The 65,789-nt window shown below is 38.3% G+C and overlaps 2 protein-coding genes and 1 long non-coding RNA gene across 3 annotated transcripts; 2 read left to right on the top strand and 1 right to left on the bottom strand.

Annotated features, from left to right (window-relative positions):
- Window positions 1-12,501: 12,501 nt before the first annotated feature.
- Window positions 12,502-16,537, bottom strand: LOC108708383. Its single transcript, XR_001934461.2, has 3 exons — window positions 16,400-16,537; window positions 14,640-14,965; window positions 12,502-14,296 (listed from the first exon to the last, which is right to left on the bottom strand). It is a non-coding gene; the product is annotated as an uncharacterized LOC108708383 (long non-coding RNA).
- prps2.L (phosphoribosyl pyrophosphate synthetase 2 L homeolog) lies at window positions 16,484-42,390 on the top strand. Its single transcript, NM_001087186.1, is given in 7 exon segments — window positions 16,484-16,805; window positions 32,623-32,806; window positions 34,732-34,830; window positions 35,577-35,701; window positions 37,976-38,149; window positions 38,870-39,029; window positions 40,723-42,390. Coding segments are annotated over 7 exon segments (957 nt in total). The 5' UTR covers window positions 16,484-16,683; the 3' UTR covers window positions 40,816-42,390.
- Window positions 42,391-49,906: 7,516 nt separating this feature from the next.
- LOC108708382 (toll-like receptor 7) lies at window positions 49,907-58,174 on the top strand. The gene is made up of 2 exons (XM_018247033.2): window positions 49,907-50,635; window positions 54,688-58,174. The coding sequence occupies exons 1-2, from the start codon at window positions 50,624-50,626 to the stop codon at window positions 57,829-57,831; spliced, it is 3,156 nt and encodes a 1,051-aa protein (XP_018102522.1). The 5' UTR covers window positions 49,907-50,623; the 3' UTR covers window positions 57,832-58,174.
- The last annotated feature ends 7,615 nt before the right edge of the window (window positions 58,175-65,789 follow it).

The raw sequence follows: 65,789 nt of genomic DNA, 5'->3' as shown, positions 1-65,789 counted from the left end.
AATGTGCTGAGTTTACAGAATTAATAAGCATGCCATCAGTAGGAATACACAACCTCACTGTCCTCACTGTAAAGAACCACCTACGTTGCTTCAAATGAAAGTTCTTTTCTTCTAGTCTGAAGGGGTGGCATCTGGTACGGTGATCCTCTTTATGGGTAAAAAGGTCCCCTGCTGTATGTCCTCTAATGCACTTGTAATTGTAATCATGTCCCCTCACAAGCACCTTTTTTCCAGAGAAAACAACCCCAACCTTGACAGTCTACCCTCATAATTTAAGTCTTCCATCCCTCTAACCAGTTTAGTTGCCCATCTCTGCACTCTCTCCAGCTCATTTACTGTATATCACTCTTAAGGACTGGAGTCCAAAACTGAACTGCATACTCCAGATGAGGCCTCACAGGGACCTATAAAGAGGCATAATTATGTTTTCATCTCTTGAGTTAATGCACTTTTTTATGCAAGACAGAACTTTATTTGCTTTAGTAGCAACAGAATGACACTGCCCAGAACTAGACAACTTATCTACAAAAAGCCCTAGATCCTTCTTATTTAAGGAAACTCCCAACACACCATATAGTGTATAACTTGCATTTATATGATGAGATCTCCCAAAAAGTGTATGGGGAGAATAAAACAAATCAAGCACAGAATATTGTGGCACCCTTACAATAAGTGGGACTGGTGATGAGGTTTTGAGAAAAAATTAAGAAAAGAGCTAGGGTGCAGCACTGCAGCTTGATTATGCTTAGCCTGAGCATGTAGAATTTATACAAGAAGGGATTGGTCAGCCATATCAGAATGGAGAATTGACCTTTGGTTTGGCAGCATGGAAGATGTTAAAGAGTTTGAGTAAGCTCAGCAGCACAATGCTTGAGTAGAAAAGTAGGTATAATTCTAGTGCAGTACACATACTGTATGATCACATGTATTTTTACACATATTACCTTATCTGTTCCATAGGCTATTTAACATCTTGTAGTTATTTGTCATAATCTCTGGGACATAATTAGGACCTGGGATAATTTGGGAATTAATCATTGCTCCTTTTTGGTATGGCTGGCACATTATTTCACTCCTAAATATATCTATGAGCGCCATTACTTGGAAAAATTAATGCTATACTTTAAATACATAGATATTTGAATACTGATAGAAGTAATCTTGGAAAAGCTTGGAAAAAAGCAGACCAAACAGCTAGTAAAGTGTTTGCTATGGGTCCATATATTATATATTATAAAGTCAACAGTGTGTCTTAATAACATTGATTCTCATAGGCTTTTTTTAAGTGCCATCTGTTTGCCCACAGGGTTTTATCTCAAAAGAAAGGTGCCTTGAGAAAAAAATGCCATAAAAGTCCCCTCATATCATTAGCGTAGGTTTTTTAAATTTTTTTAATTCAACTCCTCTAAGCTCATAGGGGCAAATTCACTAAGCACCGAAGCGCCTAACGCTAGCGTGAATTTGCTAGCGTTGGGCATTTTCGTTACTTCGCAAATTCACTAACGGACGCTGGCGTAACTTCGCTAGTGAAACTTCGCACCCTTACGCCTGGCGAATTTGCGCAACGGACGTAACTACGCAAATTCACTAACGCGCGCATTGTTCTGAACGCTACCTTTTACGCCAGACTTCCTTCGCCACCTCAGACCAGGCGAAGCACAATAGAATAGATAGGGATTGCTTCAAAAAAAGTTCAAATTTTTTCAATGTCCCATAAAACGCTGGCGTTCTTTCTTTATTATGGGTGATAGGCTGAAAAAGATCGAAACATTTTTTGGTGCTCCCCTCCTTCCCCCCTACATTTCCTAACTCATGGCAACTTAACTATACAGTGGGCACATGTGTAGGGCAAAATAAAAAATTTATTTGATGTTTTGAAGGTTTCCCAGGCTTGTGTAGTGCTGCTACGAATACTTCCATTGAAATTTGAATTTGGCGCCGTATGCAAATGAACCATCGCTAGCGTAACTTCGCTTTGCTTGGCGAATTAATACTAGCGCAACTTCGAAACCTTACGCTACCCCTGAGCGCAACTTCGGATTTTAGTGAATTTGCGGATTTTGGTGAAAATACGCCTGGCAGTGCAGTGCAGCGAAGCGCAACTACGGTTTTTAGTGAATGTCCCACATAATACTTCTGTTAATATGAAAACAAATTCAGAATGATAAATATTATTTATTGTTTTAATTATTCATATTCATATGTTATTACTATAAATATAATATATACTGTATATTCTCTTTCTATAAGCTGTGGATGACTTGTGGATGAAATAGGTGTGCAGTGCATTAAAGACTACTACCTGACTTTATATTAATGCAGGGTAAGAGTGGAATTCGAAACAGGCCCTTACTGTACTGTGAGGTGTAACAATGTGGCTTCCATTTGTGAGTCAATGAGTTAGCAGATCAACTTAAGTCCAAATACTTTTCACAAAGGAGCACACTTGGCAGTAATCCACTTGTGATGATAGATCTCTTTAAGGTTTGTTACCCACCACATGGCAGTGTTCTATAATTATACTATTGGATCTTTGTTTTGGCCTGGCACACATTCAAAATGCTTTAGTGTGCTCACTTATCAAAGTTTCCTCATTGATTTGCCCACTACTTCCAATCAGTTCTTATATTCATCTCAAGCCTGACCAATTTTTAAAATTACAATATGTGCATAAATAACAGTTACATTTCTGACTCCACTAATGAACAAACTGATTTTAAAATAAATGACAAAGAAGTTGCTAGGCTAAAATAAAACATCCTATTTTCAGTATGAGTTGTTTTACTCCATTGGAATGTCATCTGAAAATATTACAGATACCATTTTATGATGATATTATTGTTCTCAGTGGATAACAGTTGTTCTATAGTGTCTATCATCCAGCTGCTCTATGTTTCAAGACAATAAAGGGTTGCTGTTCTCATCTAGTTTCAAGGTTGTAAGGTGAACTTCTCATAATAATTGTTTTTGCTGTTATATTAGAACAGACAAACACAAGGACACTAAGGTAAAAACACACAAAACTAAAACATGATCTAATTACATGTTATCATAACATGTTGAGTACTTAAAACAATTGTCCTGCAGAATTAGTAGACTTACACTGCAAGATTGATGTTTAACAAGCAATTTTCACAGCAATGGATGTGAAGGGCGACAAATCAGCAGAAAATTAATGATTTCTTATTTTATACAGGAACAATAAAATAACAGAATTAATCACTTATTTAATAAAAAAAAAAAACAGCAGAGGTGGTGGCATTGCCACCCTATTGAGTCTTAGGTTTTAAACAGTGCTTGAAAAGTTCTTATGGTATGTATATTTCTGCTATGTAGAAGCATTTATTATTTATTTCACTAACTGCTACCAGCAATATGAAAAACATCAGCTAAAATAGGAGTTGGTGAAATGTAGCCTTGAGAGAAGCCACCTGCCCTTCTCATTGTATCATTCCCATAGTTATTTTTAATTTATGGTGATTATTAATCAAAAATGTTATGAAAACTAAAATATGTTACCTTTGTACATCATGAATTACTTTCAAAAGTTTTTTACCCAAGAGCTTTTAAGTTTATAACAAAAACATAAATAACAATGTACTTAAGCCTTTAGTTTTTAAAATCTCTTCATTGACTACTTTTGTTCGCTCAGCTAACTTTGCTAATTCCCATATATTTGGGTTATCAGTCACTTCCATTTTAGTATCCCTATCTGCCATTCCCTCTCTTTCTTCCTTTTGTTACCTTTTACTTTAAACAGATCTGAAGGGGAACTATAAATAATATCTATACACAGGCCCAATAATCATGCTATTTGACTGACTGGGCCATGAGTCAAATTCAATGATAAAAAAGTGTTAAAGAAAAGCAGAAATTCGAAAGTTAAAATAAATTCATTAAGGGGCAGATTTATCAAAGGTCAAGGTGAATTTTCGAATGAATAAAAATTTGAATTTCAAGCAATTTTTTTTGTACTTCGACTAGGGAATAGTCCATATTGATTTGAATTTGAAAACAATTCGAAAATTAGAATATCGAAATTTATAATGTACTGTCTCTTTAAAAATTTGACTTTAAACATTCGCCATCTAAAACCTGCCGAATTAATGTTTTAGCCTATGTGGGAAATCCTAGAACCTACTTGGAGTCAATTGGTGGAGTTGAAAAATCAACGGTTTTTGTGGGAAAAACTTTGAATCGAATTCGATTGAATTTGCTATTCCTTTGATTCGAATTCAGCTGAATACTGACCTATTCAATCAAAAACGGACCTATTCGACCAAAAAAAAAAAAACTTTGACTTAATTTCCCTAAGTGTTCAAAGAAAGCAAGACAATATTTTCTCCATGCTTAATTCAGAATCATTTTATATAATTCCATCAAAAAAAGACAGATGTACATAATTATCTACTAGAATCTAAACATAGGATACATGATACATACATCGTTCAGCTTAGCTCTAGAGGGGCACATAGGTCAGTCTAAAAAAGGGGATATGACCTCATCTCTAGCATTTGTGTGGGTGATCATTTAGGGAACAGTGATCATAACATGGTCTCCTTTGAGATTCTGTTGCAGAAGCAATTCTATAAGGGAGTAACTAAAACACAAAATTTCAGACGTGCAAACTTTGATAGTATATGGGCATCTCTGCAACATATTAAGTGGGAAATGCTTTTCAAAGGGTTAAATACAGAACAAAAATTGGAAGTCTTTAAAATGCTGCTTAATAAATATACTTGTCAGTATATTCCCCTTGTAAGCAAGGAACGTTATTGCAAAGCAAAACCTATTTGGTTCAATAGAAGTGTTGGTGTTGAGGTAGGTAAGAAAAGACGTGCTTTTAATGCTTTCAAGTTAGCTGGGACAGCTGAATCATTTATAAGGTACAAGGAGGCCAATAAATCATGCAAACAAGCTATAAGGCAAGATAAAATTTATATGGAAAAGGATATTGCTGCAAGCAGTAAAAAAAATCCAAAATAATTTTTTAAATATGTTAATAGTAAAAAAATTAAGCAGGAAGGGGTGGGACCTTTAGTATCACAGGGGGGTCAGCTGGTTGATGAAAACAAAATAAAAGCGCAGATTCTGAACTCATATTTTTCATCTGTTTACACAAACGAAGAACCAGTTAATGAAGGTTTCCTTCTTAATAGTCCCGATTCTAGTAATACAACTAATGTTGCATGGTTCACACATGAGGATATTCAAAAGAGACTAGAACATGTTAAGATTAACAAAGGTCGGGGCCAGATGGTATTCATCCCAGGGTACTTAGCGAGCTTAGCTCTGTCATTGCCAAACCTCTTTACTTAATTTTTCAGGATTCATTGAGATCTGGCATAGTGCCGAGAGACTGGCGAATTGCTAATGTGGTGCCTCTATTCAAAAAATGGATTCGTTTTCAGCCTCAAAACTATAGGCCAGTTAGTCTGACGTCAGTGGTAGGAGAGCTTTTCGAAGGGTTAATAAAGGATAAGATACTGGACTTTATAGCAAATCATAATACTATGAGTGTGTGCCAGGGTGGTTTTATGCGTAATAGATCTTGCCAGACTAACGTAATTTTTTATGAGAAGGTAAGCAGGGACCTTGATTCTGGCATGGCAGTGGATGTGATTTACTTAGACTTTGCTAAAGCATTTGATACATTGCCACACAAAAGGTTACTGGTTAAATTAAAGAATGTTGGCCCGGAAAATAGTATTTGTACCTGGATAGAGAACTGGCTAAAAGATAGACTACAAAGAGTGGTGGTAAATGGAACATTTTCTAATTGGACCAGTGTTGTTAGTGGAGTACTGCAGGGCTCGGTACTAGGTCCCTTGCTTTTCAACTTGTTTATTAATGACCTGGAGATGGGCATTGAAAGTACTGTTTCTATTTTTGCAGATGATACTAAATTGTGCAGAACTATAGGTTTCATGCAATCGAAGTCGTAGTATCCTATACGATTGGCGAAGTATCCAAAAGATTACTTCAAATTTCTTTACTAAGAAAATTCCCTCGAATTTACTTCGACCCTTGATAAATCTGCCCCTTAATGGCAGTGTGCTGGGAGTTTCCTTAAATGAGAAGGATCTAGGGGTTTTTGTAGATAATAAGTTGTCTAATTCTGGGCAGTGTCATTCAGTGGCTACTAAAGCAAATAAAGTTCTGTCTTGCATAAAAAAGGGCATTAACTCAAGGGATGAAAACATAATTATGCCACTTTATAGGTCCCTGGTGAGGCCTCATCTGGAGTATGCAGTGCAGTTTTGGACTCCAGTCCTTAAGAGGGATTTAAATGAGCTGGAGAGAGTGTAGAGATGTGCAACTAAATTGGTTAGAGGCATGGAAGACTTCAATTTTGAAGGTAGACTGTCAAGGAAAAAAGGCACTTGCGGGGGACATGATTACACTTTACAAATACATTAGAGGACATTATAGACAAATAGCAGGGGACCTTTTTACCCATAAAGAGGATCACCATACCAGAGGCCACCCCTTTAGACTAGAAGAAAAGAACTTTCATTTGAAGCAACGTAGGGGGTTCTTCACAGTCAGGACAGTGAGGGTGTGGAATGCACTGCCGGGTGATGTTGTGATGGCTGATTCAGTTAATGCCTTTAAGAGTGGATGCTTTTTTGGACAGACATAATATCAAAGTCTATTGTGATACTAAACTCTATAGTTAGTATAGATATGGGTATATATAATTTATGTGAAAGTAGGGAGTGGTGTATGTATGGCTGCTGGGTTTTCATTTGGAGGGGTTGAACTTGATGGACTTTGTCTTTTTTCAACCCAATTTAACTATGTAACAATGTAACTCAATATACAACCAGAGAGCGATAGCAAAAATGCTTCTCTGTAACCAGGGTGTATGAACAAACCATGCTATCCAAGAGCATCTTCATGACAGACTATTGGGGGAGCTCTGGCAAGGAGAGGTGGCTAAACCGACCTGAAGCCTTCCACCAATCAACTCCTGGATAAGGCTTTGTCTCTGTTCGCTCATTGCCTGAGCAAACAAGTTTTGTGTGTTGAAGTGGTGTGGAAAAGGTATTTAAATTAGTCAATGGGTTCTAGATTAGCTCAGTATCAGCTATACTCACAAGCAAGAGGTTGGGGCTCCCTAATACAATTCCTGGCACTTTTGTGAGTTAAAGTTCTGCATTCAGCTATACTCGCAAGCAAGAAACTGAGGCTGGTTAATATAACTGACACTGGTGTGGGAATATAGTTCTAATAAACACCTTGAGCCTGCCACATTATGTACTGCTATTCCAGGCTCAGCCACTGGGAACCAGCACTTACCCCAATACGTAATATAAGGCACTAAGTTTGCCCAGGAGCAATAACCCACAGCACCCAAGAAGATGTTAAGCAATGCGGATTCTCCGCAGGTGGAGATTCCACTGCCTTGCAGCTACCTTTGCCTTTCAACTGCAGGTGGATTTCGGCACAAAATGCAAAATGTTGTGTTTCTGTGCCTTAATCCACCACGTTTGCTTGCACCAGAGCGGAAACAATGCTTCTCAGTGCAGGCAGACCAGGAGCGGAAGAGCAGCTGTGCAGCGGAGAAACGCAGGCTGAGATCTGTTGTCTGGCCCTGGCCTAAACATGTAAATGGTTGCTATGGGTTACTGCCTCTGGGCAAACTTGGTGCCTTTTATTACAGAAACCCATTAGAGTCTTGAACCCTAACACAGACCTATAATAAAGAAAGCATGGCTTAGCCATCATTGCAATAAAATTGTCTCTATTCCAGGCATATGCCCTGCCTCTTCTGGAGACATTTACTGATATAAAGGAATAGTTCAGTGTGAAAATAAAAACTGGGTAAATAGATAGGCTGTGGAAAATAAAAAATGTTTCTAATATAGTTAGTTAGCCAAAAATTTAATATATATTTCAGGTATACAGAGGCCCAAACAGCCCCCACCAGCCCACTTTTAGCAGCCGCTCTGGCATTTGCCAGAACCCACAGATTGCCAGTCCGGGCCTGGATGACTTGTACCCAAAATTGCATTTTGCACACTGCTCTTGCAGTCATAAATGAGCCTTATTGTTTACATTACATAATAGTGCAAAATAGATATAATTAATAAAATTACTTAATTTAAATGTAAAATGTTCTGTTGGTTCATAAGAATGTACACAAGTAATTTGTGATCACAACAGATGAAACAGATGCCAGAATCACATGATGACTCTTTCTGTAATGTTAGCATTCCCATGTGAGCCTTTACTTAGATCTATAATTGGATTAACATAAAGAAAGCTGATGATGAACATGATTTTACCCTGTCATAAACATTTTTCTGTTACTCTAAATTGCCCATGTACTCATGGAAAGAGATCCCAGACTATGTTTACTCCAGGGAATCATGCCAGACCAAAGGAAAATGGCCTAATATTTTTAACATAGTCTACATTAAGTTTATTTAACATTAACTAGACAGTAAAGTATGAGCAGATGGAATACAGTATCATGTATCTTTCCTTCACTGCCTAAATACGTTTATATATAGAAGGTGAGATGCCAAATTAGATGTCTTTGTTTGGATTGTCAATAGACTTCAATATCACCATAAGAATAAGGAGCGGATATCAGTGCAGAAACACAAAAAGTATGCATTTTTGCGCCAATATCTGCTCTGACGCCATGCCTGTAAATGGAGCTACTGTACAAGAAGGAGCATATGACTGTGTACAAATTGCAGGCGGAGGAATGCAGATGATCCGCTGTGTGTGCCCTTGGCCTAAGACACAATTCTTACAAGAATTTTTTTAATAAGCATCACAATTCAAAAAAAATGCTGAGAGAGAAGCTGGTACAGGAATGGGATCCATTAGAAAGAAACCCATTATCCATAAGCTCTAAATTACAGTAAGGCTTTCTCCCATAGACACCGTTTTAAACAATTCAAATTTGTAAACCTGATTTCTTTTCTGTCTGTAATTATAAAACATAACCTTTTATATGAGCCTAACCAAGATATAATTAATCCTTATTGCAGGCAAATTGATCTTATTGGGTTATTTAAGGGGTTATTTATCAAAGGTTGAGTTTTTTCTACTTCAAATGAACTCACAACTTGAATGTTTACTTAATTATGAAAAAACCCGAACGTAAAAAACTCGAATGAATGCAATCGTGGGGAAAAACTGGAATACTCAAATTGATCGAGTTACAGAAGAAAAAAAACTCGAATAGCTCTAACTCGAGTTTTTGAGCTCAAACCACTGAAATAAACGGAAATCATGAAGGTTATTATATATTAATTATTATAATATTAATATATTATTATTACTATTAAACTACAATGCTGCAAAAAGCCTGAATTTGAAAACCCAGCATCTCAAACCTGTACAAATCAATGGCAGATGTCCCTATCCCAATTTGAAGATATCATGGTCTGCTCTGGGTTTACCCCGATAATCCGAAAATTTCCGAAAATTTACCTGAAAAAAATTGTATGATTCTGGTTTTCGCTAAATTGTATTGAGTTTTTTCCTAGTCCAATTTATTCTAGTTATTTTAATGATAAATAATGCAAAATCGCGGATGGGAGTTTAGTAGTTTTTTTTTTTAATTAAAAAATTTGCTAAAAAATTTTCAGTGGGTTTTTGCACGAAACTCGATCAATTCAAGCGATTGCAGGGTTTTTTTCTATTTGAGTTTTCGGGGTTTTTTAACCCCAAACTCGCTCATTCAAGTTTTTCCCCTTCATTTTTTTCTTAAATTAGAAATCATTTGAGTTGTGAGTTCGTTTGAGGTCTAAAAAAGTTTGCATAACTTTACAATCAACTTAGGATCCCATATGTAAAAAAGACATTTAAAACCAGGTGACATTACTCTGTAACAGGGAACCAACACTATTGTACATATAGGTTTAATTTATAGTTTATATAAACCTTTGAGGAACAATGTTTGTACTGTGGCTAGGGGGGTCTTTATCAAGAGCTTTGGATGGAAAATTACATGTTAGTGGGTAAGTATTCGATAATAATTGATTAAGATTCAATACACTCACGGTTTCACAGGAGCATCTTAGAGTATTTATGGTCAGTGCAGTCCTCTTTCAGGTCATGTGAAACAGCATATGTGATATCTAGAATGAAGAAATAAAAAAATTGTTATTCAACACCAAATTAAGCATAACTTCCTACTTCATTGTCAATTGTAAAATAATTTAGGCAGGATACACCTCACTTCCCAATATGGGTTACATTTTTTCACAAAAATATGCTGTGCCCTTACATCCTTTGCATCTCGAGTACCTGGCCCAGAGCATGGATAGAACTAGGTTTGCCTCCTTCTGTCTCATTGAATACCAGGCAGGGGGCGGAGCCACAACGTTATGGGAATCGAACGATTCAAAGGATTTTAATCCATCGATCTAACGATTTTCCTTCAATCAAAAAAAGCTTAGAAAGCTTATGGGGAAGGTCCCCATAGGCTAACATTGGTGCTCGGTAGGTTTTAAGTGGCGAAGTAGGTAGTCAAATTTTTTTTTAAAGAGACAGTACTTCGACTATCGAATGGTCGAATAGTCGAATGATTTTTAGTTTGAATCGTTCGATTCAAAGTCGAATTTTGTTTCTTCGAATCCTTCACTCGAGCTTAGTAAATGTGCCCCCTGGTGTCTCGGTTATCAACTGATAGCCAGGTTTAAGCTAATCTGTGGAGTATAGAGAATGCCACTAACATAAACAATGCAATTACAGATACAAATATAAATGTGTTGTTCCACGTGCACTTATTAGAGGTACTACAACATATATTCCATTAAGCTAACAGATATAAATCACAATAGGTCAATATTATACTCTTTAGTCAATCCCTAACTAGCCAGCACTTTTCATAAATTTCTGAGTGGCATTCGATATAAGGGTTATGCTTACAAAAATGAGTTATGTGACCAAGTACTATATCCACTCGCAAAATTAAACTAAATCAATAAGTTATAATAACTATATCCTATACATCGGTACATTGGTAAACACATATAAAAAAGTAAGGAATGCACTTAATTACAAAAGCAAGTTAGCTCCCACTCTCTGTTGAGGCCCCCATAATTCTTAGTGGTCTTTAGTTGGTATATCCAATATGCCTCCAACCTCTGAAGTTTTTGATCCAGATCACCCTTGCTCACATCTCTGGGGGGTTTATCTATAATTTGAAAGGTCAGATATCACCACCCTGATGTTTTTCAGCAGATGTTTAGCTATAGCCGATTTCGAGTCTGTACGGTCAGTCGCTGACATATGCTCTAAGATGCGAGTACTTGCCATTCTAATAGTTTTGCCCACATATTGGGCCCCGCATCTACAAGTCTCCAAATAGATAACACCTTTCGCCATACAGTTAAAATATTGTTTAATGTTATAGGTAGTCCCTGTCACAGAACTTTGAAATATTTTGAAGACCTTCATCAGTGAACAAGTCTTACACCTTGTGCGTCAGCACTTATATACACCCTTATATTTTAACCATGTATTGGTGTCACTCTGCCCCTTAGTAGTGAATAAACTTCAATGAAGATGAATTATACTAAATAAACCATTTTGGTTTAATCATCTATAGAATCATTGTTTTATTCACTGATAGAATTACCATAGTTCATATGATATCTATGATAGATCTATAAATCTATGAGCATAATAGTGATACTTAAGCTACTCCATGTTGGGCCCAATGCATTATTGTCTTCTGCTTGTTTGTGCCATGGACTGCATGCAAAGTATTTAGATAATGCTTTTATTATGCATTCCGTATATACTCGAGTATAAGCTGAGCTTTTCAGCCAACAAAATATGCCAAGCGCAAAAACGGTCGCCGTCTAAGAATAGTCACCAGCGCCTAAAGCTGGCCATAGACGCAAAGATCCGATCGTACGAATCAACGTACGATCGGACTTTCCCATCTCCCGACCCTCCACTAACCATTCAGATCAAAGTCTTTACCATTCCGATCAAATAAGAACAGATCACCCAATGTTCTGCCCCTGACAGCAATCGTACGATACTTATGTCTGACAACACTAGTGACAGTCTCCCTCTGAAAATCGTACGATCGGCAATACACGCAGAGATATTATCGGCAGGCGACAGAAATTTTCTAACCTGTCCGATCGACCAAACGACCGATCTCCGACGGACGAAAAATGTCGGGACTCTCCACACACGGTCCGAAAATCGTACGAATCCACGATTCGTACGATCGGATCTTTGCGTCTATGGCCAGCTTAAGAATAGTCGCTGGCGTCCAAGAATAGTCGCCGGCGTCCAAGAATAGTCTCCAAGAATATTCGCCGGCGTCCAAGAATGGTCGCCGGCATCCAAAAACGAGACGCCGGCACCTCCAATGGGAGCAGAAACCCTCAATTTTTTTGATTGAAACTTACCAGAAGCTGCTGCATTTCTCACCCTCGGCTTATACTCGAGTCAATAAGCTTTCCCAGTTTTTGGAGGTAAAATTAGGTACCTCGGCTTATACTCGGGACGGCTTATACTCGAGTATATACGGTAAGATATGGAAATATAAAAAGATCCACTACTTTTGAGTTCAGATTAAGTAAATGATGCCAGTATTTTTTTTGTGTTTGTTTCTGTTTGTATGTCAATAAATAAATGTTCCATGCTTCTTTATGTAATTAAGGTATATTTTCAAAATGTCATTTTAAAAATAATATGGGCCACTTATAAAGAGTCCTCATGTTAATGATTTTAATTTTGGTTACTACAATTCTTCGTTGATTGCCTTTGAAGGGTCATATTTCACATCTTGTTTTCTAAATAATAATAGATTTTTGAATCTACATAATTCACCAGGCATCTTCTTTCAGAAATGGAGCATCCAAATATATTCTCAGTATTCTCTGTAAACTGTAATCAAGTGATTTTCTTTGAATAAATGTTTATTTTACTTCCATATACAGATCTGCCTCAAGCAACACTTTGTTCATCCAAATCCCTATTACAATTAAAAGTGAATCAATGCCTTCTATATTTGACATATACTCTAAAAATATACTGCTGCAACAAATACATTTCCCCAATTCTACTTGTATTATACAGATGATTTTGTTAAAAAATGGTAACTCACATTTACATACCAATAGATTGCAAGTTATTGCAAACTGCATAATTTATGAGGAAAAAAAGAAATTTTAAGTACTTTGGACCACATGTAAACAGTTGTTTTTAGCCCCTCTAGTTCAATTTTATCCTGCATGTTATCCAGTGAGGAAGGTGAAAATAACAATAATAAGATGTACAGACTCTAAGGAAGTTACAGAGACAGAAAAGTACCTCATGATGTAGAGGATATCCTTAGACCTTAGGAACCCTCAGGTCAGGGTCAATGACCTGTTTAAGCACTGGTGTAAACATAATGCTTAATTTATTTTATTATAATCAACCTTGGGATATTATTCAGGATGAATGAGATAGTTCAGAGAAAAAGAAGCATTCTTTCCACGTCTTCACATTCCTGTTTGCAAAGGATTTCCTGGAAAAAAGGTGTTCCTTCAGAGGATGATGCCCTGGTGTCCCAACTGTCCAAAAAAACAGCTCTCCCAGAGACTAATGCAGCTGCATTTAAGGATCAAATTGTCAGTGCATAGGCAAGCAGAGCATTAACTTTGTGGGTTCAGGCTCTCCAGGATGGTATCCAGGATAACTCCCCTTGAGCACCTAGAATATTTAATGCAAATTTATTACTAGGGGATGGCTTTTGGTACGACTGTGTCACTGAGTATATGGAGTTTAATGGCAATTGCTTGTTCAGAGAGCTTGAAAAGATTTCCTAACTGAGGAGAACCTCTCTGCTCCCTTAGTCCATGACAAGATCATTCTGGGCACAAGGAGGCTTTTATTTAAGGGTCTGGATTTTGTTCCTCCAAGGCATCACCTCCCTCTGCAGAGGGCCAGTCCAAAGGGAAGTTTCAGTTCAGACCTAAACAGCCACAGCAAACCCACAAAAACCACCCACAGACAAGTCCCTAATGACTGGATCAAACTCAGGAAGTATGTAAAACCGTTTGGTGAGGTATGAATAGGATCAGTCTCAGGTGGATTTGTGTTGGAACTAAGTAAAAGCTGCAAGCTGGGTTTCAATCCTTTCTCCCAGGCTGACTTTTTCTATCCAGGGTACTACCAACAGACCAAATAAGATGAGTTATTTTTAAAGATTTTTTGCAGATCCAGAAGTAGCACCCATTCCATCACAGAAGCTGCTTGAGATCTTTTATAAGAATTGTTCCAAGACGGTTCCTTCTATATGGTGTTATATCTAAAGATTCTAAACAAACAAATGAATCAGTTATTCCAGATGCTCCATATCCATGAGTAGGGGAAATTCCTGGCATACTTATACTAACAGAATGTGTATCTGCATGTTCTATATCTGGTTAGGTCACTAAATGTGCCTTCCTTTAAAAACATTAACAATGTGTGGCTCTATCATTTGTTCTTACATTAGCCCTCAAATATTCAACATGATTGTGGTGATAATGACAGCAGTCTTTCAAATTCAGATCCATACAGCATGCATACTAGGATCTTCACCAGAACCCTCTTGTGGAGGTCACAATTCATTCTACTTGGGCAATAAGTGACTCTAAGTAGTAAGGAGGAATACTGACCATGTGGTCTTCTGTACACACATTAACATGGCTCTATGATTTGAATGTGTCTTCTTCTGCAACAGCAATTTTGCCAGGCAGGGCCACCATCAGGGGGGCACAGCGGGAATAGCTGTACCGGGCCCCGCGTTTTTTGAAGCTTGAAGGGGACAACACTTCCTGGATTTGCCGGGCCCCTTTAAGTCGCGAAGAAGCCGCTGAAATCCGCCGCCAATTAGACCCAAAAGCTGCCAAAAAAGACCTGAAGCCACGAGCCGAAGTTGGAGTCCCGAAAACCACAGAAAAGTCCCAAAGCCATAAAACGAGCCGAAGTTGAAGTCCCAAAGCTGTAAAAAGACCCAAAGCCACGAAAAGAGACAAAGTTGAAGTCCTGAATCAGTGAAAAGACCCAAAGCCATGAAAAAAGCCAAAGTTGAAGTCCTGAAGCCTTAGAAAAGCCCCGAAGTCACAAAAGGAGCCGTAGCTGAACTCCTGAAGCCACACATTCAGTTCTACTGAACACCAATGTGTTTTTTTAAACCCATAGACAAAAAATTATTAGGCCCCTGCCACCAATGTTTTTTCAAAAAAATACTCTCTGGGGCCCCAATGTATTTTTTAACTTGTAAGGGGGGCCCTGGCACCAAAGTTTTTAAAAAAAAACAAAACTTTTATGGGGGGCCCTTGTGTTAACATTTTTTATTTAACTTATGGGGGGCCCTGACCACCAATGATTTTTAAAAAAAACTTTTATGGGGGGTCCAGGCGCCAATTTTTTTTTACTTATGTGGGGGCCCTGACCACCAATTATTTTTAAAAAACTTTTAGGGGGGCCCTGTTGCCAATGTTTTCTTTTTTTAACTTATAGGGGGGCCTTGACCAGCAATTTTAAAAAAAAAAAAAATTACAGGGGGCCCTAGCTCCACAATTTTCTTTTTAACTTATAGGGTGGGCCCTGACCATCAATGGCTTTTTCTAACATGTGTGTGGGGAGGGTTTACTATTTTTAGTGCTGATGTCTGCGTGGTCTTTTAACTGTGTTGTGTTTTAGGGTGGGCAGGATGTTGGGTGGGGCTTGGAGGATGGGTGGCCGGGGCCAGTGATTTCTAATGGCAGCTCTGTTGGCACTGTCGTTCGGGCCATGGTTTCTTACCTAACTTACCACATTTGAAAAACAAATGCTCTGTGTTTTTGCTGCTATTGCCTGAGAATACTAAAAGTTAAAGATGAACAACACCTAACCTCCAAACTGTCCTGTTTTTAGAGGGACAGTCCCTCTTTTGACGGCTCAACCTGCAGTCCCTTGTTTGTACTGGAAAGTCCAGTTTTTCTCTGCACTGAACAGCCAGAAAAAGAAACAAAGTTTCTAACTCAATTGGCATCTGGTAGAGAGCCCAGAACAGCCACATCTGCAGATATGATACTTTTGTTACAATTTCGAGATGAGCAAATAAGTAATTGTAACAATATAAGATAACAGGTCCCTTGAGAGAAGTTAGACTCACAGCTTAATGGGCAATTCGCCTTCATTAGCAAAACTGTAATAACTGCAAAACAAAACACCTCTCTTAATTAACACGTGACTTTGTTAGAAGGTAAAGCAATGTTGCTGAGACATTTCTCATCTCCCTGATGAACGGGTCGCGTATTAAAGCAGTTTCCGAGCAGACGCGCGACTTATAAGGCAACACAGTCTATTTGTAGAGGTCACCTGAAACACGACGCGCTGCACCGACCCTGCTACTACTGCTTTGACGAGAGCAAGATGGGGCTAAACCCACCTTTTTGGGGAGGAGCCTGTGAGACGAGGGCGGTCTGAGGTAACAGGACACTGAGGCGGCATCACTTCCTTTTCGCGGCAACTCCCCTCTCCTGCCGCTGCTTCCACGGCAGCCACATGACACCGACATACAGGGAAACTAAAGGAAAGAAACAAGAAGCGTAACGAAACGATTTCCCCGGTCACAAGCAGGACAGCAGCACGTGTTGTGCGGCTCCCGCCAGTCTTTCTCCCGCCATCTACTTTTTCCCTCTCTATCTCCCGCTGCTTCTCCGGCAAATCGCCATGCCTAATATCGTGCTCTTCAGCGGCAGCTCGCACCAGGATCTGTCCCAGAAAGTGGCGGAACGGCTGGGACTGGAGCTGGGGAAAGTGGTGACTAAGAAGTTCAGTAACCAGGAGACGAGGTGAGTGCTGGGGGAAGGGCAGACTGTCAGTGAGTAGCAGCAGCAGCGCTACATGTTCTTCCCAGGAGGTCACAATACATCGCACACGTGCATCTTATAACGCTCCTAAATTTGGCCCGTGCGCTGCACCGTGGCTTCGGCATTTCCCTCCTGACCCTCATAAACAACTGCCAGTCACACTGTCCTAGCTGCCACCTTCATTCATAACAATACGGCTTCCTGCGTTGAAGGCAAAAAACCAAAACATTCCTTGTACAACTTCAATTCCTAAGAATTCTGGGAGTTGTAGTCCCTGCACAGATTGGACTCTGCAGGAAGTTTGCGTTTATGGGTTATTTTTATTTTTGTCAACATGGATATCTGTGCAGAGCAGCGGAAACCGTGTTATTTATTCATTTCTACATTTACAATTTATGTCTAGAATTGTATTCTTCTGAGGCGTATAAAGTTAATACAATTGCAACAATATAAGCTATCTGAGCATTCGCTTATCCTTTATTTATATAGTGATGACACAGTCCTCATCGTTCACACCAGTCCCTGCCCCAGGGGAGCTTACAATCTAATGTCCCTATCACCAGGGGCGATCCTGGTAATTTTGCCACCTGAGATCGACCTTCCTTTTGCTGCCCCCACCCCTCTCCACGGCACTCACCTCTTCAGTGCCCGAGGGGGTCGGGGGTGGTCCACGTTGCACCGGAGGGGTCGGGGGTGGTCCACGTCACTAGTGCAGAGAACGTGATTGCGCTCTCTGCACTAAAAGAGCTGAATTTCTGGGTTGAAAACTGGAAATTTGGCTCTTGGCAAACGGGGGCGCTGCCGCCTGAGGCGAGTACCTCAACTCGCCTCATTGGTGGAGTGCCCCTGCCTATCACATTCACGCATACAGTTGGGTCTTTATTATCAGGAGGAGATTAACCTTCCTGGATGTTTTTTGAGTGTGAAGGGAAACAAGTATGTGTAGGAAACCCATGCAAGCATTTGATTTGCTAGAAAGTTTAACTTAAATTTTTATTATAAATAACAGAGGTCAAAGCGGATGGGGGGGGGGTTGTTTTTGGGAGCTGCGAACAGATCATATAGGCCCGGACTGTGGGTTCTGGCAAATGCCAGATGGGCTGCTATAAGGTGCCATAGAAAGTCAGTATTTAGTGGGCTGATTGGGCCTCTGGGTACCTGAAATGCCATGGCCTATTTTATTTCTCAGTCTGGCCTTGAGCACACATCGAAGTCCACATGTTGTGAATTTTTGTCTGTTTTTTTTGTCTGTTTATTCTAAGGCATATTATTGTCTCTGCGGTAGCTATGGGTACATGGCTGTTGGACCTGCTTCCTGGATTGATCTGGCTGATACTGGAATTTGTCTACTCTCAGTCCCATGGGGTTTGCTGCACAGATTCTGGTTGATAATGCTGTCCTCAACAGAGCCATGTATATACAGTGGTGGTAAACAATGGTAACAATGCTTTGGAAACCACTGCAAAAGTTAACTTTTTTTTCTGCCAGTTATGGTTCATTATCTCTGGCTACTTTTCTGGGTTGGGTACATGATCAAAATCAACTGGGGGGAGGGGGGACCCATGTATATTTGAATCATAAGTGTTGAGAAAATCATTTACTTGTCATAACGGCCCATACATATGGCCTTATAGATTTTATTTGCTGCCATAAGACTGTCTGTTCGGCTACTGCATCATAGGCAAATTAGTCATGATTTACCTGTTTACCAATCAGACTGTGTTTAACTTGATAGCTAACCTGTTGACTTGCTAGCTGTTCGTGTTAAAATTGGCAGGAGAACAAATGAATGGAGGGCACACCAGTCAGGTTTAAGGTTAAAGGGTTAAGGAGGTGCAATATTAAATCCACAACCACTCCCATAAGTGATTAAACATACCATTTTGTTAATATCTTGGACCTGCACACTCCACAATTAATGCTAATATTCACACAGTGGTATTTGTAAAAAATGAGGGTGTGACCACAAAATACATATAGACAAATACAAGAGGTCCACTGCACTCTACCCATTATCAATATATTTAAGACAGAGACATTTTGTGCAAACTGCTACTGAAAATGCCTTACCCTTTTAACAAAACAGGGATTGTTTGTCCATATATTGCAATATATTTAAGATGGCCAACTACGTCAAAGTCATCCCATATCTGGCCAGTCCTATGCTCAATTTTATCTGATTCATTAAGAATTCTATTACTTCATTTTACAGAGGGACTAGGTTTTGCCTGCAACTTACTAGCTGCTTTCAAAGTAAAACTCCCATACTTGGCTGCCCTTTTATTAGACACCAGTGGGATCACCTGACTATAGCTGGGAAGGGTGGGAGCTACAACATGGAGCTGGTCACTGCTCCTGTATAACTATAACAAACAAGGGAAAGTTGTGCTCCCCACTAATTTTTAAAATTGTATTTGTCTCTCTCTCTGTGTGTGTGTGTGTGTATATGTATATATGTATATGTGTGTGTGTATATATATATATATATATATATATATATATATATATATATATATATATATATATATATATATATATATATATAATATAAATTATAGTGCATAATCAATACATAAAGAAACTATTTTCTCTACAATTAAGGTAAGTCAAAATCATTTAGCATCAAGTATACAATGCTTAATTATTACATACCACCACTCTGCAACATGAAAAGTAAGCCTACATGCAAACAGACACCCTTGTCAGAGAATGAGATTCACCCCTACGTTTTGGCGTGAAAGCCTTTATTAAGGGGAATTCTGGTGTGATGCAATTTACTAGCCGCATAAATACCCTATTGAGACGAACGCCATCCTCTCCAGTTTCGTGCGCACCATTGACTTCCGGGTATGTGACGTCACATCCGCATGCGTCCCCTTTGCGGACCATACGTCCAGCAATATTTCTCCCTGGCAATGCGCATACACAATCTTGTGTGTCTATGGCTATCGCAGCATAGCAACATTCTCATAATGAACACTTCTATTGTTTGCTAACCTGCACGGTGTCAGCTCAATATTGGTAAGATACTTGCACTAGAGGAAATGGGGTAATCAAGATTAGAATGCAGCTACTTACATTGTCTGTGATAACTGTTCCCTTAACTAAAAATTGGAAACACTTATTGATTTAACTTAAACGAGGAAACGTATCCGTCAACAATTATGTTTCCTAACTTTGCAGCCCAACTATTCGAGTCATGCCACCATCTTTTTTCCAGGGATCCTTTGTGGATGGTCTTGGCTGTGTGCCTGCACAGCAGTGTAGAATTGAATCTTTATCTGAACTTTTACTTCTGCTAATATGCACTGGCATCAGCAGCAGAATGGTTCCATACACGGAAAACAACATGGTGGGAGAGCATGAATAGTACCCTGTTCTGCTGCACGTCTTCGCTATTTCTACTATTCTATTAAGTGCTGCACGCCATCTTGTCTCTAGAATACTTGTTGCCACTTTGGGCTGTGCACAGGTTAATGATTATAACCAATGGGGGTGTCCAACAAATTTGTCTTGTGTTATAAGTTTAAAAAATTACTTACAAGTACCACGCAATTTTAAAACCTTGTAAGAGAGTGAATTCGGCTAAGTACTTTGACCCAAAGAAATGGACATGGAGGGCTGCTTGTGGGGTTCATTTTTAAAGCAATCATTTTTTGTTTAATCTCTGAATATCTAAAGTGCCTCATGCAAGCACTGCTCAGTTTCTTTGATCTCCCCATTGTTTTTAAAAATATGTTGCAACGTGCAACCATTCATTTGCTGTAGTGTCAAAGGTGATGAAATGGAAATCCCTTAACCAGTGATTATAAGGGTTTAGGCAGATAACAATTGAGGCTAGATTGTGTTGGTTCACTTGTAAAGTAGAAATTTTGACTAGTATAGGCTAGTGGGTCACATGACTTTTTCTGCAGGCGGAGAAGAAGCCAATTCAAGCCATTCCTTTACTTCTTACAAGTGCACTTGTACAGGCTTGGCATTAGCCTGTGAGTACACACAGTAGATTTTTGTTTGAAAATGCATTGTTTTGTGTTTCTGAGTAGTAAAGTGCCCAATTAGAAATGCAAGTGGAGAAATTTTAAATCAACAGTCACTGGCCATGCAAGAACTTCTACAGGTCCATGCAATTATCACCAGCACCACTTTCTGTGATCAGTAACCCAATGCCTTGTAACTTAGTCTTTCAGTCAACACACACTTATTTTCAGGGTTGATCTGATACTGCCCCCTCCTCCAATCCTACATGGTAGCATATGCACATTGTAGCATCCTGGGGTTCAGGGTACGTGACATACATGCACCCTTCTAATCCACTCCCAGGAGTGCTAGATCTTTGGGTTTTATGATATGGATGGCAGCCCAGAGCAAATTTTTATTGGGGATGATCAGACTACAGCTGCCCTGTTCCCAAAAACTTTGACTTACTTTTATCTTACTGTTTCTTCTGAAGTTCAGTGTTGTATCTCATTACAATATATTGAAGCTATAGTTGTTATTCAGTTATGCAATAAAAGGTACAGGTCTTATGACCCATACCAACCAATCAGATGTTACATTTAAACAGCAGACCAGCAAATGATACCTGCTGATTGATTGCTAAAGGTTACTTTGTGCTTGTTATTACATTAACCCCTTAGACTCTTAGAACAAACCACAGATTCATCATTACTTGAATTATATTTTGAGGCTAATAAAAATACTTCTCTACTATAGTCTCGTATTCACCACAATCTCTGTGGTGCAAATTTGCAGCCTTACTTGGCGATATGGAAAAGTTAGAAGTCTGTCACATGCGCAGCTTATGGTTTGTATTGCTCCACAAGTGCTATCAATGAAACAAGTGTCTTGTTCAAGTTACAGGCAGGGAAAAAGGCACATGTACATACAGCTGAATGCAAAAGCTTGGGCAACCCTTTCCTTTTTTTTTACCTGTTCAGTTAATTGTGTAAGTGAAAAGTAGTTAACACTTTCTGAAAGAATCAGTGTGTTAAAAAAATGCAAATCCACAGTCACATTTTATTTAAAAAAAAATATAGGAACAAAGAAAATTGTGTCTTTGCACACCCTTCCACTTGGCCTGTGATAAACATTGTTTTTGCAAGGTCCTTCCTTCCTAATTACCACATTAGGCCTTACTAGCTTTTATGTTGCCTAAAGCTTAATACAATCACCCCAAAATGGCCTTTCACTAAACAACCATGAGCAAAGAAACTGAGTGAGGATCTGAAAATGAAGCTAACTGGTACCTACAAAAGGATGTGCAAAACACTGAAAGGTCACAATTTTCACTGCCTGTAATGTTATCAATAAATGGCAGTTTAGAGTAACTGTTGAAGGCAAGGCAACATCTGGAAGACCAAGACAACTTTCAAAAGAACTGCCTGTAGCTGTCCAGAAAAGGCAAACCCTTGTACGACTGCAAAGGAGCTTTGGAGAAAGGAGCAGCTGAAGGTTTTGAATGACCCTCAGAGACCATAACATCATTGAAATTCTGTACGTAGAGCATAGACATGCGTGCCAGCCCAAGAATTAGAAGTGGTCTTCAAAATATATGCAAAAAGGCATATATTACTAAATATTGACTTTTTAGGGTTTTCAAAACTTTTGCATTATCGTTTTCTTTGTTCTTGTGTTTTTAATGTTTGTGAAAGAACGTTTAACTGTACATTATTATATGCAAATATGTTGTTACTGCAGTTGTTTTTTTCACTTACAAAATTAACTAAATATGTGATTTGGCAAGAGGCCTTTGCTGTAGCTGATAACAGATCAGCAGAATTCAACGTGTTTTGTGGTTACACCAGACAATTAATAGGAGCTAAATGCTATCCGTGGCTTTCTACAAAACTGCAGAAAAAATGCTGTTCTCAAATAAAATTTGTTCCAAAGAAAGTTTATATTTGTGAGTGCTCGATCAACAGATGTAGTAAGAGTATTTTTAAACATGGAAATAAATAACCAAATAAATATGTTTTGCCACATTTGGTGACAGATATATTGTGATCTTGTTTGGCAAATCAAGTTATTGGATAAATTGCTGCAGCTCATTAATCCTCCAGCTTCATGCTTATAAAATCAGGATTAATTTATTCTGCCATTGTAATGATTTTAGAGTGTTTTTGCACATAAGCATTTCCTTTTCAGATAAGCATTAGATCAGGAGGTTTGCACTGAATGAGTTGACTGAATGCTGGCCACCATTCATGCATGAGCAATGCTTGCTTGGTTTGTTCTTGTTCCAGCAGCAAAAACAAGGCATGTTTGACTCCCCAAGCAAAATGTCACTATAAAATAATGTTAGGTTTAGATGGAAATATTTCAGCCCAGCAGAATTCAGGGATTCTTTTGTGTGAATGGTTGACCTTGTTGTTCAAGGTAGTAAGGCCATAATTATGTAGTGTTATTTGGCTCCAGGTTGTGTTGTTATGGAAACACAACTTGGTTTTGTCATTCAACTAGAGCTCAAATGTTTTGTCAAGTTTGTCATCTAACACACAACATGCAAATTGAATTGCTATTGCTGTTTTTAAAGGGATACTGTCATGGTAAAACATGTTTTTTTTTTTTTTTTAAACACACAATAATAATTTTACTGCTACGGCAGACTCCTTTACTGAAATCCATTTTTCAAAAGAGTAAACAGAGTTTTATATATGTAATGTTGAAATCTGACATGGAGCTAGACATATTGTCCGTTTGCCAGGTGCAACCAGTCATGTGACTTGTGCTCTGATAAACTTTAGTCATTCTTTACTGCTGCACTGCAAGTTGGAGTGATATAACCCGCCCCCAGCAGCCCATCATCAGAACAATAGAAAGGTAACCTGATAACAGCTTCCTGGTAGATATAAGAACAGCACTGAGATGGCTGCCCACACACCAATTAATTAATCACAACTAAAAAAAATACACTTGTTGGGTTAGGAATTACATTTTACATGGTAGAGTGAATTATTAAGTGTAACCAGTATAATTTAAAATAAAAACACCATAAAAATCATAAAGGAAACCCTTTGTTTTGTTGGAGAGCGAGTAGAAGAAAATTGGCGAGCACTCCACGTCCACTCAATTGTTAAAAATGAAGAACTTAATTTCAACAGGTTAAAAGCAAACATTGTCCTGGCACGTTTCGTATCTGATACATAGTCATAGGCAAAGGCAAGATGTACCCGGGCAACCCTCTTAATTTGGTGAGTGCAATTCCTCCCCTTGTTACCCTTACACTTTGTGAATCATTGACCTAAGAGCAGGACCCTGGGTTCACACAACCGGGTCACTGTGTCTTTTGGGTGACCCGCAGATTCTGCCTGCTCCAGAGTTAACTGTTTAGTCTTAAAGTGGCAAGACCTTATTTCAATTTAGCATTAACCCTGGGCGGCTATATATAATAATTACTTTGAACCTACCGAACTGAGTATTCTTCTATTTTCCTATTGTTGGAGAGCGACCCAAACATAGTCAAGCAGCACAGAGACCATTCTTTACTGCTGAGATTGTGCAGCAGGTGTGGGGGTTGGGAGAGATGATTTTGTACTGTATGCACTGTGTACCTGACAGGTGCTTGGTTGCCAAGATACTTTTTGCTAAATGCATGCATTTCCTGTCAATTCAACTGCTAGAGTTGGATGGAAAATTTCCGCTGCTGTAACAATCTGGTTAAGTGCAAAATTATTTGTTCACATGCCAGCTAACTAGGAAGGGCTATTTTGTTTTCTTCAATGTTTAGTGTTTTATTCAGACTTTGATGTCTATAATTGCTTGTGTTGTTACTGGCATTTGTAAATTAAAATACATAAATTAATGGTCACCAGCCAGCCTCGCCAGGGCTTATGACCTTTGATGGATGATTTACTCCAAGTCATATTGGAAAAACACAGCATAGGTTATTTCACTTAATCTCCACAGTTTCCATACCTTTAGGTATGAGAAACACATTTCAAAACTATTTTTGTTTATTCCAACATGTTCCAGGTACAGATAGGGGAGCTGTTATCCAGAATGCTCAGGGGTTGTCTGGAAAGGGATCTTTTTGTGATTTGGATCTCCATAACTTAAGTCTGCTAAAATTATTTAAACATTAAATAAACCCACATAATTGGTTTGCCTTCGATCAAGATTAATTGTAGCTTAGTTTGGATCAAGTGCAAGGTACTGTTTTATTTTTACAGGGAAAATTAAATCATTTGTGAAAAATAGAATTATTTGATTGAACTGGATTTCTGGATAATGGGTTTCCAGATAATAGATAAAGTAAAATCCACAAGCACTCCCAGGCCCTCCTATGATCCTGTAATCTGGGGGCAAATCCTCTATGGAGACAGCTCTCCCATGGATTCACTGGAAACAACAAATGAGGAACCGGCACACAGAATTGAATGCAAAAGGTGATTGACCCCTAAGTGTTTAATGTATTGAGCAATACACAATGTTTCGGGGCTGGCCCCTTCGTCAGGTCATTTGATGTTGTCTATTGCTTGACACATTAAACACTTTGGGGTCAATCCCCTTTTGCATTCAATACTGTCTGTCGGTTCCTCATTTGTTGTTTCCAGATAATGGATCCCATACCTATATACAGGCCCAGCATCAGAAATCATGGGGCCCCGTGCAATAACATTTTATGAGCTCTAGACCTTATGGTTAACTGGTAGAAACATATGACTTGTCTCCCATGAGATCTGGTATGGAGGGGTTTAATCGCTAAAGGAATACTGTTGTGGGAAAAATATATATATTTTTTTCAAAATGCATCAATTCATAGTTATGCTCCTGCAGCAAACAGATTTTTTTTATATCTAATTTTGAAATTTGACATGGGGTTATACATATTGTCAGTTTCCCAGGTGCACTCGGGTCATGTGACTTGTGCTCTGATAAACTTCAGTAACTCTTTACTGCTATACTGAAAGGTGGAGTGATATCACCCTCCCTTCCCTCCCCGGCAGTCCATCAGCAGTCTATCAACAGAACAATGGGCAGCTAACCAGATAGCAGCTACCTGACAGTTCTGCTGAAGGATTTGTTTGCATTGCTAAAAGTGCTAGCTCCTAGCCCCACCTAGCGGTAGACATGAGAATAGCACCAAAGCCGGTAAACCCTTGCTTTTTCCTGCTTAGGTGCTATTCTCATGCAATGCAAACATGACCTAGGGTTATGGTACAATACAATAGGAAGGCTCAAAACAATAGCTGTTTCAAAGCAGTTCCATCCTGAAGTGCTGGCTCTTTCTCAAATCTCAGAATAACACACAATGCTCTGAGATGACTGCCTCCACTCCAATATTACAGCTAAGAATAACCTATAAATGGTAGAGTGAATTATTTGCAATATAAACAGTGTAATTTAGAAATAAAAATTAAACCATATGCACGTGCTCTGTGCTGCTGTTGCTTACTTAGCTTAGGAACCAACTCACAATATACAGTACACATAGAATATAAATGTCACAATATATGACTGATTAGTAATTAATACAGATAGTTACTGCAGGACAACTAGCATCAGATTTTAATAATCAGCCCTGTAGCATCAGCTTATATTACAGGCCAAACTCGTTTTCTGATTGATGATTTACGACAACCCCAGCGACTTTTCTCCCCGAATGCCTCCCCTCACTCTGCGCCTGGATAAAATGAAAAGTCGCCGGTGCTAATCACACACGGCGATTCGTTTTCCGAAGTTGCCTCACGAGGAAACTTCGGGCGACTTCGGAAAACGAATCGCCGCGTGTGATTAGCGCAGGCGATTATACATTTTAGCCAGGCGCAGAGCGAGGGGAGGCATTCGGGGAAGATTGGTCGTGGAAAGTCGCAGCGATTAGTCGCCAGGCGACTAAATCTCCCCAAATCGCCCAGTGTGTCCCAGCCCTAAGCTTAGCTTCTCAACAGCTGCTCAGAGCCCACTGAGCATGTGAGTGTTGCAGACACTTTCCAAGATGGTGACCCTCTGTGACAAGTTTGAAGTCCTGGATCATTGCTGCTATTGAGAAGCTGAAACTTTAGGCTGGTGCAGTAAGTTCAGTATATAAAATATGGCATTTTCAGCCACATTTTTAGTTTAGTTCTGCTTTAAGAAGCATACTATTACTCTAAGCAGTCACTTACTGGCAGGCTCCTTACAAGCCTATTTACATGTTTGTTTTTTGCTCCATCAAATAATTACATTTCCATTTTGTACTTTGCCTTTTGTAGGTTTTATATTGAACCATACACGACATTCCAATGTAAAAAGTGGGACATTTTTTTTATCACAAACCTAGGCCATGCATGGTGTGTTCTCCAATACTTGTCTCAGTCGAACGCCCTCTTCTGCCTTTTTGAGTAGGCTTTAACCTTTTTTGGTTCAGTATTCAGTGTGCTGTGCCATTAAAACAGAACTGTTGGGAAGGTTTTCCATACGAGGTTCTACACCCTGTAAATTTGGTCCTGCCCAAGTGTTCTAACCAAAAATGGCATCATCTCATCAGTGCAGTTGCAGGAAAATCAGAAGACTCTCTTCATGCAACCAGCTTCTACCAATTTCACATTCATCAGCATGCCTCACAATAAAAGATGGCTGTTGTGTGGAAATGTGGTCACATGGTCTCTGTCATACCCTTAGATCTTTGGGTCTTTTGCTGTCCTAGCAGCAAAAGAACATAGCATTAAATTATATACTGTAAACTTAACTTCTGTGTAATAGGAGTTTAATCAGAGCGAAAATCATTGAAAAACTGCTATTCAGTAATCAGCACTTTATAACATTTAGTTTCAACCTAGTTAAAAAATATAGGTATTTTGGCACCCTGTCTACTGCATGGCATGATTATCTCTTAAATGTTCAAGTTTTTGACCATTTTTTTTTTTTTTAATCATGGTATGAACTTCTTTTACTTGCTGTGGAAGGGACAATTTGAGACAGATCAATAGAGGTTTTGAAATAGATGAATATGTGTAGAGTACTAGGGGGCGCAGTGTGACACCTTTATCGTTGGATGTTGTGTCCCTTTAAACTAAGAATTTAAAATTGTGTTTTTAAGCTTTTTAGTGCCACTGACCATGTAATTGGCAATTATTGACTAACCGGACCTAAGTGCCATAGAGCAAAGATTCTACCATCTATTACTTATAGGTGGAAAAAACTCTTCTTATCTTGTTTCTATTAGTGATGTGTGGGGTGACCTGCATGTTGACCACCGTTTGGGCGGGTTCGGGTGTAAATTTGGCCAACAATTGTGGGTTAGGGTTGGTTACACATTAGTAGGGGGAGATACACTCCTCTTCTGCCTTGGACCAGAGGCATGAACAGAAGTAGGCAACAGAGTGAGAAGACGCTGGTACGGGTTGGTTCTAGCCCTAACGATATTTTTGCGTTGGGGTTGGGTTAAGATTTTGTGGGTTGGGGACAGGTGCAGGTTGAGAGTTTCCTGACCTGCATATAACTAGTTCCCAGCCCTAGGTGATGAGCATAATGTAGAGAAGGATGAATGGCACCTGTTGCTAAGGAGCCAATACAACAGCAGACACTACATGACAAGCTTGTGTGTTCTCCTATAACTTATATCCCCCCCCAGCACTGCCAGCTGCCCCCTGCACATATTGACCAACTAGCGCTTGCCATCCCCCGCTGCCCTGCCCCAGGTAATACACACACACACTTTTACACTAACACAGTGTTTTAAACTTTTTGCCTTTTACATACTGCCACACACACATAATACAGTACACAATGCACAATATTAGCTAATGTACACACACTTTCCCTATCTTTATTGTCTTGGGTGTTTTAAAATGAAGTGTTTTATTACCTAGTGTGTGCATTTTTTTTTTTTTATATTTTATTTGACAGGAGATTTTATTGGATTTTTACTCCAGCAGTATTGTTTTTTTACATAAAATGTTAATTGTGTAGTGAGTGGTTTTTCTTAGGGATTTTATAGTGTTTTGCATTGTTTTTGATGCTTTTTTTTTTATTTTATTGCCGGTAAAACATTTGTGTGCAAGATTTACATTTTACATGCCACATAGTTTTAAAATCCTATGATCTTTTACTTGATGCATATAAAGTAGATTTTTAAAACTTAAAACTACTACTGGTAGTTTGGTAGTTCATTTTAGTAGAGGTTATAATCTTTATCATCTGCTAGTGACTTTCCTTCACTTTTTGACTTAAAAACCTAATCAAAAAAAATGTTTTTAAATGTATTTATTTGGATCATTGGCACTGTACTGAACTGGAAAATGTACCCCAGTTTCAAGATTGATCTAGTTCTACGTGAAAACTTCCAAATTCCTGGGAAACATGCTAGTTAGGAATGGGTGAATTTGACCCGTTTCGTTTGGCCAAAAATTCGCCGCTGGCGAAATGTCACAGATGCCCATTAAAGTCTACGGGCATCAAAATTTTTTTGTCGTGTGGTGAAATTATTTTGATGCACATCTTTTATTTATTTATTTTTTTAATGACGCCATACAAGTCTATGGGCGTCACTTTCTCAGCGAAACAAGGCGAAAAAATTGGCCCATCCCTAATGCTATTATTTTATTGAGTTTGTAACCTTGCAGAAATGTCATAAGCAATGTATCTAATATTTCTGAGGTATGTTAGTGTTTACTAATCAGAGTTCTCTTTCACGGTAACAAGTAACCAAGAATGTAGAGAATGTGAGTTCTGTTACAAATTGGAAAGTTGCTGATAATCCTAGGGCATCCAAATTGCATGAGCTTTAAAGGACAAGGAAACCCATTCTTACTGATTTTTGCATGAAGACCACCCCACACCGCTGCAATTATTTTCCCTGAAAGTGCTTAATTTTCCTTATAGGATTAGTGCTGATGTACTCATTTGCAGGCACTATCTTTGATGACTACAAAGTCTCTCCTTCATCCTCTGCACATGCACTTCTTTAAATTAGGGTGCAGATTTGAATTATTTATTAAAATGGAGTCTATGGGAGATAGCCTTTCCATAATATGGAACCTTCTGGATTATGAGTTTCCGGATAAAGGATGCCATAACTGTATCAGCCCTTCCTCTGGCTCCTTTCCCAGCCTGTTTAGGAGAGCCTTTGGCTCTCACAAATTTTCATTGTAGAATACAGGTATGGGATCCATTATCCGGAAACCCATAATCCAGAAAGTTCCGAATTACGGAAACGCTGTCCCCCATAGACTCCATTAAAAACAAATAATCCAAATTTTTAAAAAATAATTTCCTTTTTCTCTGTAATAATAAAACAGTACCTTGTACTTGATCCAAACTAAGATATAATTAATCTTTATTGAAAGCAGAGACAGCCTATTGATCCAAACTAAGATATAATTAATCTTTTTTGAGACAGCCTATTGGGTTTATTTAATGTTTACATGATTTTCTAGCAGTCTTAAGATATGTAGATCCAAATTACAGAAAGACCCGTTATCCGGAAAACCTCAGGTCCTGAGCCTTCTGGATAATAGGTCCTATACCTGTACCAGCAAATCACCATCTTGCGAGTGAGCCAACATTACAAGGAACTGTAGTAAATCGTTCCTTGAGTTAGGGCTGAGCTATAACTGGATACCCACACCTTGCTGCACTTCTTGACTAGGACATAACTGCTGCTCCTTTACATCATAGACTGGGACTGGAAAGAATCTATTCAAAACTACAAAAAAGGATGGGGGGAAACACAATTTTCTGCCCAAATTTAAATCTTGTGACATTCATTCATGTTATTTATTATAAAACAATGAAGGCCATTTGTGCATGAATTCACTGCCCCTTTTGTTAAATTCTCTGCTCTGATCTGCTCATAAGAGAATGAATTGAGGAGCAAATATAATGAATGACTTTATGGTGTCTTATTTAACATTTTAGCCTTGTTTCCTGTCAGATGGCACGTGACTTTTAGTTTTATTGTGTTTTTATCACAAGAGTTATATGACCTGCACATACTGATTGCTGGAAGAGTTATAATGGATTATCTGTGTAACTGTGCTAAACACATTAAATATATGATCAGCAGCATATATTTTGTGCACACTAATATCTAAGGCTAGAACCGTACTGCAATCATAGTAAAAGATAAGCCCTAAGTTTAGTTGTCCTTTAACATTACTACTTCTACAAGCAGCTCAAGCTTAATAATTGCTGCTCTTTTATTTTCGCTCAGTTAGAATAAACGGGTCAGTTAGGAAAGCCCAATTTAGCTAGTTTCAACCATGCTGACCGATGTCTACCCATGTGTGTCCATAAACAATAATGATTGGACATCTTGGTAAATCCATAAAGCAGTTGGGCACTTTTTTCTGTGTAAATGACAACCGAAGGACTTTCCTGCTTGATCTAGTATTTAGGCCTCTGCAAAAGACAGAATTTTAGCCTTAATTAGACACTTTGGCTCACATTTGCCAGTGATTTCAGTCTGAATGTGCAGATCTGCCTATGTGTACTCCGTGTAATATATATCAAAGTTTATGGCACGTTCTTAGACTTGCTGACAATTTACAGTTGTCCTTCATTTGTAGTGGAACCGAGAAGTATTTACTTTATGTATCCATTTTCTTCCCCAGATAAATCTCAAAACAAATGTTTGTCTTGCAAAGCAAATGGTCGAATGTGTGAAGGTTACTGTTTAGCTTTGACTTCTCCTGCAGCTATCACTGTGGGAAATTCAAAATACTTGCATGTTTGAAATTGCTTTTGGATTAAACCATGGCCGTAACTACAGTATATGGTAACTGTGTTATAAGTTCCCAGTGCTTCGTTTTTTTTTTTTTTTTTTTTTTTTTTTAATTTAAGTTAAATAATTTTAATCGTTTTCTTAGTGAATTTAGGAAATTACCTTATATATGCCTTCATCAATGTCAATGTTCTGTGGTGTTTTATAATAATTCAGTTGCCTTATGGAAATGGTCATGGACGACTAATTATTGGATGGCTGACGTGAACAAAATTGGGAGCAAACCACTAATACCATGGATAGACACTGGCAGATTAGATCTGTCCAAATGTTCTGCTGTTTCACTAGGAGGCAACTGATACAACCTTACAAAGTTCTAACAAAGCCCCCTCATCTGCTTGGTAGGGAACCACAACTTTAGTTCTTTGCAATGATTTATTTACAAAAGACACTGTTCCAATCTACCTGCTGCATGTGTTTTAATATTATAGTGAACCTGTTCAGTCATACTAACACATTCCAAACAAATACAGGAATTGAATTAGATGGTATTGAATTACAAAGCACTGCTATTAAAATTGCCTCTGTCTGCCTGCCAACCTATCTAATGGGCAATATTTCTGTTTGTTTAAGATTAGTTCATTAGAGACATGCATTTTTCATATTGCTCTAAATAAGAGGCCTTCACCTACGAGCAACTGTACGAATATTGACAGGCAATGTCAAAGCTTTTTACAATCTTTCTTTACAACTGCCATTAAACACACCTTCCAATCCAGAAGTTTTTCTACAGTCCACCCCTTTAAGTTGTTGAATAAAGGAAATGTTCAGATAATCAAAAATCTCCATGGAACCTGTGTACCTTCCACCATCTCCCCACCAGCTTATATTTGTTTGTGTAGGTTGGGATCACTCCTTCTGCCCAGATGTACCCCTCCTTTGTAGAGTGCGATCATATAGGAGTACTTTTGTTCAAATAAAATCCAAATGGGGATTTTTGTATAGTGGTAGGGTTTTACTTTACCTCTTTTATGAGACCTGGACATAGGACACACCCAATGTCGTATCATATAAAGGTAATTCTAATGCTAGTGGTAATGTGAATTGAGGCAATCTTGGCTGACTATAAATGACCTTAACTTGTTTTTTCTCTTGCAGTGTGGAGATTGGTGAGAGTGTAAGGGGAGAAGATGTTTATATTATACAAAGCGGTTGCGGTGAAATAAATGACAACCTGATGGAGCTCCTGATCATGATTAACGCATGCAAAATTGCTTCTTCGTCTCGTGTCACAGCCGTTATTCCATGTTTCCCTTACGCCCGGCAAGATAAAAAAGATAAGGTATGTAATTGCATTCAATCAACTTTTTTCCACTTACTTTTAGGGCTAGTCCACACGGGGAGATATCGACGCGTTTGCGGTCGCGGCGACAAAGCGCCGCGACAGTCGCCGCGACCGGCGCAGGCGACAGTTTTGTATGGGCGCCTATGTAAAAACGCCTGTGCTAACCACACGAGGCGATGCGCTTTTCAACAGTCGCCTGAAAAAGCCTGGCGTTTTTACATAAGCGCCCATACAAAACTGTCGCCTGCGCCGGTCGCGGCGACTGTCGCGGCGCTTTGTCGCCGCAAACGCGTCGCTATCTCCCCGTGTGGAATAGCCCTTATCCTGCAACAGCTGTACGAACTACTTTGCATTTACTTGGGTTATATATTACCAGTCTTGTCATTTGCCTTGCAAATTTGTCCATGCACATTAGCTTTTTTATACTTGATAGACTCAACAAACCAGACTGTAGGTGTTCAGCAGTAATGTGATCCAGCAGCAGGTTAGAATAAAGTCATTAATGGATTGCTGGATAGGCACAATCTTCCTCCATATTACTAACCCAAATTATAACTATTCTCACTTGGAAAATATATATTAAAGGCAGTATAGATCTAGCTCTATGCAATATCAGCACAGGCTGTGAAATTATAGCACACACACACACCAAACTCGAAGAGCTGACTTGATTATCAGAAACGGTGGAGAATTTTAAATTGGTTATATTTTTTTTTTTTTGTTATTTGTATGTAAACTGGTAAATACTGCAAATAAAACCATAGAGAGCCCTAATTCGCTACAAAATAAACTCTTTCCTAATCAATATAAAGTTTGCATTGATAAAATGACTCCAGATTAATACAAGTCTTATTATTCTGTTCTTCATAAAGAATGAATAAAACAAAATTTCTACCCAAACAATAGTGCTTTTTATCTTCAGCACATACTCTGTCTGTAATTAATTCAATCAGTCACAGATATTATCTATAAATAATGAATAAAGTAACCCAGTGATGATGATATACATGTAACAACTGAAAGTTTTATCATTTAAAGGACAGAACAGCTATCAGTCAGCATCAAAGTTTGTACCAGGCACTATAATATAAACCACAATAGAGAGGCACTCCAATGTGAATTTAGCACTTAAATATATATTTTAGAATTACACGCACACATAATTCTATTCTGATAGCCTATGTACAATACGGATTTCCTACCCTTATTCTTTTTTTTTTTTTTTTTTATTATTTTAGCTCTCCTTTGAGTCATTGACTTCCAGATCACTTTGGTGTCTGTTGATTTTGTCATTCTGAAGTGCAAATGAACAATCAATTGATTGCAAATTTGGAATGCATTCCGAAACATTTTTAAAAAAATAGCGTTAAACCAGGCACAAGAAATATAGTTTTGACAGTAAAAATCTAAATGACTATGGTATGTTAACTAAAAAGGGCACGGTCTTGCATTCTGTCAAAATATTGACACCCCCCCCCATATATACTAAAAAGCACTAAGTTCGCCCAGGTGCAGATGTTTTGTTTTAAACAGGTGACCGTAAATTCTACCTGGTTGCTATGGGTTTTTCCACCTGGGCAAGCGTCTGCTATTGCCTAACCCCATTAGGGTTCTTGAAACCTGTATTTTAAAATCTGTACAATGATGGATCAAAACAATTACAGCAGGGTCACCTTTTAGGAAACATATGTTTGATCTGTCGCTATTTGCGCAACCCAAAAAGAATCTTCTGGAGCAGCAATACCCTATTTCTAATTCTGCTAATATGATTCATTCTTTTACGTTGAACATATCTGAGAGCGACTTATTGCAGCAAGCAATGCTTTTCACCAGATTTGGCCTGAAAGCTGCTACACACGTGAAAATGGTTTTCTGTGTACTTCTGTGATTTTGTATATAAATTCACTCTGTCTCTCACTCAGAGTCGTGCACCCATATCTGCAAAGCTAGTTGCAAACATGCTCTCAGTTGCTGGGGCTGACCATATTATCACCATGGATCTCCACGCATCCCAGATACAGGTAATTATGAAGCATTTTTGCGACATTTTCCTTTAGTCATTAAGCTATTTTAATTATTCTGAAAATGCTATTTTGGAGTAGTCATTGAGGTATATTTATCAGAGAGTAAAGTTAGAGATTACCACAGTGAAATTCCGCCACTCCATTTCTATAGGACTTTGAAAGGCAAATTTATCAAGGGGTGAATTTTCACTTTCACCCATTGATAAATACTCTTTTAAAAATCCCATAGAAATGAATGGAGAATGGCCGAGGTGGCTCTTTGATAAATATACCCCCTAGGCTTTTCGTTTATATTAGTATTAAAGGGCAACTTGTAAAGGTGGCCATACAAATGCAGACATTTAGATCTGAATTGTCCGTTATACAGGTACAAACAATAGACTTGCAGTCTATGTTCTGCAGATTAGAATGAAGTGAGACAGACTAGACTGCAGCTTATTTAGAATTTTAGCACTAAACTAAAGTTTTCAATTCACTTTATATGCATACTAACAGCAATGTCTGTATTTCAAATATCTAAACAAATTACCGGTAGAATAATGTCATTAGATGGGATTTATTTATACCTGATTACATGGATTAGGATCACCAGTCTATTTCTGTGTATTTCTATACTACATATCTATGAGGGTCATCGCCTTTCAGATATATACTGTATGTTCCTATTAATTCAGTGGTTCAGTCTCTTTAAACTAACTAGCATTGTTTTTAGCTGCTGTGTGAGAATGTGATTTTCCTTTTAGGGTTTCTTTGACATTCCCGTAGATAACCTGTATGCTGAACCAGCTGTGCTTCAGTGGATTAGAGAAAATATCCCTGAATGGAAGAACTCCAGCATTGTCTCTCCTGATGCTGGTGGTGCCAAAAGGTAGTAGTGAAAGCTAAAGGGTACCTTTAGTAATGAGGGTAAAGCAAAGAAAATACTATTCTAACCCTGAATTATCCTTTATAAAGTTTAATGGCAAAATTTGTCATACCTATTTTAAGAGCAAATATTTTTTAATTCTTTTATTTTTTTTCTGCTGAGCAAATATGTAAATAATATGTCAGAATAATTTTAGTGTTTGGTTTTCTTTTGTCATGCTATCAAGCCTACTAACAAATGATCAATGAAGGTACATTTAAGGGATCTGTTATCTGAAAAGCTCCTAATTGTGAAAAGGCCATCTCCCATTTACTCCATTTTATCCAAATAATCCACATTTTTAAAAATGATTTCCCCTTTCTCTCTAATAATAAAGCAGTACCTTCTACTTGATCCCAACTAAGATATAATTAATCCTTATTGGAGGCAAAACCAGCCTATTGGGTTTTCTTAAGGTTTACATTCTCTAAACTACTGCCATTAAGCAGCATCTCCCGTAGTACTACTCCCTGGTTCTAATGAGTTGAAAAAGGGTGAATACCCCTTAACCCCTTATTGGGTGATGTAATAACAAGCTCAAATTTTGCTGCAGACCTTGTAGGACCCTTGAATATATAATAATTTATGATAATTGCGCTCTGGTAGATTTAAGAACAGCACTCAGTAGTATAAATCCATGTCCCACTGCAACACCTTCAGTTACATTGAGTAGGAGAAACAATAACCTGTCAGAAAGCAGTTCCGTAGTGCAGCACTTGCTCTTTCTGAAAGCACATGACCAGGCATGGTATACACCTGTTATTCTGCTGTCATACAGCAGAATGGAGACTTAAAAAGATTATTGAACTATATAGCAAGTATTTAAATATTTTCATACTTTCTAAGTACCATCTAGTGGTACTAAAATGTATCGTGCATATATAAAGAATTTGTATTGTGCTTATGGGGCCATTATTTATGTTAAGACTCGTTCTTATTCGACTTCCACCTTTCATTCAATGCACTGCATGATTGTTAGGATAAGTGGCTTGTTAGACTTAATATCTGCAGAAAATATATAGTAGAGCAATATTTGAAAAACACAGAAATAGAGACCAATGCATGGTAGGCTAAGAAGCCACAATCTACGTCATATTAAAAGCTATTTTGTAGTTGATCATCCCCTATAAATTTGAAAGTTTTACACTTTTAAATAAACTAAATGATGATCAGCTTATGATATTACTTCTGAGCTATGATGACGGAACACAGAGTTGGCTTCTATAGGGGGCTATGAAAGAAGTATGCTGTGCTAAAAGACTGAAAACAGAACAGAAAAAAATTCTTGCAGATAGTGATGTTAAGGCACATGGCATCAAACTGGTGAAGAAAATGCTGATTCCTCCTGCTTCTGCCCCTTATACAAAGTCACTGGAATGAATTGGATACCTGTCACTGTGCACATGAGGCAGGTTTTTTCCAAAAACTGCAAACACAAAGGTTTTCTGCCAATTGCGCACGACAGGTGTATATCATTGATCATGTAACTTCACATATCGGGCGGTTGGAAGGTGGTTCAGGTTTTTCTCCACCAACCTTTTTTTACACCAGTGGACAAAACATCATGTCTTCTTTAAGCCTTAAAGGAACAGTTCAGTGTAAAAAATAAAAACTGGTTAATTAGATAGGCTGTGCAAAATAGAAAATGTTTCTAATATAGTTAGCCAAAAATGCAGTGATCACAGGCCTATCTTATTTCAGTCCTTCTGAAGTGGTGTCAGTGGGAGCTTATCTTGATTCCTGCCTATTGTTCAATTGATAGGCTCAGCAGACAAGGCTCTATTTACATTACAGCAGCTTGTAGGAGGGAGGGGTAACGACATCACTCCAACTTGCAGTGCAGCAGTAAAGTGTGACTGAAGTTTATCAGAGCACAAGTCACATGACCTGAGGGCAGCTGGGAAATGTCAAAATGTCTAGCCCCATAGCAAATTTTAAAATTAGATATAAAAAAATCCATTTCTTGTTTTGAAAAACGGATTTCAATGCAGGATTCTGCTGTAGTAGCACTATTAACTGATACATTTTGTAAAAAAACATGTTTTTCCACAACAGTATCCCTTTAAATCTTTAGCGTGTGATTTGATGTTTTGTCAACATTTTAATTTTGTTTTTTTTAAGTAAATCCCCAAATTACATGTAAGACATATATACCCTTTTATAAAAGCATACAGTTTGTTTTTCTGGTATCTAAATAACCTTTCAAAAGTCTTTTTTTTTTCCCTAACTTATTTATAGGGTGACGTCTATTGCTGACCGGCTAAATGTGGAATTTGCCCTCATCCACAAAGAAAGAAAGAAAGCTAATGAGGTGGACAGAATGGTGCTTGTTGGAGATGTAAAGGATCGTGTTGCTATCCTAGTGGATGACATGGCTGATACATGTGGCACCGTATGTCATGCTGCTGATAAGTAAGTCCGGTCCAGAAGATAACCTTTTCCAGTGTAAAATGAAAAGTAATCTAAAAAAGTAAGATTGTTTTCAAAAGACAATTAAAGCTTAAAGAAGCAGACCAGAAATGCTGCACATTTATGTTTTGGCCTTCTATACTATAGTAATCACAGCCCTTAACGGTTAGTTCACACAAGGAGATTTGGGGAGATTTTGTCGCCTGGCGACTAATCTGCTCTTCTTCTGAGCGACAGTCTCCCCGAACTGCCTCTGTGTGTCTTCCCATCCACCTCGTGAGGCAACTTCAGGCGACTATGGTAAACGCAGCACCGCGTGTACTTTAGCGCAGGCGACTTTTCATTACAGCGGATGGGAAGATACACAGAGGCAGTTCGAGGAGATTGTCGCCAAGAAGAAGAGGCGATTAGTCGCCAGGCGACAAAATCTCCCCGTATCTCCTCGAGTGAACTAACCCTAAAGCTTGAAGCCTGCTAAGATAAGGTAGCTTCAGTTTTCTTTCATGCTGATTCATAGCACATACTCTGGCCTTATCGCTTAGCGAGTTTAGGGATGGATATACAAAATATGTACAGTATAACATTTATAATTCATGGATAATTAATGCATGAAAGCGTATACAAATATATTTTTCATCTATATATAATTTTAATGTCTGTATGTTGAGAGAGAAAGAAGGCAAACGTAATTATTCATATTTAATGTGATTACATTTTCTGCAGATTACTTTCTGCTGGAGCAACAAAGGTTTATGCAATTTTAACACATGGCATTTTCTCTGGTCCCGCAATCTCTCGAATTAATAACGCTGCATTTGAGGCTGTAGTGGTAACCAATACAATTCCCCAAGATGAAAAAATGAAACAGTGCTCCAAGATTCAGGTATTATGTCTGCTCTTGTATTTTGTTGTATATGCAGAACCTTTCTGCAATATGGAAATTGATTTCATATATATTTTTTCTTTATTGCTGTAATATATCTGTGAGTGGATGAACTGTGCATTTATGTATCCATTTACTAAATATGGACACCAGAGATGTTACTAGTTTAAAGTAAGAGAGGGACGAATTACAATTATAAGGTAGCACTACACGGGCCGACACATGACATGGCCACTTTTCTACTGGTCCGTTGGCGCTGGGGCTCCTCTTCTTTTCCTAATCTGCCAGGAACCAATATTCATAGTACATGGATATCTGTCAGCATCAGCAGACCAGCATAGGCTATATAAAACTTGATTTTTGTGCGTGTGTGACCAGCTAAGTTGGGCAAGTGCAGTTGCCAATTAACCAGCAATTAGTTTTGAATTGAGTCTGAACACAGAAGTGATAGGTTGTTGGCAACTTCACTTGTACAAGATGCACTTGTTCCTAAAGGTTCCCTTATATTTAAGTGCAATATAGACCATGCCGTTAGAATCTGCAATGGCCTTCTTTTTCATTAATGTATTCTTGAACAGCTTTTGAATTTTTAAGTGTTGTTCTGCAGTGTTGTGTTTAAACATACAACCAACATCGCAGCCATCAAAAAAAAAAAAAACATTGGACAAAACAGTTAGCAGTCTGCCTTATGTGTCATGTAGGTTAAAAAGCAGTTTAGGTTTATAGTGAATGATTAAATCTAGAAATGGGTATTGGCAAACCTGTTTTAAATATAACAATGGTTCAGTATTTTATTTATTTTAATGGCTGATCCAGTTTCATTATAGAGAATAGATTTTTTTTTTCTTCTTCAAACTCCGTTTTTAAAATCTTTCTTAGGACATCTTTCTTAAGCCACCCTACTGTACTTTCTATGCACTTCATGTATTTAATTAACCCTTGGGTTGCAGACTCTACTTAAGAATAGCTTAATAATTTAACAGTCCAAAATATTGGCAGTTTAAAAATACAAATATCTCAGAAACTGCTAAAAGTAGAATTTAAATTGCAAAAATGCTCAAAGACACACCCTGAGTATTTTTACATTCATTCTTTCCCCCTTTAATCACGGTCATATGATCACTTGGTACCAATTGTATAACAGATTTCTTTTCAGGTTATAATGTATTAAAGGAGAAGGAAAGGCTGAGTTTACGTAGGGGTGTCAAAAGTTAGGCATCACCAAATGACCCCGGGCTGGTGCTCCTATCGGCAGAAAACTGCACTAGTCCAGGGATTTGTCCAGTGAGCACCACAGAGCAGTTGGCTTCCTTTTTTTCTTCAAATTTCCTGGGGCAAACACATGCGCAGTAGAATTTAATGACTGACTTCTTTGTTAAAGTTCAGCTTTTCCCGCTACTGCGCATGCACAACCGCATGGAGAAAGAAGAAGGAAGCTGATCGCTCTGTGGAGCATCGCCCCGGGTTTCAGTCAACTAAATACAATCACAACTTTTGGCACCCCCAAGTATACTCAGCCTTTCCTTCTCCTTTTTAACGGGTATGTTATTTACACTGGGCATCTTACGCACTTTTAGCAATGAAACGGATTTTTCTCATATTTTAAAAAGATATACTTTTAGTTTACATTGGATGCAAAAAAAATTCAACTTATTGAGTCTGACTAATGTTCTCTGTGTTTGTGTTTCAAAAGGTTATCGACATTTCTATGATACTGGCAGAGGCAATTCGAAGGACTCATAATGGGGAATCTGTGTCGTACCTTTTCAGCCATGTACCTTTATAAACTCCCCTGCTGCGTTGCTACTCCCCTTTCCCGTGTCATTTTTGTTTTTAATGCTATGTTAACCAAAAGCCAGATAAATGACTGTTTAACTACAGTTCAGGGTAGTCTTTTTCTCCTCCATAGGGAAAGTACTGTCTAGCTGTAGCAAAAGAAACAGAAAAGATAAGTAGTTTCCCAAATCCCTGGTTTCCTATTGGTTACACTGTTGCTAAAAAAAAACCCCTCTATGGACTTCTGAGTAGAATTTATTGCTGTGTACTTGCACAAAAACTATCACTGAATAAATCTTGTGGGAGAGATAAGACACTTTGAATGTTACTCTTATCTAGTGAACAAGTTGGGGTGATAGGTTCGTTAGGGAATGAAGAGATAAAAACCTATTTTGTATGCAGTATAAACCTTACTCTCTCTCGACTGTTCTCAGACAGCGGTTTAATATATCTTGTTTATTTCTTTTATGACTATGATTAGTAGCAATTCTGCCATACAAGTGTAAATCTTATTTGTTAAGCTGTGGGGGTTTTCCCGTGTTTAAATGTGTTTTTTTTTTTTTTCCTGTCTCTGTTTTTTATGGTTTTAAGTGGAAATATTTTCCATGCTGCCTCTATTGCCTCGCTTTTCCACACGCTGCTGACTTGCCTATAAATAATGTTTGTACTTCCCCCTGAAGCAAAATGTTTTGCTGTTATGCAATGGCACTAAGGTCAATGCCACCTTATAATACCCAATGCTGCTCTCCACAAAGAACACTCACTGAACTGGATACAACAGCCTTTCACTTACCGGTAACTGTGTTCTGGCAGCAGTCTTACTCCAGTCTAGCAGTATATCTATTATCACTTCATATAGGCAGCTTAAACAGATGCCTCTGCTGTTTCTTTGAGAATATATTCTTTAAATGCATCAGTATTGATGACTGGGCTGAAGTTAGTTACCTACAAAGCATATGAAGATGCTAACTGGAATTACTATGGGTTACTGCAAGTCTCTTAAGTTTGCCCATTTAAAAATAAACCTCTTTAAAACCAGTACAGGTATTGGGATCACTTATCTGGAATGCTTGGGACCTTGGGTTTGCTGGATAAAGACTCTTTCCTTAACATGGAGCACCATTCCTTAACATGGAGCAGCATGCTTTAAGGCTACTATAAAAAAAGAACATTACTACAGGTACTACTAGGTACTCTTATGGACAAAAAGCAAAACTGATTTATAATTTGTTTGAATTGGATAATATAGGAAACAGCATTGTCATATTTCAGAGCTTTTTGGATAGCAGGTTTCCATTTAATAGATCCCACCCATGTACAAAAGTTAGTAACCCAATCGGGCATTACAAAAAAAACACATATCTTTATCTAATAGATCTTTATTTACCTTTCTAAATACATCATAAAGACTTAATTGTAGAACTGGATTACAAACATGTGGAAGGCTATGACAAAAGTCTTTACCAGGTATTCCCCCCCCCCCCCCCAAAAAAAAATAGATCTCGGTTGCAATATATTTTAAGTACTGTTTGCTTAAATATCAACAATAAATTGTGAGAGTTCTGTGTGGACCAATTTATTTAAATGTTGTTGTTTATTCAAATATTCAGTGATGCTCATTTTCAGAGCCAGTCACTCTTCATTACGTTTACCGTGGAAAAACTCTTTAATATTTTTCACTATTCTACTATATGTATGTGTCATACAAATTAAAAACACACAGCAGTACACTACAGAATTTTCCATGCACAGCAGCAGAAATAAGCATATTTTAGATGACACGTCCTAAAAGGTCACTAATGGGCAGATTTATGAAAGTGTGAGATTAGAACTCGCCACCAGCGCCCCCCTATCCTTGTGCCCTAGGCAGCTGCCTCTTCTGTCTGCCCCTAGTTCTGGCCCTGGGGCAGCGTTATCAAAGTGTGAAATGAGAACTTATCACAGAAAATTCACCCACTACTATTTAAAAGCATTTTTATAAGTGGGTGAAAATTATAGTTCACCATTTGATAAATATGATTTTAAAAATCCCTTGGGAATGAATAGAAAGTGAGTGAGTTTTTCTGTGGTGAGTTCTAATTTCACACTTTAATAAATCTGCCCCTAACTGTAAGATGACCCCAGAAAACCTTAGATATTTGGGTATGAAAACGGGTAAATCTTTCTTAACTACAAAGCTGTGCGAGTTAGTGGTTTTCACAACATTTCTCAAAATCAACTCGATACTTTGTCTTTCAGGTTCAGAGATAAAATGCCACAAGTCTTATAAATAATTGATTCCTGGCATACATAAAGTATGTGAATGTATGTATGTGTTTTTATACTTGTATAGCGCTACTTTATGCACACAGCACTGTGTGAGACAGGAGAACATAGAGACCCCAACATAAAGGTAGCGCTTGCATGTTTTTATGGCTTACACTTCTGCTACAAACACAACACACTTTGTAAGGACTCAATTACATATACATTATATAGGTAAAAATAGCAGTATGCATTTAATTAATTTGTGCTCACTGGAAGTGTTTTAGGTGAAAGTATAAAATGTAGCAATTGATTGCACAACAAGCTGACGCCACTTTATTCACTTAGCCAATAAAATTTATAGTCGAGCTGCACATGCCTCAAACCCAGTGCTACAGTCAGAGCAACAGCTTTAGTAACAGAGCAGATACTCACTCTTTGGCAGGGGCCAGGTATAATAGAGTGCTTCCATACAGTCCGTGACATTTCCTACCAAAGAAACATGCATACAGAATTAGGATGGAAAGAAAAATGTACAATATTATTGTGTTCATAAATAAAAACAAAGCAAGTCCTGATGTTCTAGCAGCAGCAACAATAACATGACTACTGCTCTTAGTAAGCATGGTTTGTACAGCTTTCATGAACATTCCCCTCAAAAACCTTGGTAGCAGCAGTTCCTGTTGGTCGCTTTCCAAGCCCGTGTGGGAGATGTGTTGGTACTCAGCACTTTGCACTCTAGCGTGCCAGCCAATCCGCACCAAGACAGACTTGACAGGAGATCGCTACTTCTCATTCCCTGTATGGAGGCAAAATTGGTTACCCATCTCCTACTGTGCTGTTGTGCAAGCAGTATTAGGGTCACTTGTAACAGACCAGAGAGGATCTACAGGGAGCCCCAATAGGGGTGTTCTTTTTAAAAACGTTTTAACCATGGATGTACTGTCTACATGATACAATTTAAAATGTGTATATGTTTATTGTAGTAAAGTCACTATCGGGATACCTGGGAAAATCCAGGACAGAGCTTACTGTACATATCTCCCTAGTTCCTAACCTTATGCTTCTGGACTGCTTGTCCAGCCTGGGTGTTTTAGGTCTATCTACTGTATCTCAGGTGAGTAATTGAAAACGCATCTCAAGCCAAGATTAGTTAGAAAAACTGATCTGTGTTAGAGAAATATATAAATAAAATGGTATGCCACATATGCGCAGAACCCCTGTATGGAGGGTTATGTGTATGTGTGTTATGTGTAGTGAGGCAATGCACATGCATGGGCAGTGAGGACCCTATGTAGGAGACGGCTGGGTCCTATTGCAACTTCCTTACTAGGCTGCAGACTGCATCTGTAGGGAGCAGGGAGCCTCCAGCTTCATATACAGACTTGTAATCACACAGTCTTGAGTATTTCTACCACAAAAGGCTCATAGACACAACACTGCCCTGCTTAACCGGCTGACCTTGCTGCATTTAAACTTCCTGCACGTATGTGTTGGGAAGCGGAGGAGGAGGAGGTGTGCCTGTCTGTGTATTGGGACATGATGCAAATTAAAGAGGAGGTTTTCTGGTTGTGATGCAAAGAAAAAGGGAGGGGGAAAAAATCATAAGGGCAAAGAAAGAGTATAGCACATAGAGGTAAAGAGAATGCAGTAGCAGTATGGCACATAAGGGTGTAACATCCTGCTTGGAGTTGAACTAGAGACCTGTTGTTGCTGTGCACTCTGCATTGCTGCTGCTCTATATGAGCAGACGGCTAAGCCCTGGTTCACTCCTATTGCTATACTTGTAATTACAAGTAGGCATGCCTTATTTCACCTGTTGCTAATCTGGCCACAGGTGATCTGTGTAACACATTAGTCTGGCTATATAACCCCTTACTCTGCACTCATTCATGGCCCAATGTAGGTCTAGTTCCTGATAGTTCATTGGTCTGATTATCTGTTCCTGACCCTTGGCTGTTTTTGACCTTTGCTGTATCGCTGCCTGAGCGGACCCATGCCTGTTGTTTACCATTTTTTTGGATCCCGACTCTACACTGTTACTGATTGGTTTTGACCCGGCCTGTTTATCCTGATTACACTCCTGGTTTCTAATACTGTATTACACTGTCTGATTGGTACGGACCTTCCAAGACTATGCTCTCTGTTCCCTGTCCTTCCTGTACATGTTACAGTTTCCTTTCCTGCCCAGAACTTCCCTCTTGGTCCTCTTACTTTAAAACCTGGCAGCATCGAGTAGAGGAGGGCGCCTCCGAAGGGGTGAGTTGAGACTGGGACCTTGGGGTTTTTTCTGGGTTTTGGGATATGATCTGTTACAATGGAAAAGGAAAATACAATTGCAGTATGGCACATATGGCAAAAGAGAATGTAATTGCACAGAATGGCAAAGACCCTGGGTCACTAGGCAGAGGTGAGTGGGGGTAACTGGAACATAGGGTGAGAGGCTAAATATAGATATGGCACATAGGGGGAGAGCAGGAGTTTATCGGACAATAGAAAGGGAATGGCGGAGAGATGGAAAGAAGCAAGAATGAGAAGTTTAAAGGGGGATGGAAGAGTAGGTCCTTAAAGCAGGAGCCCCAGGCAACCTGGCCGGCTGCATCACCCCCTCACCTCTTGTAGGCGCGCACATGTGAGGAAATGAACAACAAGCTGGACTCAGAAGACCTGACTGGGGTAGGCAGCAGTGAAAGGTATGTGCCTGGTGCCCCCCAAGCTTTGCGCCCTGGCAAGTGCCTACTCTGCCTTCCTCTAGTTCCGGCCCTGCCTCAAAGAGACACTGGATAAGACAGGAAACAGGGTAAAGTTAAACAAAGTAAGAAAAATGGCCAAGAGAAAAAAGGAAACAACAGAGACGAGGAATGTGAGAAGATAACTATTGGTAGAAAAGGTGTGTAGAGAACCTGAGCTCCCAATTCTTTCCTGCTGCTTTATGCCTGAGACCTGTGAATACACTAAAGGGGTCCTCTGGCCAAAAAGTGTGTTTATTCCATTATACATTATTTAGCAAAGGTATTGCCTGCTGGTTAATCATTAATGTACATGGGGAATTGTTTTTACATTAAAACTGAAAAACTAAAACCACAATTGCCCAACAGGAACTACCCTTGCTAGTATATATATATATATAATGAGGAGGACTATACAATTTTCAATTTAGAAGTTAAATGATCTAATGAGTAATGACTTGTTCCAATCCTAGACTGGACTAAATTTGTTACATATGTCTTACATATAGGGGCTGATTCACTAACTTTGAGTGAAGGATTCGAAGTAAAAAAACTTTGAATTTCGAAGTTTTTTTGGGCTACTTCGACCATTGAATGGGCTACTTTGACTTCGAATCGAAGGATTCGTAGTAAAAATCGTTCGACTATTCGACCATTCAATAGTCGAAGTACTGTCTCTTTAAAAAAAACTTCGACCCCCTAGTTCGCCATCTAAAAGCTACCGAAGTCAATGTTAGCCTTTGGGGAAGGTCCCCATAGGCTTGCCTAACTTTTTTTGATCAAAGGATATTCCTTCGATCGTTGGATTAAAATCCTTCAAAGGATTTTATCGTTCGATCGAAGGAATTATACTTCGATCGAACTATCTGCACTAAATCGTTCGACTTCGATATTCAAAGTCGAAGGATTTTAATTCCTAGTCGAATATCGAGGGTTAATTAACCCTCGATATTCGACCCTTAGTGAATAGTATACTGCTATAAAATATATTCTCAGTATAAATGATAATGACACTCCTCATCGCAACCTCATTAAATGTTCTTTTATTCTATAACCAAAAGATGGGTGGATTTAAGCAGTGCATCATATTCTTTGAAGATTTCATTGATTTACTGCTCCAGATATGCCCAATTAATAAGAGCTGCATTCTACATGATTCACTAAAGTGTGAATCGCCTAACGCTAGCGCAAATTCGCCAGCGTGATGTCATTTCGTTACTTCGCCGATTTACTAACGGGTGCTGGCGTAAATTCGCTAGCGAAATGGACCTGCTCTAGCGCTACTTTGCACGCTTACGCCAGGCGAAACCTGTGGCAAAGCCTGCACTAGCGCAACTCTGGGTTAGTGAATTTGCCCCATAGACTGAGGTTTGCATAGAAACTGTGTCCTGTGCACAAAATCCATATAAATTCACATTAATGGAGAAACCAGTAGAAGAAAAACCTCAGTGTGTATTTTCCCACTGAGCAATACTTTGTTCCCAAAGCAGACAAAAATATAGCTTGCTCAGCGAACCATAACCAGACAAGACAGCTTCCTTCTCTATTTTACATTTTGGGTTTCTTCCGTTTGCCTACAGTATTCACAGATACATGCATGCCGTCCTTTTATGTATTTATCAACATGTGACAGCCTAACAGACTACAGAATATCTTACTTCAACTACTTGAATCGAATAGTGCTCCAACACAGATGCTTATAGATATTCATATCAAGTGAGGTTTTTTATACCTTTCATAAACTCACAACTTGCTTGCTTATTTATGAAAAAACTTGAATGTAGAAGACTTGAATCAGTGCCATTGGGGGGAAAACTTGAATACGCAAATTGATCTAGTTATTGGTGAAAAAGAACTTGAATTGATCGAGTTAGAGATGCATGGTATCCAGGATTCGGTTTGGGATTCGGCCAGAATCTGAATCCTAATTTGCAAATGTAAATTAGGGGCGGTAGGGAAATCACGTGACTTTTCATCACCACAAGAAAAAAAATTCCAGTTTTTCCTTTCCTGTCCCTAATTTGAATATTTGGAAACGGTATTTGGCCGAATCCTTCACCAAGGATTTGTGGGATTTGGCCGAATTCCAAATAGTGGATTCGGTGCATCCCTAGATAGAGTCTTTCAAGCGAAAATAGCTGAAAAAAAACCCAAACATCATGAAGGCTGCAAACATCTTCAAATGGTTCATGGGACCTCTGACTTCTACATGACCTTGTCAGGTTTTAGCTGCAGTATTTTTGGATTCAAGCTATTTCCATCTTCAGGACATAATAAATCTCAAAGTTTTTACTGAAACTACCCTCGAACACTCGAATTTTTCAGGAAAAACACAACTCAACCTTTGATAAATAACCCCCTGTCAGAAATGACGACATCTGAACACCAAAAGGTGCTTTTTAACACATCAGCCACAATTGTGCACACAATAATGCTAGAATTGTTGGGGAGAAAAAGCTCTTGGCACACGTGGTTTATTAATAGGAAAACAAATGTCAAATATAACTATAGATAAATAGGCTATAATGCTAACCTATAGGAATGACTCCAGTTCATGCCTGTAATATGTGCTTCAGCAATTAATTCTCCATGTCACGGATACTGTCATCAATATAAACAGTAAGCTTATGCTGTTCTTTGTCTACTGTTAAGGTTATAATCTGTAGCAACATCCGTAGTGTCACATTCGTAGTTAAAAATAGAGACTTAGAGGAAAATTCTTATTACATAATGTTCCTTTTGTTAAGTCTATTTTTGTTTTTTCCTAAATACACTTCAAATAACATGTTTTAACCATGCAGTAGTGCAGCTAGGCTCCCATACTCAGAAGCATTCACATGAGCAGGAAACCCCTTAATATCTATTCAGAGGGTTCTGCTTTGCTTCATTGAACTTTCATTTTATGATAAAATGAAACTTTTAAAAAGACCAAACACCTGCAGCACCTTCAAGTTTGCAGATTACACTACAGTGCTCGGCCTCATACAGAAATGCTGATGAAACAGAATACAGACAGCTAGGGGCGCATTCACTTAGCTCGAGAGAAGGAATAGAGGAAAAATTGTTTGAATTTCGAATGGTTTTTTGGCTACTTTGACCATCGAATTGGCTACTTTGACCTTCGACTTCGAATCGAACCATTCGAACTAAAAATAGTTTGAATATTCGACCATTCGATAATCGAAGTACTGTCTCTTTAAAAAAACCTTCGACCCCCTAGTTCGCCACCTAAAACCTACCGAGGCCAATGTTAGCCTATGGGGAAGGTCCCCATAGGCTTTACAAGGTTTTTCTGATCGAAGGATAATCGTTCGATCGATGGATTAAAATCCTTCAAATCGTTCGATTTGAACGATTATTCCTTCGATCGTTTGATCGAATGAATTGCGCTAAATCCTTCTATAGTCAAAGTCGAAGGATTTCAATTCGGCAGTCGAATATCGAGGGTTAATTAACCCTTGATATTCGACCCTAGGTAAATGTGCCCCCTAGTGTATGATATCATTAATTACAGCAGAAATCATGACTTGGTTCTTAACACATCAGAAATCAAAGAGATGATCATTGATTTCAGAAAACAACGTTAACATGATCCCTTGATGACATCAAAATTGGGCAGGCTGAGAGCATCAAATTCCTAGGCCTAAATATTGCAAACTCTAAAATGGACGGCCAACATTAAGGCCATAATGCCAAAAGCGCAAAGACGTCTTCCTTAGAAGATTAAAGCAGTGTCAACAAGACGGCACAAATTACTTTTTATAGAGCCACAATCAAAAGCATCTTAACTGGCAACATATCAGGAAAAAACCTCTCTCCAAAGAGTGGGAAGAACTGCTGAACGGATCATCATCACTAAATGACTTGATTATCAGGTCTAGACACTGCCATATGCAAGAACAAAATCAGAGCCATTACTAGCGATCCTAGTCATCCAGGCAGGGGCGCGCCGCCAATGAGGCGAGCTGAGACGCTCGCCTCAGGCGGCAACGCCGGAGCGGTTTCCAGGGGCGGCAAAAAGCCGCTCCTGCACCTTTAAGAGCCGAATTTCCGGTTTTTAAACCGGAAATTCGGCTTTACGAATGCGAGAGAGCGCAATTGTGCTCTCCGCATCAGTGTTCCTGCCTCCCCTCCCGACAGGTAAGTCGGCGAGGGGGGGCGGCATTGCAGGAGCCGCCCCAGGCGGCACTAAGGTACGAATCGGCGCTGCATCCAGGCAGTGGACTATTCATCTGGCAGAAGCCCAACTATTCACTAAAAAGCATAACAACTAGATGTAAAAGACTATTCAACAGCTTCTTCTCAAGACTACATAGTCATAAATCTATATGTGTCTTACTGCCCTGTGCTGCAAAAGAATTCCTTCGATACTGCTGAAAAATGTATAAACTAATGTAACTATTAAATGTATTAAAAATTGTAACAGTTGAGATTCTGCACCTGAATTACTGAGCTGCCAGACTGAAGCACGAAAGACCGGAACATTAAACTTTTTGTAAAAACTGTAAAAAAAAGAAAGAAAGATGGAAAGCAATTTTAAAAAAAAGTCTGTATTTCTGGTGAGAAATCTGAAAACAACTCAACTGGAGTGTGTTTGAAGTTTGGAAGTTGAACAACCCCTTTGCAGACATCCGTTACTATTGCATTAGAAATAGGGGGTGTCGTTTTATGCAAAAAATCAGGTAGTGAGAGTGACACCCAAGGGCACTTCCCTATTTTACACATTATGCTCCTGTAACTGTATTGCAAAACAGAGCACACATGGGTAGTGATTATGCTTTGAAGAAGTGGTGATTCTTAAACACTTGAGTATTCTTTTGAGGACTGCAGCTATTTCTCAAGAAGATGCTTGGAAAGGTTCTGTATAGTCTTAATGTCACTTTTTTATATTCCTAAAAAGATTTTTATGATGCGTGCCTGTTTCTATTTATGTCTTTCAACTTCTATTCCATGTTTGCATTCTAATGGGGCTGAAAGATTTGCCTTCCCTAGGTATCTCCTGACATGGCTGGTGCTTTGTAGTCCCAAAGCCCCCCCCCCACTTTGTTTATATAAAGCATAACCATAGGCTAAACCCATTTTTTGTTGGCGTGTTATTTGTTTATTACAAATTGTATTATTAATTTGTAATCTTATTATATTTATTTATTATTATTATCCACTTTAATGTCACCGCATATATTTTTCCCCCTTTTTTTCGCAACATCTAATTGAACCTCTGACAAAGTTTTCTGCAGTCAGTGTAATGTAAAGTGACTTGCTGCCTTTTAAGTTAAAAGGATCAGCTCTGGTTTGATAATGAATAACTGAGGAAGGGAATATCAGAAAATTCATTTGGCTGGAGGACATGTACATAAATGTTAAATATTTCATAAGATTTAAATATTTCATAATATTACATATTGCCTAAGATTATTCATATTATTACACTAATGCTATAGGAAAAGCATCATAATCTTCCTGCAAAATACCCCCCACACCCTATTCACTGACTTTACCAGAACTCAGTAAATATGGGTTAAAGAACAACACTAGACATTCATAGGTTAAGGCAATGCAAGAGTATGATTTCCTTGTAACTTATTGCAGCATCATGGTATAATATGAAAAGTTTTTTTTGATATATTGTGCTGCTAGACATGTGCCCCATGTGTTCTTGCATGTTTTAGGGCAATACTGTACATCGAAATGTTACAACTACTAGGCATTCCCAAAAAATGTAGAAAAAACAAACCTGCCTTGTTACTACATTTTGGCCACTGTTTGGGTGTATACAAAATAGACAATATTATGTGTGCTTCAATTATTTAACCTTGTAGGTTGGGTACAATTCAGTCCAGAAACCCTTGCCAGGGGTTTGCATAGACATACAGGAAAAAAATACAGCTGCAGCACCTCTTTGTTGAAAAAAGTGAAAACTTGTATTTAAACAACGTTTCAGGCTTACTCTTGCCCTTTCTCAAGCCTGGTTGTTTGACCTAATAAATTGAAGTTTTCACTTTTTGCAACAAAGAGGTGCTGCAGCGGTATTTTTTATTGGTTGGGTGTATTGTGAAATGGGGTAAGATATGCTATATTCAGGAATTTTATTTGGCTAATCCATTAGGAAACCTCCAAATATCCTCATCTAATTCAGGAATGTCTCTTCTCCACTTAGATATTACTTTTCAAGTGCATTTCCCTACACTTATGGCTTTAATACTAGCCTGAGTCCATTTGCTCATTCCCAGAAAGGAATGACATTTTTTGGAGGTGTTTTCTGAGAGTGTGGTTTAGAAAGACCAGACCTCTCATTGGCCCTGGGATAAACGTGAAGGGCTGTTATCCCCTTTCTGAACACCCTGTCCTTATGGTCAACATACCCTATTACTTTTATGATATAATATTGTAGGCTGGAAGAGGTGAGAAAAGCATTCCCTGGGTTTTCTATATGCTGGTAGATGTCTCCTACATTCGTTGGCCTTTAGTTCACTACAAGTCCAATAGAACAGAAGTGATGTCACTGCTGTGTTAGTACAGACCATTGCATAAGTTTCCCATACTTATACTTGACTGTTCAGTGCTATTAACCACAATGCTCCCCCAAGGGGAATAACCTTAGCCAGCACTTCCCCCAACCTAAAAGTTGGTAAGAGAAACACATAAATGACTTAAAAAGATACTGACACCAGAAAATACATTTTTTTAATATCTATTATAACATTTTTTTAATATCTATTATAACATCATTTTTGAATGCTATTTATAATTTTGCCATAAAAGTATTTGCCTGGTGCTTTTACATTACCTTTCTTACTACCCTGTTCCTCTATGAGGGGGCTGACATATTTGTGCAGCAACAGTCCACTAGTATTAGAAACTCTTAAAGTGGACCCATCACCCAGACACAAAAATCTGTATAAGAAAAGTCCTTTTCAAATTAAACATGAAATCCAATTTCTATTTTTTATTAAAGCATTCATAGCTGTTGTAAGCTCATTCAAACATCTCAGCTGTCAATCAAATATTGTCTGCCACTCCTCTATGCCATGGGCATAGAGGCGGGGCAGACAATTACTTTCACTTTCCATTCAGCACTTCTTAGATGTCACTTCTCTCCCCACATTCCCCCATTCTCTTTACCATTTAATTGCGTAGCCAGTGCATGGAAATGGACAGCGGGTCCCCCATTCTGGTGCACAAACAAGATTCTGAGATGATACAAGGCTTTCCTTAAAAACAGTATCCACAAAATGGCTCCTGCCTGCGTGCTATCATTTTGAATTCCCAGACTGAAGGAAACAAGATTCCCAGACTGAAGGAAACAAGATTAACAGACTAAAATAGGATTTTGAATAATTTTTTTGGGTGACGGGTCCCCTTTAACTGACGAGTTGAGAAGGGTCAGGTCGGCAAAACAGTCAGGTTTAGGAACTTCAAGTAACAATAACTTACTATCAGCGAAAAACGATCACAATCTACTTTTCATGTAGGTTAATATTTTGAAATACATTTTTTAGTGTCAGTATCACTTTAAGTTGACTTAAAGGCGAATAGCTTCATTCGGAGGCACTTGGTAATACACATACACAAGCCCATATATAGAATTCCAGATTTAAAAGAAATGGAACATGGTAGTACCTTAAAAATGAAAAAATAATAAATCAGATAACTTAAGATGGATGACTCCGGTAAAGTACTCCTTGGTAAACCACTTCAGTGCATAATTGAAATGGTATGTGCATATGAGCATGGCCTAGATGTAGGGAATAAGTTACCCACCTTAGTTAGTTTTCCAGGTGACTAACAAAAGACTGGCCCATCTATTTTGACAAAATATACCATACTTGGATTCTTACTTCATTTCTCTGCATTAGTGTGACATGTAAGTGGCATTAGCTCAGTTTAAACAATTCCATTTTGTTGTTATTAGAGAAGCATAGTTGCGACAGCAAAAACCATTCTTGTACCTTTATTATATTTGTAATTTTAGAGTAGTATGGACATCCAGGTCTGTGACCATATAACACAAATAGTCAGCTGACCACCCCCTGGGGCACATGGTCACTTATCCACATGTGGCCATCTTATCAATTTAGAATAAATCATTATAACTTAAAGAAGTTTAAGAAATTTGTTGTCAATCCTGTAAAATCTAATAGTTTGATAGAAGAACTAGTGATCTGATAAAAGAGCATTGTCAAGGGTACTCACAAAAAGCCTCTGTACTGTTAAGCAAATGGTCCTTGTGGCTTTAACATGGCTTAAAGGAGCAGGAAAGTCGTTTACCACTTGAGGGTGCCAAATGTTAGACACCCCCAAGTGAATGTATTTACTTACTTACCTGAAACCCAGGGTCGGTGCTCTTATCAGCATAAAACTGAAGTCATATATTATATATATATATATATATATATATATATATATATATATATATATATATATATATATATATATATATATATATATATTGTAAAATGTATAATTGCTAGTTTATATACACTTTGCACTGTATTATATGACAACTAAAGTAGTTAAACTATATTTATCTGCACGGACTATAGAGTGTGATGGTACAAATCACTTAAATATATATATATCATAAGTCAGTAAATCAAATCTACTACACTATATTTTTCCTTTTTTTCTTTCTCTTCTTTTGCCCCCCCTTTTTTTCCCCCCCCCTCTCCACCATCCCCCCATCTCCATGCTTCAAGTCTGTCTTTGAGCGCATTGATGTGAGGTTTCTGGAGGAGAAATTCTTCAACGGCTTAGGAGAAAATAATCTTTTGTGGGACACTTTCTGTTTTGTAAATATTAAGTGGTTCACAAAAATGAAACATTAGTTTGCTTTAGGTTTTTAAATAAACTAGGGGTACCATTGTTTTTTGAATGGATATTTATTAATCATTACTATATTTGTTTTGTAGGTGTTTTACTTCAGAATGCCAAGACTGCTCCTGCCTTTTCTTATCTTTACCCTCACTTTTTCAGTATTGCTGGCTACAAACTGGTTTCCTAAAAGTTTGCCATGTGATGTTACACAAGAAGCCAAAGGAACCATAATAGTTGTGGACTGCAGTGATCGACATTTAACTGCTATACCATGGGGAATACCTACCAATGTTACTAACCTTACTTTAACCATCAACCATATTCCAAGCATTTCAGTGCACTCATTCACAGAATTCCCACATCTGGTTGAACTTGATTTCAGATGCAACTGTGTACCTGCTAAAGTGGGACCAAAAGACAACGTGTGCACAAAGAGGTTAGTTGTTGAAGACAGAAGCTTTGCTTCACTCAAAGGTTTAAAGTCTCTTTATTTGGATGGAAACCAGCTTATAGAATTTCCTAAGGGTCTTCCACCAAATTTACTGCTTTTAAGTCTTGAGGTTAATAACATCTTTTCCATATCAAGAAACAATCTATCTGAACTAATTAACATTCAAATGCTGTACCTCGGACAGAATTGCTATCATCGAAACCCATGCAATGGTTCTTTTAAAATTGGAAAAGATGCATTCGAGGACTTAAAAAACTTATCAATTTTGTCTTTGAAATCAAATAACTTATCATATGTCCCAGGTGGTCTTTCAGACAGTCTGAAAGAACTGTACCTTTATAATAATGCCATTCAGGATATTGAAGAACACGATTTAGAAAATCTCGGCAATTTAGAAGTTCTTGATCTAAGTGGAAATTGTCCTCGTTGTTACAATTCACCTTTTCCGTGCACTCCATGTCCTAATGATGCACCAATCCAGATTCATCCAAAAGCTTTTTCCTCCTTGAAAAACCTACGAGTTCTGCGACTTCATAGTAACTCTCTTCGTTCAATCTCAGAACAGTGGTTTCAAAATACTAAAAATTTGCAAGAACTTGACCTGTCTGAAAATTTTTTGGCCTCAGAAATAAGTACTGCACATTTTTTAAACTATATCCCAAGACTGAAAAACCTTGACTTTTCCTTTAACTTTGAACTACAAGTATATCCTTCAGACTTAAAGCTGGCACCAACATTCTCCAGGTTAGCTTCCTTAGAAACATTGAGGATCCGTGGTTATGTGTTTCAGAAACTGAAAAAATCGAATCTGATGCCTCTGGTGCACTTAGCAAATCTCACACTTCTTGATTTGGCCACAAATTTTATCAAAGTAGCCGACTTTAGTCTTTTTCCAATGTTTAAATCTCTCCGGACAATAATACTGTCAAATAATAAAATATCTCCCTCTGGTGAATCTAATTTAGATTCTTGCTCAGCTTCCCAAGCATCTTCAGAACATTATATGGACAGAACATTCCAGGAAGTTCATTATTTTGAATATGATGAAAATGCCCGCAAATGCAAATCCAAAGTCAAAGAGCGCTTTACATTTGATCTTTTTTTGAATGAAGATTGCCAAGCATACGGTCACACCTTAGACCTAAGTCAAAACAACATCTTTTTTGTTAAACCTACAGATTTCACAAATTTGCATTTTCTTAAATGCCTCAACCTATCTGGAAATGCCATTAGCCAGACATTAAACGGAACTGAATTTAGACATCTGAATCGTTTAAAATATTTAGATTTTTCAAACAATCGCATTGATCTTCTCTATTCTACTGCATTCCAGGAACTCACAGAACTTGAGGTGCTAGATATAAGTAACAATGAACATTACTTTTTGGCTGAAGGAATAACCCATGTGTTTAATTTTACCAAAAATCTTAAACATTTAAGAAAGTTAATGATGAACAATAATAAAATATCCACATCTACAAACAGCCATTTGGTTAGTCAGTCACTCAGGATCCTGGAATTTAAAGGAAACAAACTAAATAATTTGTGGAAAGACGGAGATACAAGATACCTAAATTTCTTCAAGAACCTGAATAAGCTTCATGTACTAGATATTTCCGAAAACTCTTTGACATTTGTTCCCCCTGGTGTTTTTGAAGGCATGCCCAATAATCTTTCAGATCTCTCCTTGGCTAGAAACAATTTAAAAACATTCAGTTGGGATAAGCTTCACCTTTTAGGAAAACTTCGCGTTTTGGACCTCAGTAGCAATTACTTGACCACTGTACCTAGAGAGTTATCAAACTGCACATCTTCTATTGTGAGACTTATTCTGGGCAATAACAAAATAAAAAAACTGACTACTTATTTTCTAAAGGGTTCTTTCTCTTTGAAATACTTGGATCTAAGTGCTAACTTAATTCAAAATATAGGCCAATCAAGCTTTCCTGAAGATGTACTGGATAATTTAACTGCATTACTTCTCCAAGGTAACCCATTTAAATGCAACTGTAATCTTGTATGGTTTGTCTCCTGGATAAATAAAACTAAAGTTAATATACCTAATTTAGTAACTGATGTAACATGCTCTGGGCCTGGGGCACACAGAGGACAGAGTCTGGTTCTCTTAGACCTTTACACTTGCGAACAATATCATTTGAATTTAATTTTGCACTCCCTTTCTGCATCTTTCATTATTTGTTTAATGGTGGTTTCTGTCTCAAGCCATTATTTCTACTGGGATTTTTGGTACATATACCACCTATTTAAAGCAAAAATAAATGGATATAAGAGGCTTCCAAAATGTTGTTATGATGCATTGATAATGTATGATACCAAAGATTTTGCTGTATCAGACTGGGTTCTCAATGACTTAGTTAACATTCTGGAAAAACAAGGAAATAAAATGTTAAATTTGTGTTTAGAAGAGAGAGACTTTCTGGCAGGTCAACCTTTTATAGATAACCTTTCTGAAAGTATACAGATTAGCAGAAAAACTGTGTTTGTTCTTACAAGAAAATACGTTAAAAAGGGCCATTTTAAAACTGCATTTTATATTGCTCACCAGCGTCTCATTGAGGAAAAAGTGGATGTTATCATTCTAATACTGCTGGAAAAAGCTCTCCAGAGATCCAGATATCTCAGACTAAGAAAAAGATTGTGTGCAAACTCTGTTTTATATTGGCCATCTAATCCCAATTCTCACAGTTATTTCTGGCACTGTCTGAAGAGTGCTATAGCAACAGATAATCAAATGGCATACGATAAACATTTTAAAGACTGTACATAGGATTGATTGATTGGAATGAATACATCAGTTACATGTATTGTATTTTTGTGTCAAATGTTGAACATTGCAAGTCTGCTCTTCTACTCTATATTATTATTTTGATTATTAGAATTAATATAATTGATTATATATAACTACATATTGATTATTTGGAATTGTGAGAAGGGGAACCCTGTTATGTTTGGGAGATCTGAACTATGGATATTACTGTATAATTTAGGTTTGCAAATGGATTGCTATATATGAATGTAATAGGTTACATTAATTTTTGGCTTTGTTGTTTTATGTAATTTAGTCATATGGATATAATTATATATAAATAAATCCCCCTTTTTGCTGTGAACCTTATGTTGTCCATTGCTTAGTCTCCATCTTCTTGAATGTTTTCTCATTAAAGTATATCCATTTGGCCTAAGGAGCTCCCCCACCCTTGGGTGTATATGTAAGGTGGATGTAAATATATTGTATGCTGAGGGTTATGATTGAGGGTTCAGGTATCATCCATATCCAATTTATGTAAAACACTTATCACAGAGAAGGCTTACTAGGATTCATTAATAAGAGCAATTTTATTGGAGAATGGATGGTTTCACACTCTCACAATGCCAGTCAATATCCCATGAAGACACATCAGGAGAGGACTTCCTCCATAGATTTATGCAGTACTCACATAGCGGGATTTACCAATTTATGAATCACTACCATACCAATCTTCAGTCAAATAACAGTCAAGAAGGGTGTCATTTTGTCCATACAAAGGTCAATAAGCTAATCACGAGTTGTTAAGCAGGATGGGACTGCTGCTGTAGAAAGAAGGTGTATATGTTGCACCAGAAGGGGGTTCAGGCTTGGGGTGTGAGAGGATACTTCTTTGCTATTCTCGTTGTACACGAACAACTATTTGTAATGAAATAAAAATTGCCTACAATGTTTTCTTTCTGTCCTACCATAATAAGTTTGGCTACGATAGACAAGATACCTTGTAAAATTCATATGCACTATGTGCTAGACTAGTGCTGTCCAACTTGTGGTATTGAGGGCCAGAATTTCTCTGGCCTACATGGTGGAGGGCCGATAACGAAAGCCAGTGTTGACCACTCCCTGTTTTTAAACCACAACCATGTTACCACAAGACCATGTACACATTAACGGTGCTAGCACGCCAAAAAACGAATTGGTTGGTGCTCACTGCAGGGATGTCACTTATCATTCATATGTGATTTTAATATGGAAAATATTAAAGGAATTGTTCAGTGTAAAAATAAAAACTGGATAAATAGATAGGCTGTGCAAAATAAAAAATGTTTATAATATAGTTAGTTAGGCAAAAATGTAATGTATAAAGGCTGGAGTGACTGGATGTGTAATATAATAGCCAGAACACTACTTTCTGCTTTGCAGCTCTCCTGGTTTCCACTGATTGGTTGGCAGTGACCAATCAGTGACTTGATGGGGGGCCACATAGGTCATAACTGTTGCTTTTTAATCTGAGCTGCATACTAAGGATCAATTGCAAACTCAGTTGTGTCCCATGCGGCCCCCCTTAGAGTCGCTGAAAAATAGGAAGTTATTTTCTGTTATGTTAGATATCTGCTCAGTCCAGACTTACATTTGTGGCTAACTAACTATGTTAGAAACATTTTTTATTTTGCACAGCCTATCATTTTATCCAGTTTTTATTTTTATACTGAACTGTTCCTTTAAGACCTAACCTTAAATCCATATGCCTCCTCGTCCCCTGTGGATAACACAGCACCCCCCAGCACATGATTAAACACATTAGGGACCCAAACAATAATTTTCAAACGCTAACAAACCCCCAGCACAAATACCAGGCTTATGTTCCACAGGTAGAGCAGGGCACACACAGGCAGAGTATGGCAGACACAGGGAGAATAGGGAAGGCAAAATATGGCACACACAGGTAGAGCAGGGCATAGTATGGCACACCCAAGGGCAGGCAGATTATGGCACACCTAAGGAGAATAGGACAGGCATAGTATGGCACACACAAGTAGCATAGGGCAGGCAGAGTATGGCACACACAGGTAGCATGGGGCAGACAGATTGTGGTGCACACAGGCAGAGTAGGACAAGCAAAGATTATGGTACACACAGGGAGCATAGTTACATAGTTACATAGTTAAATTGGGTTGAAAAAAGAGACAAAGTCCATCAAGTTCAACCCCTCCAAATGAAAACCCAGCATCCATACACACACCCCTCACTACTTTCACACAAATTATATATACCTATACTAACTATAGAGTTTAGTATCACAATAGTCTTTGATATTATGTCTGTCCAAAAAATCATCCAAGCCATTCTTAAAGGCATTAACTGAATCAGCCATCACAACATGACCCGGCAGTGCATTCCGCAACCTCACTGTCCTGACTGTGAGGAACCCCCTACGTTGCATCAAATAAAAGTTCTTTTCTTCTAGTCTAAAGGGGTGGCCTCTGGTATGGTGATCCACTTTATGGGCAAAAAGGTCCCCTGCCATTTGTCTATAATGTCCTCTAATGTACTTGTAAAGTGTAATCATGTCCCCTCGCAAGCGCCTTTTTTCCAGAGAAAACAACCCCAACCTTGACAGTCTACCCTCATAATTTAAGTCTTCCATCCCACTAACCAATTTAGTTGCACGTCTCTGCACTCTCTCCAGCTCATTTATATCCCTCTTAAGGACTGGAGTCCAAAACTGCACTGCATACTCCAGATGAGGCCTCACCAGGGACCTATAAAGAGGCATAATTATGTTTTCATCCCTTGAGTTAATGCCCTTTTTATGCAAGACAGAACTTTATTTGCTTTAGTAGCCACAGAATGACACTGCCCAGAATTAGACAACTTGTTATCTATAAAAACCCCTAGATCCTTCTCATTTAAGGAAACTCCCAACACACTGCCATTTAGTATATAACTTGCATTTATATGATTTTTGCCAAAGTGCATAACCTTGCATTTATCAACATTGAACCTCATTTTCCAGTTTGCTTCCCGGTTTTCCAACTAAGACAAATCACTCTGCAAAGTGGCAGCATCCTGCATGGAACCTATAGTTCTGCACAATTTAGTATCATCTGAAAAAATAGAAACAGTACTTTCAATGCCCACCTCCAGGTCATTAATAAACAAATTAGTCATAGGGAAGACAGAACAGAGCAAGAGACAGGGAAACCTATCAGGACCACTCTAAGATGTACAACATAGTGACACAGTGCTGGTGCCCCTTCAGCAGATTGTATGAGTGTGAACAGGTGAACAATGTGGGCAGATTCAGTCTAGGGGACCCATGGGCATAGCTGCGGGTCCGACAGGTTCAGGCGATCTCGTCTGGCTGTTTGTGGGTCGCGGGCGGGTTCGGGTTGAGCTCTTCTGCCTGCTTAGACTGCTGGCTTCTGGTTTTATAGGCACACACCTGCCCGCCCCTTTTGTGGTGTGGGTGTGTCAACGCGGGTCTAAAAAAGGAGGAGGGAAGCCGGGTGGAGACAAGCACATTAGTCAACAGCACTTAGAGGGCAATCCTTCAATGTATAATACTATCCATATCTGCTAGTTTATTTGCAAATAAACTAAATATAATACTAAATTTGTTTAAAAATAAAGAAAATATGAATGCTATGAGTCCACTGAATAGTTTGATACCTAAAGGCATAGGATTGCCAAAGGATGTGGCATGTAGGGCACTAAAACTAAATGGAGCATGTGATCTATTTTAACTGTCACTCAGCAGTGTCATAGCTAATGTACTGTAGCTCGAGCCTGGACAATTTACCTTTTAGTGCTTCAGTGGGCCCCCAAGGGGGTGCTGGCGCTGGTGGGATCACAACCTTCACACTCACGGTAGTTATGCCAATGTCACTCAGCTACTGGAAAAGCAACATACTGTATGCATTTTATGTGTAGTAAAAGCTGAAGATGTGTTTATGTGTAGTAAAAGCAAAGAGTTTACCCCAGAAAACCATATATTTAAAAGCACACATTCTGCTATATTTTTCTACTCCAAACCACAAGCCAGCAAAGCTTTTAACCTTTTTAAAAATCTACTCAAAACTTCTAGTTTTCAGAATTGTAATTTCTCACATGCCCTTTAATACAAAGACATTATTCAGCCAAACTTAGCCTAAATCTGGAATGAGAGGACTTTAAACCATAAATATAATTTAATTCTGAGCTGGTGATAGTTCCAAATAATGTTGAGACTAGAACATGTTTTGAGTACACACAGAGGATATCATAATTATATAATGTTTCATTTTCCCTATGCTTTCTTTTTTGTGAAATGATGGCTTTGTTTAAATGGTTATATTGTAAAAAACATTTTTTTAGAATTACTGCTAAATTTCTAATGCTCTTGCCAAATGCACCCACTAGATGGTAGTGTTGATTTATTTTTATAAGCAACAATATTTTATCATATATGGCACTTTTTTTAATTTACATTTTACTATTTTTCTACTAAAATGTTCTCACACACAAGAATTAATAGAATAAAACCAGAAATTATAGAGGGAATAGGTTTAATAGACATGATCATATATGAAGTACCAAACACAGCTCGGGAAAATGTAATTTAATGGTGCCATTCAGTGCCTTGCATAAATACACTGCCCCTCCACCATTCCACGTTTTGCTGTTTTTTAACCTGGGACTAAAATGAAACATTGTCACAGATTCTCAGTTGGCCTTTTGAGCCACTGACCTTGTCCTTCTTATGAAGCAGAGGACCCCCTGCCAGTTGCCCCAGGCAACCCAGCAGGCCTTTGGCAACTTAGAAGCTTTGCGCCCTAGGCACATGCCTCTTGTGCCTAGTTCCGGACCTGCCTAGCACTAACTGACAGTGACCTTCCCAGTAATATTGTGTTCAGATTAGGGGACAACAAAAGCAAAGTCAAGGACAGGCAATAGTCAGGGAAGGCAACAATCATCAGAAGCAGATGTTAAAAACCAGGATACAGCTACAGAATAACAGGTTCGACAGGAACCAATATAATCAGGTAAACATTGCAAGGAATGGGCTTTTAAACTGAAAGGGGCACCAAGGAGGCCTGAATGCTGAGATTGTGGCACATCATAAACATGCTCCAGCACCGTAACATATGTATGTATAACTTTATATTGCGCTACTAGGAAACGCATCCTTGTACAGTTTTACAGTCCAGAAAAGTACACACAGCAAGGACATCAAAATAAATAAATGAAAAAATATAAATATATAGAGAATTAGTGCCAAGAGACAGGAAAAAAAAACTGCCCCGTAGAGCAGTCTATGCGTCCTGATGTCATGGCAAATGCTGCAAAAAGATGTGGCATGTGCAAGGCGTGTATATACACAAGCAATCAGGGACTGGCACCCTGTGTGGTAGGAGAATGGCAGTCTCCCAGTGCACATTATAAAAGGGTATTGTACTGTATATACTGTATGTGCTTATGTCAACACACTTCTAGAGTTTCCCCACGCAAAAAAAAATGTGCAGCTCATTTGTAGACACATCAAATTCCTTTTCAGGATTGTTGTTGGCCACACATCTCTATGCCTGACCAGACCCTTTTACACAATTGCTCATGGCCTCAGCTTTCCCCATCACTGCCTATTACTGCGGTGCGTTTCCAAAAATTTTGGTCCCTGAATTTATAAACTCGCAACTGCTCCACCCCTTTCATGATGTCCCTGTGGGTCGGGCACAGGTCTTTAAATTGAGGGGACAGAGCAGGCCTGGTTTGGGTTGGAAGGAGGTGGGTTAGGACCAGGTGCGGGTCAAGGATAACTAGACTCATGACTGCCTATGTCTGAGGTGCATTCAGGTTGGTTTAGGCCTGTTCCAGTCTGCTTAAAATTAACTTTTGTAGACAGTTCATCTTTCAGCAGAACAGTTATTCCAAACAAAAAGATACAGAAACAGGATTGGCTCAAGGACAAGGTGAATGTCTTGCAATGTCTTCAATGATCAGACTAGACGTCAGCACCTTCATCAAATCACTTATATGCTGAGTGCAGGCCCCACTATGTTCACTGGCATGGGTCACAACATTTTTTAGGTCATGGGCAGCACTCCAAAATCACTTTTTTCAAGAGTTTAACATGCCTATATTCATGAAATCGACAGACTCACACATATTTGATTGTCTGTGCCGCCCATGACTTGCAATGGCCTCAGTCAACTCACAGATCTCTGTTCAGTTGCACTATGTGGAGCTCATTTGTCTTCCAACAAACCTAAACAAACATGGAGATAATCTGCATAGAATAGGCCAACATCACTCTGAACAGTGTGCAAAGCTGATGTTTGTACTGTATTTACCCCAAAAAGACAGCTGCCCATCCATTTTACCAGATATTCACTAAGAAGGTTAAATGTTTGTGCGACCAACAATATAAACAGCACTATTCATTGCAAGTAAAGGGGGTGCATATGAATGCATTAAAATCTGTTTATTGCTGAGAATTCCTGCTATCCTGTACCCCAAATAGTTCTTTAAAGTTGTATTCCTCTACCTCCCTATCTGCCAAAAAAAGCTTCTAAATATGTATATAATTAATAATGTACTGTTTGATATTAAAAGGCCATATCCTTTAATAAAAGTCATTGAATTACTATGTCATGGAATACAATATTTCTTTACAGGCATATATATATATATATATATATATATATATATATATATATATATATATAATTTTAATAATTCACAAGTTTAAACACATACTGTACATAAAACACACACAAATACAGTGCATATATTTATAATTATGTGCAGAGAGATAGAGTCAATGAAAATTAAACACTGTAGCATGGGAAGCTGGGGAACTGACATGAGAGGAAGTGAAAGGAGGAAGATAGATGATTAAAATAGGTTTAAGATAAACAGTTTTTTATGGAAATAGCTGGTGACAAGATGATTTTCTTCCCTTTATAATAAATATTTATATGCTGGTTGACATATTGCATTTTACAGAGCTCTGTGGCGATTTCTCTCATCATTGCATTTATTTCAGGCTTACCCAGGTTATGGGATAAAAATGTTTTTTTATTTGGATGTAAAATACAATTTCAAGCTTTAGACAGGCTTATAATGTTGTTTTGTTATTTTCTGCAACACTAAAGGGATTATTTACTAAACTCCGAATGCCGAAAATCCGAAATATTTGTTTTTTTTTAGTATAAAATCTGAATTTAAAAAAAAAAAAACCACAGATTTTTCAGAATTTATTATACCCAGAGGATGTAAAAAGTCAGAATCTGAAAATCTGGCATCTCAGACCTGCCGAGTTTCCTTTTAAGTCAATGGTAGAAGTCCCAAAGATTTTTTTGATCTGTGCTGGGTTTCGTGCAATAATCCAAAGTTTTTGGTGTTTTTAGGGGGAATTCCGAAAAATTTGAAAAAATGCAGATTTTCAATTTTTTTTCGATATTGGGGTGAAAACACAAAAAATAATGATCCAGCCTAAGGAGTGATCTCACCTCGGTGCTGTGTTTTTGCTCCAATATCGGAAAAATCATGAAAATCTGCAGCTGGTACTTTGTGAACTGTTAAATCGTGAAGACTGTGAAAAACTGTAAAATAGTGGAAATCATGAAGAGATTCGGAGAACGCACGCGCTGAAGTGAACCAGGCTCCATCTTGGATCTTCGGGAAAAAGTTACCTACAAAGTGGAGAAATCATGAATAGGCTGTTTATAACTAAAAGTCTATGCCCGGCTGTGCCTTCGAGGAAAGACCGGAACGCAGGATCTGGTGAGATCAATCCAATTATTTTGGGGGGCATTTACAGCTGAGAAAAAAGAGGGAGTGGGGGACGCCCCAGCAAATCCCTTTGGAAACCCATTTTTCATACAAATTAGCTTGATAATCCACTCAGAGAAGAACCTTGTACCCTATACCGATTTACAGAATTGGAGAACTATAACTCACACCCTAAACACAAAAAAAACTTTTCTAAGTTGGAGAAC

Source organism: Xenopus laevis, chromosome 2L (assembly GCF_017654675.1).
Source record: "Xenopus laevis strain J_2021 chromosome 2L, Xenopus_laevis_v10.1, whole genome shotgun sequence".
Lineage (NCBI taxonomy): Eukaryota > Metazoa > Chordata > Amphibia > Anura > Pipidae > Xenopus > Xenopus laevis.
This window is presented reverse-complemented; position numbering and strand designations above follow the sequence as displayed.